Raw genomic sequence first — 53,547 nt, 5'->3', positions numbered from 1 at the left:
CATCACCTTGATCCCCAAAGCAGAGAAAGAACCAACTGAAAAAGAGAACTATAGGCCAATCTCACTAATGAACATAGATGCAAAAATCCTTAATAAGATAATGGCAAACAGAATGCAGACGATCATCAAGAAGATCATACACCCTGATCAAGTGGGATTCATCCCAGGGTTGCAGGGATGGCTCAATATATGCAAATCAATCAATGTAATACACTATATCAATAGAGCAAAGGACAAAAACCATATGATTATCTCCATAGACGCAGAAAAAGCATCTGACAAAATCCAACATGCATTTATGATAAAAACCCTACAAAAAATTGGAATAGATGGTCTCTACCTCAAACTGATAGAAGCCATCTATGAAAAACTAACAGCCAATATCATACTAAATGGTCAAAAACTGAAATCCTTCACACTCAAATCAGGAATAAGACAAGGATGTCCACTATCACCACTCTTGTTCAATGTAGTTCTGGAAACATTAGCCACGCCAATTAGACAAGAGAAAGAAATAAAAGGAATCAAGATAGGTAATGAAGAAGTCAAATTGTCATTATTTGCAGATGACATGATACTGTATATAGAAGACCCCAAGAACTCCACCAAAAGTCTTCTAGACTTAATAACCTAATTCAGTCAAGTAGCTGGTTACAAGGTCAACACACAAAAATCAATAGCTTTCCTCTACACAAATGACAGACTCACTGAGAGAGAAATAGGGCAAAGAATTCCTTTCACAATAGCACCCAAAAAACTGAAATACCTGGGAATCATCCTAACGAAAGAAATCAAAGACCTCTTCTCTGAAAACTATGGCACTCTGAAAAGAGAGATTGAAGATGATATCAGAAAATGGACAGACATCCTCTGCTCCTGGGTAGGAAGGATTAATATAGTGAAAATGGCCATACTTCCAAAACTGCTATATAGATTTAATGCAATTCCAATTGAGATCCCAGCAGGAAACTTCATAGAACTTGAGAAAACAATCCAAAAATTCATTTGGAACAAGAAGAGACCCAGAATAGCAAAAGCAATTCTAGGTAACAGAGACATGGCTGGGGGTATCACAATCCCCAACCTACAACTCTACTACAAAGCTACTGTGATAAAAACAACATGGTACTGGCAAAGAAACAGACTTGAGGACCCGTGGAACAGATTAGAAGATGCAGAAACAACGTCAGACACACTCAGCCATCTCATCTTCGACAAAGGAGCCAAACACCCTCACTGGAGGAAAGATCGCCTCTTTAATAAATGGTGCTAGAAAAATTGGGCTTCAACTTGCCAAAGATTAAAACTAGACCTGTATCTCTCACCATGCACTAAACTAAAATCAAAATGGATTAAAGACCTAAATATGAAAATAGAAACTCTGAACCAGTTGGAACAGAGGTTAGGTAGAACCCTTGAAGACATCGGTGTAGGAAAAGATTTTATGAACAAAACCTCAGTTGCCCGTGAACCAGCACAAACAATCAACAAGTGGGATCTCTTCTTATTAAAAGGCTTCTGCAGAGCAAGAGAAACCACCAGCAGTGTGAAGAGACAACCCACAATGTGGGAAAAAATCTTCACCTGCTCTTCCTCAGACAAAGGTCTACTATCTCGAATCTATAAAGAACTGAAAAAGATCAGACCTCCCAAATTTAAAGACCCAGTCTGAAAATGGGCATCTGAAATGAACAGACATTTCTCAAACAAAGAAGTAGAAATAGCAAATAAATACATGAAAAAATGTTCAACATCACTGGTCATTCGAGAGATGCAAATGAAAACAACGCTGAGATTCCACTTCACTCCAGAAAGAATGGCTGCTATCATGAAATCAACTAATAAGAAACGCTGGCGGGGCTGTGGGGAAAGAGGAACCCTGCTCCACTGCTGGTGGGGGTGTAGACTGGTGCAAGCATTGTGGAAATCAGAATGGAGATACATCAAAGAACTAGAACTGGAAGTCCCATTTGACCTCGCTATTCCATTGCTGGGGATCTTCTTCAAAGAATTAAAAGAATCATACCACAGTGATATATGTGTGCCCATGTTCATAGCAGCATGGTTTGTAACAGCTAAAACTTGGAAACAGCCCAAATGCCCATCAATTGGAGACTGGATAAAGAAAATGTGGGTTTTTAATAAAACGGAGTACTACTCAGCCATAAAAAATGAGAAATTAGAGACATTTATAGCTAAGTGGATGCACATTGTGTCAATACTCTTAAGTGAAATAAATAGGACACACGTGTAAATACGGAATAGTTTCTCTGGTGTGAGAAACTGAAAGTGTAAATAAGGACTAAATGTATAATAGGTAATGTGAAATAGGAAGAAAAGAGGCAAAGGGGAAGGAAGTGGGAGGGCTAGGGGAAAGGATAGAAGGGACTGGGATTAATATGAGAAAATGGAAAAATAGGAACAAAATCTTTGTAAATAGGGAGGACTGGAGGGGTTGAAGGGAGGGCTGGGGAAGGGTGAAAAAAAAGAACCAAGAGAGACTATGTAAAGGTGCAAATTTCCAATGATGAATGTCATTATATCGTATACCTAAAATGTATCAATAATTAGAATGAATAATCAATAATGTAAAATAGAAAGAAAAGGTCAAAAGGGATATGTGTAGTGGGAGTGGCAGGGGAAAAGAAAGAAGGGAAAGGAAAAATGATGAGAAATGGGAAAAATGGAAATAAAGTCTTTGTAAATAGGGAAGGTTGGAGGGCGTGAAGGGAGGGCTAGGAATGGGGAAAAAATAAGAACCAAGATGCATTATGTAAAGGTACAATTCCCAGTGAGAAATGTAATTGTGTTGTATACCTACAATGTACCAATAAAAGAGTTTAATAAAAAAAAAAAGAACAAGGGCCAGGGTTTTAGCTCAGTGGTTTCGTCACCTGCTGCACAAGCACAAGGACGCAAGTTCGATCCCCAGTACCAAAAAAAAAAAAAAAAAAAAGAACATATTAGTGGTTCCCATGGGTTAGGGATCAGGGAAAAAGGATTGTGGCAATTCAGAATTTAGCTTGAAAAAACTTTTTAGTTATGTACCAGCTCTGTACTTTAATTATGGCAGTAGATACATAGAGCTGTGAAATGATAAAACTTCACAGCACTACACATACACACAAAAAAACCCTGCACACAGACACACACACGGCAAGTACAACAGGTGAAATTTTAATATGTTCTATAGAATACATAGGTTTCAGATTCCTAGTTTTGATATGAAATCATAGTTGAGCAAATCATCAACACTAGGAGAAGTGAATTAAAATGTGCACAAGAATTTCACACACATTTATTTGCAACTTCTTATTAATCTACCTTTATAACAGAAAGAAAAAAGAAAAAATGAACTAGATGACACAAAGACTAACATTAATTAGAATTAGTGAAAAGACAGAAAACTGCATAAATGGCATAAAAATTTGTTTACAGAAATGATAGCAGAAAACTTTCCAAATATGGGGAAAGAATTAAGCATATAGATAAGTGAGGCATACAATACTCCAAATAGCCTCAGTCAGAAAAGAACTTCTCCACAACACATCATAGTCAAAATTTCAGAAGTCCAACACAAGGACAGAGTCCTAAAAGCTATTAGAGAAAAGCAACAAATCACTTATAAAGGTAAACCCATTAGAATTATAGTAGACTTCTCAACACAAATCTGAAAGCCAGGGAAGTTCAGAGTAAGGAGTTTGAAGCCCTCCTCCCAAATTTCCCACCCATCCAGATATAGCCTACAAAACTCTTAAAACTGATGGAGAAATAAGTTCCTCGCATGACAAACAGCACCTTAAGAAATTTATGACCACCAAAGTAGCACTCCAAAAAATTCACATGGATATTCTAGAAAGAGACAATAAAACCAACAATGGCAAAAGGTCTAACGGAATGAATATACCAGACAGGGGACAGTTAAGCAGAAGGGAAATAAAAAAGAAATTAGCAACAAGACAATAATGCAATGACAGAAATAAGTCAATATCTTTCTGTAATAACTTTCAATGTGAATGGTCTCAATTCTACAGTGAAAAGATACAGACTGTCAGAATGGATCAAGAAACAAAAATGATATGCTGTATACAAGAAATACATTTAATCCAAAAAAAACCTCACAGACTAAAAATCAAAGGATGGAAAAGAATATACAATATTTCATGCAACAGGAACCCCAAAACAAGCAGGAGCAGATACCCTATTTTCAGTCAATATGGACTTCAAGCCAAAACTGATCAGAAGAGGCAAAGAAGGTCACCATATATTGTATATTGGTTAAGGGAACAATTGGACAGGAAGAGATAACAATTACAAACATAGATCCACCAAGCATCAACACACTTGACCTCATAAACCAAACACTACTGCACGGAAGATATCGGGTATAGATCAACACAATTATACTGGGGGGGGGGGGCTCACTACCCTACTGTCACAAGTAGACAAGTCAACTAGACCAAATAGCAGCAAAGAAATATCAGAATTGAACCAGACCTTTGAACAAAAGGACTTCATAGATAAGTGAAAACAGCAGAATACACATTCTTCTCAGCCGCACATGGAACTTCTCCAAATAGGACACATGCCAGCCTATAAAGTAAATGCAAAAGAATCAAAATAATCCATGCAAACTATCAGATCATAGTGCAATGAAACTAGAAATCAATGGCAAAAGAAACTACAGAAATTATGCATATAGAAATTAAACAATACTGTCTTGAATAAACAATGGTCACAAAAATGAAATAAAGGAAGAAATTAGATGGTTCCTAGAATCAAACTAAAATGCCAGGACAACATACAAAAACTGATGGGACACAATGAAAGGAGTCCTAAGAGGAAAATTTATAGCTATGAATATCCACATCACAAAAACAGAGTAAGCCCAAATATGATGCACCTAACGATGCATCTTAAAGTCCTAGGAAAACAAGAACAATCCAAATCTAAAGATAGTACAAAGAAAGAAATTATAAAGATCAGAGCAGAAATTCATGAAATTGGTACTAAAAAATACAAAGAATCAATGCATCAAAGAGCTTGAAAGAATGAACAAAATGGATAAGTTCCTAGCCAATCTTACCTCCAAAAAAAGGAAAGAGAAGTTCCAAATCAAAGCAATTAGAAATTAAAAAGGTGAAATCACAATGGATACCACCAAAATCCAGAAGATTATTAGCGATTACTTTGAGAAACTTTACTCCAATAAATTGGAGAATCCAGAAGAAATAAATAGATTCATAAATACATGTGAAACACCAAAACTGAACAAAGAACATATAAAAACTCTGAATAATGTAATAGCACCCTAATTAACTGAAGCAGTAATTTTATAAAAAACTACCAAGAAAAGCCAACAATGCAAGGTGTTCACTGCTGAATTCTACAAGAACTTCAGAGAAGACCTAACACCAATGTTCCTCCGATTCAATGAAATTGAAAGGGAAGGAATACTTTCAAAATCATTCCTGGAAGCCAGTATTACTCTGTTTCCAAAACCAGAAAAGGGCCCAACCAAAAATGAAAACTATTAGCCAATCTCTTCAGTGAACACAGTCACAAAAATCCTCAACAAGACATTGGAAACAAAATGCAACAAGTCATCAAAAAGAGCCCACACCACGACCAAATAGGCTTCATTATATGCAAATCAATAAATGTAATACATCACATAAACAGAAGCAAGGACAAAAATGACAGGATCATTTCAATAGCCGCAGAAAAAGCCTTTGACAAAAATACAACATCCATTCATGATTTTAAAAAACTAAAAGAAAAAGGTATAGAGGACATATCTCAATCAAATACAAACCATTGAGGACAAACCTTCCAACATCATATTAAATGGGGAAAAGCTGAAAGCTTTCCCTCTAAAATCAGGAACAAGACAAGGATGTCGACTATCACCATTCCTGTTCAATATAGTGCCTAATATATTAACCAAAGCAATCAAGCAAGAGAAAGAAATAAAAGGGATATGTATAAGAAGAGAATGAGTCAAATCATCATTATTTGCAGATGACATCCTCTACATAGAAGATCCAAAAAATTTCACCAAAAGACTCTTAAACTTAATAACCTAATTTAGTACTATAGCAGGATACAAAGTCAACACAAAAAACTATAGTATTCCTGTACACCAATAAGGAATTCACTTATTAGGAGAAATTAGGAAACAGTAGCATTTATAATAGCGTCAAGAAAAACTAAATACTTAGAAACCGACCTGACCAAGGAAGTAAATGACATCTGAAGTGAACTATAGGGACTATAAAAAAGGAGACTGAAGAAGAGATCAGAAAATGAAAAGATACCACCTCGATCCTGGACGCTCAGAACCAATATTGTCAAAAACAACCACACTTCCAAAACTGATAAACAGATTCAGTGCAATCCCATCAAAATACCAAAAGCATTCCTCACAGAACTAGAGAAAACAATCCTAAAATTCATATGGAACAAGAAGAGACTCAGACTAGCAAAAGCAATCTTGGGCAACAAGAGCAAAGCGGGAGGCAACACAATCCGTGACTTCAAGTTATATTACAAAGCTACAGTGATTTTAAGAAATACACAGCATGGTACTGGCACAAAAGCACACATATGAATCGATGGAAGAGAACAAAGGATGCAGAAACAACTCTAGGGTCATTCAGCTATCTGATGTTTGACAAAGGGGCCAAAGACATACACTGGAGGAAAGACAGACTCTTAAACAAATGGTACTGAGAATATCGGCTAACCACATGTAGAAGATTGAATCTAAATTAATATGTCTTACCATGTACCAAACTAGAATCAAAATGAATCAAAGATCTAAATGTTAAAACATTTAGATAATATAGGTTAAAGTCTTGAAGACATAGGAGTAAGCAAGGACTTTCTGAACAAACGCCAAATGCACAAAAAATATTACCAAAAATTAACAAATGGGATTATATCAAATTAAAGTATCTGCACAGGGGCTGGGGATGTAGCTCAGTGATGCCACACCTGCCTTGCAAGCGCAAGGTCCTGAGTTTGATCTCCAGTATGGGGGGTACCTCCACAGCATGGGAAACAACCAACAGAGTGAAGAGTCAACCTATGAATGGGAAAAAAAAAATTTTGCCAGCTACTCCTTGGACAGAGGACTAATACCTAAAATATATAAAAACAAAAAAATTAGATACCCCCCCAAAAAGATCAAATCACAAATGGGCAAATGAAATGAATACATAATTCTCAAAAGAAGAAGTACAAATAGCCAATAAATACATGAAAAAATATTTAACATCTCTGGCCATTAGAGAAAAGCAAATTAAAACAATACTGAGATTCTACTATACTCTAGAAAGAATGGCTATCATCAAGAAATCAAATAATCACAAATGCTGGAGAGGCTGTAGGGAAAAAGGAACCCTTTTACATTGTTGGTTGGAATGTAAATTATTACAACCAGTATGGAAATCAGTTTGGCAATTTCCCAAAAAAATAAGACTAGAAATTCCATTTGACCCAGCTATTCTCTTTCTAGGTACCTTCTCTAAAGAGTAAACAATATCATATTACAGTGATGCATGCATAACCATGTTTATAGCATAATAGTTAAGTCTTTGAAGCAGCCTATATGTCCATCAACAGATAAATGGATAAAGTATGATATTTATACACAATGGAATACTACTCTGCCATAAAAAAGATAAACCTGAGTCATTTGTAGTAATATTAAGTGAAATAAACAAGACACACAAGCTTAAATACTACATCATTTCTCTCATATGAGAAACCCAAAATATAAATAAAAAGCAAAATAAAAGGTAGATAACAGGAAATAAAGAGACAAATCTTTTGCAAAAGGGAAAGGGGCCAAGAGATGGATGGAGGCAGTGGGAAGTGGGAGGAGGGAATAAAAATAGAATTAAGATGTGTTATGTACAACTGTCCATGAGGAATGTAATTAGTATGTACTGCAAACATATACCAATAAAAATTAAATTTTAAAAAGAAAGAAAGAAAAAGATGACTCATACCAAGAAAATAGTTTCCTGTGTAGTTACAGTGTCAAAATACAATTGAGCTAGAAATATTCTGGGAAGACAGCAATGGTGACAGCATAGGTTGTCAATCACTTTGAATGCCCACATAATACTAATAAGGAACTATAGAAGAAAACACCCATGGAGAACTCTACAATAAAACTCAGTAACAAGATGTTCTCTACCACATCCTCTGTCTCTAAGTGGAGAGTGTAGGGACAAATTCCCAAAAGATAAAGACATAATCCAGTTATCCACACGGAAGAAGAAGGAAGCAATAAATCACCTTTCAAACTTAAGAACACGAGAATCACAAAATAGCTAATGATTTGGAAATTACAGGGACCAATTTGTGGATCATAGCTATATTGTGAGGTATTTGCTGTATACAGTACAGGTGAGTACAAAAAGTCTGAGGTCAGAAGGACTGAATGGGCTGAACTGTCTAGCCAAAATGAAGTACTCAAACTTACATGCTGGACCACCCTTCAGGACCTAGGTTTCTAGGAGAAACCACCAGGAGTGAAATAAAAACTAAAGTAAACAGAAACAACAAGAAATAAAGAGATCTAAAACAAAGTGGGATGGGGAATATAACATATCTGAGAAATCTAGCTGTTATATATTAAATATTATATAACAGAAGAGAAAACTGTGAAATTTAAAAATTTTTCCTCCACCTGATATCATTTTAGAAGTTCCACAGTTTCACGTAAATATAAGTTACACAAAATATCAAGCTAACTAAAAGGTATAATAGATAATGTGAAATAGGAAGAAAAGGGGCAAAGGGGAAGGGGAAGTGGGAGTGGTAGAGGAAAGGAAAGAAGGGAATGGAATTAATATGAGAAAATGAAAAAATGGAAACAAAGTATTTGTAAATAGGGAGGGATGGAGGGGTTGAAGAGAGGGCAGGGGAAGGGGGAAAAATAAGAATCAAGAGTGATTATGTAAAGGTGCAAATTTCCAATGATGAATGTCATTATATTGTATACCTAAAATGTACCAATAAAATAAAATAAAAGGAAAAAGAAGAAACTATCAAGCTAAAATTTCCCACAATATTTTTATACAAACAATGAGAATATAGAATCTATAAAGCAAGATGCACCTGCAAAACAGAACAGAGTTACTATTCACCATTGCAAAATGAATCAAATCAGTACCTGTAGTCCCAGCTACTCAAGAGGCTGAGGCATGAGTTGAGACCAGACTGAACAACATTGCAAGGCCCTGTCAAAAACAAAAAGGAGGAGGAGGAGGAGGAGGAGGAGGAGGAGGAGGAGAAGCAGGAGAAGCAAGAGGAACAGAAGAAGCAGAAGCAGCAGCAGCAGCAGCAGCTAAATGGTGTTACCAAATTAACATGAGACATGGAAAAAAAAAACAGAATACCACAGAAATGATGTGACAAAACTTGAGAAAGGAATACAGCTTATTTCTTTGTGAAAAGAAATCACTGAAAAATTAATGTCAAAGTTGAAAGAACACAACAGTGAGTAAACACAACCAATAATGCCTTAAAATAAATAGAAAATAAAGCAAATTTTAATAAAAAGATATGAAAAGAATTGAAGCCATGACAAATATGAAGATATGTAAAGAAGACTGACATCACAGGTGATGAACTCCATGAGAAAGAAAGCCAAAGAAAAGGAACAGAATAAATACTATAATTTTTTAAAGCTTTTCTAAAAAGAAAAAGAGGTAAAATTACATATGGAAAAAGCATACTGTGTATTGAAAATATCAACCTCAAACAATCAACACAAGAACACAGCGTAGTAAATGGATTTTAAAGAGAGAAAAAAAAATTCCTGAAGAGAATCTGGGGGAAGGGTAGAAGTGGAGAATGTGAGTTGAAAGAACAAAGGTGGGCATGACAGCACACATCTGTACTCCTTGCATTGTGGAAGGATGTGCAAGAAGAATTGCAAGTCTGAGCCCCGTCTGATCAACTTAGCAGCTTAATGGGCCCCTGTTTCAAAGTAAAAAATAAAGATCTAGGGATATAGCTCAGTGCAAAAGGCCCTGGATTCAATCTCAAGTATTTAAAAAAAAAAAAGACAATTAGTTTATCATCTGACTTTTTGCTAGTAATTCTCATAAAGAAGAAAATAAACTAATTTACTTAAAATACCAGGAAAACATTGCTTAGGAAGTATTATTGCCAGTAATTTCATTGTCACTACAATTAAAATAAAAAATATTCATACACACAAAAAGATAAACAAAAAAGAAAGTCTAGGCTAAGAATTTTATACTCAGCAAAAATGACTGTGACAGACATGAATTTGAATTTGACATGTCAAGACATGCTAATAAAACATTATTTCTGTCTTTATTTTAACTGAAAAGGCCTAAAAAAATGATGTCCAAATGCAATGAGCAACCAAGACCCACATTGCAATCTTAAAATATTTCACACTAAATAACAGTAACAACAGGCAAAAAAACTAACCAAAAACAGAAAAACAAAACATGGTTTCTTGAAGAAAGGAATAAGACTTGATCTATTATGGACCAGGAATGATTTTGTAATCTCTTGACCTAACAGAGAACAAAGAAACTATCAAAGACTACTAAGAACTTTTCAAAATGATTCAAGAACTAAAGCTAGAATAGTTGAAATTTCAGTTTTCCTTTGTAAAAGTACCTCAATAAATGAAAATAAGGTGACAGAATTAGAACATCACTCTTTTGTAGCCTCCATTGAATTAATGGGCATTTAAGAATCAATGGCTGCTGACTCACCTCTTGCATTAGTGGGCTGGTTGTTACAGCGACAACCAGGTATTATCTGCCTTTTACAGTTTTGCAAAGGAATCAAATTTGAATCTGGTCTAGACTCTAGATCCATCAAGCAACATAGATCAAACAAGACCTAGAAAGCATATCATTTTTTAAATGGATAAAACTAAACTGCAGTGTCTAGGGTTGCAAATTTGAGAAACAATCCAATTTTTAAAAACGAAAGTAAGCCATTTCTGTAAAGTCATGACAATGGTTACTTTCAAGAGGTTGAAAGGGGGTTTTGAGGTAGGTTGGGGATGTGGAAGAAATTTCTGGGGTAGTAGCAAAGTTCTCTTAGTGTAAATGGTAGCTACAGAGTGTTATTCTTATAAGAGTTTCTTCCTTCTATTTGTAGCCTTTTTTTCCTGCTATTACAAGTAATGGTGCATGAAATATTGTGCAGTTTGTTTTTCTAGCACTTACATCTAGGGGTGAAATTTATGAATTGGAGTATTTGTATTTTCAATATTATCACCCACTGACAGTTGAGCCAAAGAACCCAAAAAGTGCTCACGTGCACACACACACACACACACACACACACAAATAGTCACACTACACTCTAAAGTAGTTCAACTTACAATTTTATTCAACATCTATGCTCTCTAGAACTGCCAGATTTTTTAAATGCTGCCAATAGTTTAAGTACAAACTGAAATTTGTGGTTTTAATTTGCATTTCTCTACTTATTGGTGAGGTTAAGGATATTTAACATGTTTATCAGCCATTTCCATTTTTTCAATGGATAAATTTATATCCTTTGCTAATTTTTCTCCAGTTATCATTTTTTTCTGATCTATAGCTCTTCATAATATTGCATCGTAACCTTCTGTAAATTTTATTCCTCACAAATACCCTTTTCCAGTATACTATATGGCTTGTCTCTCAACTTTTTAGTGTCACTTGTTCTATGTAAGTTAAAATGTTTTAATGGAGTGAAATTTATATTTTTATAAATTTGTTTTATCCTATCACAGAGTCATAAACTATTCTCTTACATTTTCTTCTAAGTTTAAAATTTTTTATTTCTATATTTAGATATTTAATCTATTTGCTATTTTGTGGTATATTATAGGATTTTTCTTTAATTTTTGTTGTTTAGCTTTACTAGTTTACTATTGCTGTGTATCAAGGTACTATAAACTTAAGGTAAGATGTAGGATTCGCTATTATTTTTGTTATTTAGGAATCTTAGTTTCCTATTGTTATGTATCAAATAATCACAAACTTAATAGCTTAAAACAATACAAATTATCTTATAGTTGTTATACCTTACAACTCTAAACAGACTAGCTAGGTCCGCTATTAAGGGTCTTATCAAACTGAAGTCAAGGTATTTCAGGCCCATGGTCTTTCCAAGCTCACTAGTTGGAAGAATTCAAATTTTTTGTGATAGTAGAATGTTTTTCTTTTTTTTTTTGGTACTGGGGATCGAACTCTGGTCCTTGTGCTTGCACAGCAGGCGGTGAAACCACTGAGCTAAATCCCCAGCCCCTTAGAACGTTTTTCTTGCTGGCTGCTGGCTAGGGACCATTCTCAGTCCTAGAGTTCCTTTCTGTGTACCATTTGCTACTTTACAACCAACGAGTAAGAGAATTTTTTCTTTTTTTTTTAACTTCTTTTAAGGACTCAATGAGTTCAGGTATACTAAGGATAATCTTTTGATTAATCTTGATTAACAAATCCTGAACTCTGTACAAATCCATTCACAACCTGAATACTACTGAGTAATCTCTGTTGATACCAGTAGAGAAGAACCTATCAACCCCTGCCAAACAACAGCAGCTACAAAACCCTTTTTGTCAACAAAATATCATAAATATTGATATAGATCTGTCATCTATATCTATCATATATATGTGACATATATACAATATGTGTGTGTGTGTGTATAATTGTTTTAAGCTACCAAATTTGGGGGTGGTTTGTGAAGGAGAAAAACACAACCAGAACATAGGGTCAGAAACTACTTTTTACAGCTTTAAGTTTTTTTCATAATTTAACAAAATTGGGTCTCCATCTCTTTGTTGAAGTTAAAGCTATTTTCAACTTGTTAGAAAAAAAAAAAACAGTAAAAGGCAAAGACAGGAAAGCAAATCCTAGAAGTTCTCACATTCAAATCTAGACTAATGCCAAGATCAGGACTACATAAGCAGGATGACCAGTCTATTATGAGATAGACAATGGTGTCCTTTTGGGACAGATGCTCTACTCTAAGGCCCATCACTTACTGATGGAATACTATCTTTATAGAAAAAGAAAAAGGAGAACGTTTTTTCCAGGCAAACCTAATTAGACTGTAGTGAGCAAAGTGCAGGTTGGATCTTAATCCCCACTTGTCCCAGCATTCTTGTGCAAAGCACAATGAGCATATCTTTATGTAATTAAAATGCAAGGTGACATTTCTACATTTGAAAATGACACAAATCTTGTGGGTACCAAGTTGATAAGAATGGAAAGAGCTTATAAATCTATGTGAGTGGACAGAAAGGTAGCAAATGGGTGCACAATATATATATATATGAGTTATCAATCACCGTGAAAGAAAAGGAACTAGAGCTACAATAGATTGTTCCCTGAATATAAAGGCAGAGGCTTCTTCTGACAGCAAAAAGAACAATCATTTGATTTAATCATGACATGACATTCCCCCTGAGGAGCAAAGCAGTACCACCCACTCAACTGATGCTTTGAGGAAAATTGAATAAGAAAGAAACCATCAGGACTGGGAGAAAATTAACAGCATGAAGGCTCAGAGAAAAACAGAGCTTCAATATAAAATAAGCGAGATACAAAGCAAAACCAAGTAGATCTCATTAGAAGCAAATGCAGTTGTAGAGGTGGGAATAGTGACTACAGCATGCTATGGACTAGACACTGTAGATACAGAATACTTCCAACATCACAAGACGTCCTATTGGAAAGCATCCATCTAGAGACTTGTTAGTAGATGAATCAAAAGAATCAAATCTCCTGAAAGCCAGGAAAACAACATTTTTAGGACAATTGTATCACATAAAAGTGTATGGAAGACCAAAAACAACAATGAATTCAGTACCTTCTAAGACAATGTCAGTCTGTAATAGGTTACAATAGATTATGGATGTAAATGGGTGATAAATAAGTAGAGGTAACAGGAATAGATAACTCTTTCCAGTAATTTTTCAGTTAAGAGAAACAGAGTGAAAACCTAAAACAGAATTGAAATAGACCTGGGTAAGTATGTACTTAATATAAGCATGTTTGTGGACTCACTGGAAGGTCTAGACCATGTCAATGAAATATCTACCAACTCTACCAACCTGAAAGCCTTCATGTAGCACTGAGGATTAAGGAGGTAGAATCATACAATTTTAAAGTAATAAGAAGGCTTAGAAATCATCTACTCTACTTCTCACATTATATACATAGAAAACAGAGTTGCCCACAGTGACATACACACCTCAGTGGTTTAAAACTAGAATAAGAACTCAAGTCTTCCTAATGTTAGCCTAAAGACTTTTTAGCTTATTGAATTGCCACCTAAAATACACATCAAACAAGAGTGGGCAAAGCTGCTTTATTTTGATTTCCATTAATCTACAAAGAAAATATTCATATTAGCTCAGTGGTTCCGCTGCCTGCGAGGCAGGCACAAGGACCTGAGTTCGATCCCCGGTACCAAAAAAAAAAAGAAAACATTCATATATACCAAACTCTCATTTTTTAGAAACATATTTTTATACCTTCCTCCTTTATTTAGAAAAATAGACAACTAAGCATTGACTGCCTATTATCTTGTAACAAACAAAACTTTGATGAGTATCACCTCATTAAATCTTTACTGTAACATGAGAGGTGTGTTTTCACCATTTCACAACTTAGAAAAGTATGCCTCAGGTCAGTAACATGATAAAACCTGTAAGCGACTTTAATTTCCACTCTATAATGCAATAAATTGGAAAACTGAGAATATGGGAGAAAAGAAATGAACAAGTTAGGGAATGAAATTGAGATTTCTTTTTAAATATAAAAGCAACAAAAATAAATTTATAAATGCCAATCCTAAAAACAAAACAAATTAATCCTTTAGATAAATATTAGTTAATGTAACAAATGTTTCAAGAAACTTAACATTTATTGCCATTGGAGAGGGGAACTATGCAACCAGAGACAGGTATTGGAAGGAAACATTTCACAGCAAACCTCTGTAACTTTGGATTTTAACTATAACAATCTAATGCCTATTTCAATAAATAAGCAAAACAATTTTTTAAATTTTCAAATGTTCTAGATTCTACCAATAGTTTAGAATTACTAGCATCATATATTCCTCCAAAATGCCACAGATAAAATGAAATTTCAGGAAAGAAGAATCCTAATTTTCTATTCTGAAAAGGAAAGGCCAAGCTTATAAGGAGCAGGAGATAACCTTTTAGGGTTTAGGGCACAGAGGAAAGTGATTCACTGCAACAATCACTATTTCATCAATTCAGTTCCACTGCTACTGTCCATATTTTTTAGTTTGTTGCTAAGAAACCCTATTGCCTGAAAGCAATTTATGAGTAGGAGCCTATATGAAACAAGAGAAAAGCAATCATCCTGAAACTTGTTCAAATGAGGTCATTCTATCTATTCAGCACATTTTGGTGCCACTTAATAAATTATCTCCTTTCCATACTCATGCAGTTACTATGATTTGGAAAACCCCATTGAATTTTAAAGCAAAACAATTCTTTATAAATGTTTAATATGAGTCTGCAAACTAATATATGTGAAATGAGGAGCCATAGTTGTTTGGTTTCTCATTCTCTATCCATATTTGTCCTTTCTTGAACATACTGTGAATTCCAAACACTTTGCAAGGGTAATTTTCATATTTTAAGAGACCTGGTACAGAGCATGGGAAAAAGACTTGATTGACATGCTGATAGAAATATAAAACCTATAAACTGACAATGATATTTTGAGATTAGAGCGAAGTCAGCTGAAGGCAGATTCTGCAAAACAAGCATGGTGGTAGGCGGACCAAAACGCTGGGACAACAGTTCTGCCAGGGTGGGGTAGGCTGGAGTGCCAGGCGGAATCCAGCTCCGCATACAAATACGCAAAGGAAAGTTAGAAGCAGGCAGAAACGCTGAAGCTTCACATTTCTAACCACTAAACTCCTAACAACACAGACACTTTGAAAATTAGTGCAGACGGAGAGCCATAGGGATCCAGGTTCAGGTCTTTCCACTGAAATCAATCCAGTTTGGCCCATTTCCATTCAGTCTTTCGGCTCCCTCCTATTGCCCTTCGGACCTCAAATACGTCCGAAGTAAAACCTGGCTATGGGTCAGACTGGAAGATGACTGATAAAGTAGGCTATATTCAGTTCTTTCCCTAACTCGAAAAATGCAGAAAGTTAAAGGACACCTAGACCCAAGCTGAAAACGTGGCGCTAAGAGGAAAACGTTGTCTCAATCTACCTACGCCCAGCCCACCAACCCTGCCAGCCAATAACATAAATAATTCTTCTGCCACTCCCGCGATTCTCAGCGCTCATTTTCCCTCTGCTCTGATCGACTGCGCACTCCATAAGTGCCCATCCTCCGCCCCACTCCGCTATACAAGAGTCATCGTCTGTCTACCCTACAAGGAAAATGACGATAGCGGCTACCACGGGAGGCTCAAGATCCGACAAATGACTATCCCAAATAGCCACAAGGGAAAAAGCAAAGGCCCCTTAGCCCACTGAACACCAGGTCCCTTAACCCGGAAGCGACTCATCCCACAGTTGAGAGGGGAGGAGTCTGAAGTCTAGGTCTGTCCCGGCATGCCCTGGGCTTCCGGTGACCTCTGGCCCTTTTCTGCAGTCCGCTCCCTCTGCCTAACGTGCTCTCTGCCTGCTAGCTTTCGTTTCTTACCTCCGGTGTGTCCTCGCACGCTGCCTGCCGACTGTGGCGCCTGCGACTCGTACAGGCGGTGGCACAGGACACTCGTCATGGCCGCCTCTAAGCCAGTGGAGGCGGCTGTGGTCGCAGCGGCTGCGCCCGGCTCCGGGAGTGGAGTGAGCGGAGGTGGCGGGACTTCGGGCCCGGGCACTGGAGGCCTACCCCGATGGCAGCTGGCGCTGGCTGTCGGGGCGCCCCTGTTGCTGGGCGCTGGAGCCGTGTACCTGTGGAGCCGGCAGCGACGGCGACGGGAGGCCGGAGGCCGGGGCGACGCCAGCGGTCTGAAGCGCAACAGCGAGCGGAAGACCCCAGAGGGCAGGGCCAGTCCAGCCCTGGGCAGCGGACATCCGGAAGGCTCAGGTGCCCACCTGGAAATGGTGAGAAGTGGCCCCGAGCCGTAGTGGTGAAACCGAGTGATGCAGCTTTTCCTTGGCGGGTTGGGCGGGGGTCGTCCTGCGCATCAGTCTACAACTGCCAAATGGCTGTACAGGAGTTTAGGGAGACTCTTCCTTGTGCCTCAGTAGGGAATGGAGAGGGGACAGGTTAGCAACATTGTTTGACATTTCCTTCTGGGTTTCAGAAAAGTCCTTTGCTTCTCTTTTCAGTGATACAGCATTTATATCTAGAGTAATAGGTACAAGAACGTTTGCAAGTGTGATGATTAATTAAAAAGCAAAGAAGGGTGAATTCTGTTAATGATTGATACAGTGATATGAATTGTTTTTGTGATTCCCAAGGCCTAGAGCTCCTTTTTGAAGTATGGGGGAGAAGTATGGACTACTACTGTGACAAAGGCGAAAGAATTTGTTAGCTTTTTTATACTCCTTCCCCCAGTAAACAAGTTCTGAAGAGTGAAATGGTGGTAGCTTGTTTTTTAAAAAACTATGGGAGTGAATTCTTAAACTTTTTGGATGAAATCAGCTCAGATTTTTCCGTTTCATCTGGAAGTGTGGATGACAAGTTGTCTGATGTTAGACAAGCATTGGAATTTCTGGTGAACTGCTTTGTATGATTTTGTTTATTAACTCCTTTCGGTATCTGACAGTTGTGTGGATAATTGTCGTAGCTGCTTAACAGTACTGGAACTGGGTGGGGTGGAGTATTTTATTGAGTCTATAATTGTACAGTGGTAGTATCCGAATAAAGTTCGGAGAAACTTATAGTGATTCTTAGTCACATATACATGTAAATAGTATTAATACGTATGCAAGCTTACATACACTTATACACATTGCTTTCCACACGTTTTTACTAAGTTTAGCTTTAAAGGTTAGTACCTATAATGTGTGAGGCATTTTGCTAGACAGTTATAGAGCTATATGACTTTACCCCTGGGAAAGTAAAACATGGCCTATTTTTTAATCAGAAAAGATGTATTACAATAAAGGGAACCAGTGGCCTATGAGAACTAGAGAAATGTCACTTTATATTGAGCTCTCCAGCATTGTTACTTTTGGAACGTGATTTTATCTCTCATCTTTTCTGCCATCCCTGTTGAATAAGAGGATTAAAATATTAGACTTCTTCTATTTCATTCAGGACTAAAAATTGATGATTCTGAGTGCTGTTAGAGTGGTTATCAAGAGTTGGTTATTACAAGTCTTTTATCATTTTCACATGTATAAAATTCCTAATCGATTCCTATATCATTTTTATTTCGTTTTAATCATAGAATGAAAAGTACATAAAAGTATTCAGTTCTACAATAATCATTAAAAAGTTTGTGTACATAAAACAACTTCTTAACATTTCATTGTAGTGTCAATCATTCCACCTTATCCTAGGAATTCTGTACCATTGGTATTTGATAGAGTTTAGCAAATTGCCTTTATTCACCTGATTGCTAAAAGCTAGGTTTTAAGGTAGAATTCTTTGTGTAACATGAGTGGCTTTAAAGTGATTTTTTAAACCTAAAACAAAATTGAGCAAAATATTAGCATATAGCATTGATCACCCTGTGGAATCTTTAGGTTTCTACTGAAATCTTGCTTTGACTTTCTAAAGATTTTTTAGCAAAATGTCTTTGTCCTTTTTAATGGAAATATATACACTAACTTTGATGTCCAGTATATATATTTACAGACTTATTTTTGTTTTTTAAAATAGTCTAGTGCTTAAGAGTTATTAGACTGTCTAAATATAACTGGCCACTAATTGTAATGTATTTACTGTCTGTGATTAGAGAACTTGCTGTGTTTCAGTAGTACCTTTAAATTGGCAACTTTGTTGGGTTTCATAAATAGGGAAGCATTCGTTTCAACTGATGGAAAACTGGCTGTAATTTTTAAGTGGATGAAAGTCTGGACAAATATCTGTGTCCAGTATGAGCAAGTAGAATGAAAAAATCTGTGGATTTTGTTTGTTGGCTTATGTTTGCTTTAATGTAATGTGAACTAGTGAAATTTCTGGACTTTTGTCTAATGGATTTGAAACTCTCATAAGCAGTACAGACCTTATTCTAGTTATCTTTTTTTCTGAGATAGCAAAAACTTGTAAAGCAAATATAAAGACTGTTCATATTTTTTAATTAATGGAAATTTGAGGGTATCATTAAAGGAAAGCATCTAATCACAGTTGGTAGTGTCTGAGATTGAAGTATTAAACCATGGTTCGTTTTAAGCCATTAAAGTCTTATGTGCCATTTTTCTCCAGTAATTTATTTTAAACTTGAATAGTAGATTTCTTTCAATGGAAGACTTCTTTGAAGATAGTTTTATTTGTAGCACTTCTTAATCTGTAGGTTTGAGTTATAAATAAGGGACTACCAAATATACCGGCCATGTATCCTAGTTCTACAGATGTATTAGATATATTCCCCAAAATTTATGATTTTAATTTGAGTATTAATAACTTTATGATAACTTTATTCAGTTTTTTTATGTGATAAAAAATACCACAATTATTTTTAATGGTCAGGAACCACCAATCTAAGCCAGTTCTCCAGAATAGGGAAAGATGTACCTAAACATTTTAATAAAGGGATCAAAGGAATGAACAGCTTGCTGTTACCTTTTTCCTTGAAGTGAACTCATTCTCTTTCCCCCATATAAATGTTTCTAGTCAGTCTGGGTCACCAGTGACGTTTTTATGTAATTAACTTTGGTGAATACTTCCTAATCTGTGTGTGTGTGTGTGTGTGTGTGTGTGTGTGTGTGTGTGTGCGCGCGCGCATGTATATCCTGAATCCTGATGCTTAGTCTCCTTTCTAGTGTCTTTCTCTATTTTTTCCTTTTACTGACCTTCACAGTTCTAGCAAAAGCTTTTTTTGTTCTTTTTAATACTGGAGATTGAGCTGAGCTATAGCTCCCATTCCTTTAGTTGTTTTTGTTTTGTCCTGTTTTAGTGGGACAGGGTCTTACTAAGTTGCCCAGGCTGGCCTCAAACTTCTAATCCTTCAGCCAAAAAAAAAAAAAAGATTGGACTAGAATTGCTTATTTCTGTCTTTACTGCTGTATTTTTGAATCTTTGAAGGCTTGGACTGGCTCTATCTTGTTTTCTTATTCTTAGAACCTAAATACAATTGTGATACATAGTAATTATTGAATGAATAAATGAAACTTAATTCTTTGACTAATAAATAGTTAAGAGCTCTTTGACGTCTGTAAGTTTATACATGCACACACATACCCACATAAAAAAAATTCCTAACTTATGATGGTTTGACTTTTTTGACTTTACAGTGGTACAAAATCAATAGACATCCAATAGAATCCATATTTTGAATTTTGATTTATTTTCCTCAGGCTGATGGTATGTTCTATGGTATATGTGATACTGGATGGGGCAGCCAGCTGCAGTTCCTAGTAGCCACAGTATCATGGGTAAGCAACCAGTACACTACATTGTACTATGTTGCTACACTATGATGTTAATGTAGATTAGACTTATTGAATGCATTTCCAATTTAATAATAATTTCAGTTTATAATGGGTTTATCAATCACTTGCTTTTTTAAAAAATATATAACTATAATCCTGCAGAAGAAGCATTTTTTTAGTACTTTTTATGTAATCCTGTGTATTGTGATTTAGTAGGTGGGGTTGATTGTAGATTTTCTAAATTTCGAGGCATGAGATGAGAAAGGACTTGATTAAATTGGGTTTAATTCCTTCTTAGGCATTTTGTTTAATTCCTTCTTAGGCATTTTTCAAAAGCGTAGGTCTAAAGTTTTCTGAGACTCAAGGCAAACTGTTAGCTGTGAACCTATATAAATATAAAAACAAATTACATAATCCTATGGTACAGTAGCTCAGGGTAAACATTTCCATTCCCAAAGGGACAAATAGGGGATATAAATCTATCAGACTGAGGCAAGACTGAGATTCAGCAGGGCAAACGTTAAGTCCTATAGCTCTATATCTAGCATCTGAGCCCACAGTGGTAAAATGTGAGTTTTAAGGGGTTTAGAAAGTCCCCAGGTGCAGCCCACACAACCTCTCTTGGGCTGGCTCCTTTCCAGCCTCCAGCTTTCCTCAGTAGACATTCCATGTACCTGGTGTCTCCAGCTTTATAAGGTCTTGGCTGCACCTTTGGCTTCATTCCTACAGCTTCATACACTACTCTCTCAGGCTCCTTGGAAACCTTCCTGACCACCCATTCTTACATTCTGCATGCTAATAAAATCAGCATGACACAGATGATGCCAAGGCCAGCTGTCAGCCAGAGCAGTAGCCCAGCCATCTTGGACCAGGGCTGCAGTAGCCTCTGAGTGCCTGGATGGAATCTCTTCATTCTAAGGCTTCTCTAGCCCTCATCTCCATTCCTTTCAAGCCCTCACACAAAGGCTTTTAAACCACATGGTAAAGTACAGTTATAGCCGTGGCTGCACTCTCATCAATTTTCTTGTTGCTAGGACACAATGCTCAACATCAACAACTTAATTTAATTTAGCTCACAGTTTTAGGAGTTTCATTACATGGTCAGCAGGCTCCAGAACAGGAATATTGTGGTAGAAGGACTTGGCAGAGGAAAGCTGCTTTGGTTCTTGGCAGCTGGGAAGCAAAGCAGGGGAGCAGCACCAGCGAGGAAAACCAAAGGACTACATATAGCACTCAATGTCTCGTCTCTGTGACCCACCCAGACGTATCCCCCAAAGAGTGCTCCACCAATCTCCTAGGTGGTTCCCAACAAATTAGGTGGACACAATGAAGCTTTACCATCACAGTATTCCAAAGTTGCTTGCTGTTTCTCTAAAGCTGGAATTCAAATATAATATGCTTTATGAATTTAGGAAATTTAAGGGAATAAATCATTTAAGAGCAATGTCATATGTGTTTTAACAATACAAATGTATCATAGTAACAAGTTCATATCCATTTTATTTTCTTACACTTGGATTGAAGTACAGAATTCTAGCTCATTTTCTTTCACATTGACAATATATTATCGTTAGGATAACATTTTTTAAGTACTTACCAAGAATTAACAATAGTTCCTTAATTTCCAGATGTATATCACTGAAAGCTTTGTGTGATATAGTTATGTCTCAGAGCTTCTTTTTTTAAAGGTTGGTTCTTTTCTGATCTCCCGACCTTACATATGTGTGGTAATCCTTTTAGGCCTGTATTTCCTCCCTGGAGTACAGTACTCGCCTGTTTTTGTCGGTCATTTTAGTTTCAGAGCCAGTTCTTGTGACTCACTGACTTCAGTTGCTGTCTTTTCATTCTACTAAATTTGTCGGAATTATACCTTAATACCTGTTGCTTTCATTTCAAAATGTAATTTGTTTTCCAGAGTAAATTTGCCTCTTCAGTAGGTGTGCTCAGAGTTTGCCTCTTGTTTGACAAATTTCAGCACACATAAATGATTGCTAGAGAGAGGAAAGGCATATTTAATGTTTCTTAGATGTATTATTACATCTAAAAGTTTAATTCACTTTCAGTCATGTGTTTTACTCGAGTAGATTTGAATTTATATGTATGCATACATGTAGTTGGCTAATCCTTGAACCAGTAATTTTCTGCTCATCTATACAATTTACTTATCATCTAATATATATTTTCTTGATGTGGACTGGGATTTCAGCATTTTGATTAGTGACAGTTCATTTGAGAGGCTGCTAGTCTAGTCTGCTTGTTTGTTTTCTGCACCGATATCTAGCCTGTTCCTTCAGGATAAAGGCTACCCTTTTGGATGTTGTAGAGTTGTGCTTCTGCGTCTTCAAGTGGTTGGCTTCAGGACTCTCCAGGGATAACAAACTATAATGACACTCAAGTGCTTTATTGTAGTATTTGCATGTAACCTACACAAATCCAGTCATATACCTGAAGTCATCTCTTGATTACTATAATACCTAATACTATGTAAATAGTTGTAATACAGTATTGTTTAGGAAATAATGACCAGGAAAAATAAATCTGGGCACGTTTAGTACTGATTCAAACAGCAGCCATCCATCTCATGCATGTCTAAGTGCATAGTACCCATCAGCAACAATTTAACTTTTTTTTCCTGAGTATTTTCAATCCACAGTGGGTTGAATCTGTGGTAGAGGGCCATCTATAGTTGAGTCACATCAACAAAAAAAAATTTTTGTGTAAAAAAAAAAAAAATACACAGTTTTAGTGTAAAATATGGAACCTTGAAAAAACTACCAAAATCAAGTTCTATCTAGTCCCATTAAATGGCATTATAGTCTTTAAAATCTCCTTTGTAGCTTTTGGACAGCAAGATAGATCCCATGAAAAGATACTAGCATTTCAGGATGTTTTGATTGTTTGAATCTCTGATTTTGACCTTAGGAGTCAAAGAATATGTAATTTTAAAAAGGAAGTTATAAAAACTAATTGAAGGTAAATAGCTCATTGAAATATTCAGTTGGATGGTTTAAGGTTTAGACTTTACTAAATAAAAATGAGTGTCTTTCTTTTTTTTTAATTTTTTGAAGCAAGGTCTCCCTGTGTAGTTCAGGCTGGCCCTGAACTCACCATGTAGCCCAGACTGGCCTCCAACTCGAAGCGATCCTCCTGCCTCAGCCTTCTGAGTGCTGGGATTACAGGCATGTGCCTCCACTCCCAGCTGAAGTGTATGTCTTTCTAAGGAGGGGGAAGCCTTGTATCACTCTCTCCAGATTCTTCTTCATCCCTTCCATATGTCTGCCTCTCCTTGTATTCTTGTGATACCATTTAGGCTTAGACTTTAGTAGATAGGAAAGAGCCTGTTTGTGCTAATGAAACAAGGTTATTCTATTCAGAGAGTGTTTTTGTTTAATCTGTATATTGTTAAAATATTGATTAACTCTGAAGTACATTTATATTCAAAAATACTCCTCAAATACATTTAATATGCCACAATATTTTCTTCATAAACAGTGCCTAAACTATTTTAGGGTATGTATTAGGCAGGTTTTGGGTGATTTAGGCGCACTGAAAACTTACTGTAAGAAATTAAAATAATGTTTTTCTTTCATCTTTATTTAATATCAAAGGTAGTTGGATTTATTTTCAAGCTTTATTAGACAGAGTCACGATTATTATATCTGTGTCAGGTTGTACATTTTATCAGTAAAACTTTTCTATCTGATGCTTTTGAATGCTGTCTTGACTGATAAACTGTCTTTTTTAGTATTTGTCTTCTATAACTTTTTCCTTAACCATTCTATGCCATTTTATCTTGTCATACTTTTTAGGCAGCACTTAGTTTTGGTTTTAAGCAGTTTGAAAATCTGTCATGTTTTTGAGACAAACCTCCTAAGCACTGGGATTATAGGTGTGTACTACCGTGCCTGGCAAAATCTGTCTTAATGTAGGCATCTAACCTATTTATTGTTACTATTGACATGGTTAGTAATTACTGCCATATTTTAGTTTTTTAGTTTGTTCTTTACTTTCTGCTTTTCATGATATTGGTCATTCCTCCATTTTAGAATTTACTTTTAGTGGTAAGAAAGTTGTGCATGGCTAGTCTTGTGTTCTGCCTCAGATGCTACTTTGGTGAGGTATTTTTGGTTCAAGCTAATCTTCAGAACTTTGAAATTGTTACTTCTCTTTTTTTAGTATATAATGTTGGTGATAGTCTGGTACTAGATTTGTTCTTTTTCTTTTTCAGGTAATTTTTTTTTTTTTCTGCCTAAATACTTTTGGATTTTTGTTGTGCAATTTCACCATAATATGTTTTTAAATATGTAACATTTTTCTTTAGGAATTTTTAAATACTTGTTTATTTAGACCTTCCTTTCTATGCCTAGAGCATCAGATAGATATTGGAACTTAGATACCTACTTCATATCATTTAACTTTTTCTCCATACTTCTCACCTGGCTGTCCTACTTTTATTGTCTTCTAGCAGTTTCCTTGGCTCCATTCCATCTTCTGCTGGTTAATGTGCTTCTTAGCTGTGCCTGTTGCAATATATACCCCATCTATTGAGTTAATTCTAATAATCCTTTTTCATTTGCAAGATTTCGGACTGTGACTGGGGATGTAGCTCAGTGGCACAATGAGTGTCATGCACAAGGCCCTGAGTTCAATCTCTAGCAGCTGCACAGCTCCTCAGCAGCCTTGTCGTTGTCATTGTCGTTAATTGGTTCATCCTACTTTCCTAGATATTATTTTTCTAATTGACTTGGATCTCTCTTTAATGTATTGATCTTCCTTCAGTATTAGCAATTCTTTTTTTGGTACCAGAGATTGAACTCGGGTCCTTGCACTTGCAAGGCAGGCGGCAGAACCACTGAGCTAAATCCCTGGCCCAGTATTAGCAATTCTTGATTGTGTGTTCTTCATTTATGCCTGTCACTTGTCTCTTGGGAAAAGGGAATCTTCAGTCTTCCTAGATAAGAGCCCTACCCAATCTGACTTCTACTTTGCAGTGGAGTAAGAGGATTGTTGAGATTGTCTCAAATGCAAGTTTTCCAGCAGTCATCTTCATTGTCCCCACAGAGCCTACACCTACCTAAAGGATTCTCAGCTGTCTTGTCTTATGGCTGTTTCTCTATTAGTTTAGTTCTGGCGTATTTTCATAGTCCTAAAACATGTGTCCATGAAATATGTTTCAGAGTTGCTATTTAATTTATATTTCAGAGCTTTTAGCAATGGATTAAGTCTTTTGACGAATGGAAGATTTTGTGTTCATCTATTCATTTGTTTGTGTTTTTATATTGGTTGCTTTCATCCTCTCATCTTAGATTTAAAATATACCTATTTCTTCTTGATACTAGCTTAAACTGTCTGTGTAATACTCTGAATTTAGATACTTTGTTTCCTACAAATCCTTCTTTACACACTATCCATTTTAAAAAGAACTATAGCTGCAGTGATACTATAGAAGAAAAACAAAAGATAAGTGGAAGGGGAAAAATGAATTAAAGGGAGAAAAAGAGTAGGTTCAAGAAAAGTATCTTACTTGCCATCTTACCTGCTTTCTTTTTTTTGGTACCAGGGATTGAACTCGGGTCCTTGCATTTGCGCAGCAGGCGGTGAAACCACTGAGCTAAATCCCCAGCCCATCTTACCTTCTTTTTATAACTAAGAGATATCAAACAACTTGCTGAGCCTCAAACAATCTGCTGTTCACACATTATTTAAATTGTCTATAGGGCCAGCTGCTTCTGCTTTTATTTTATTAGTATTTACCTGTTGGGAAGTATATGGAGTCTTGCTTACTACTATATTTGTTAAAGTTGGGTAGTATTGGCAAACAGTAACCAAGTTGTGAGGATATACCACAAAGCTCAGGGGGCTAGTGACTGGAATCTGGATAACTGGTTTTATCTTCAGAGATGCTTCCCAAGTATTGATTGAAATTTTCACAGCTGTCCTCAGTAGGTATTAATTACCATCTCTTCAATGCTGTCCACATAAAGTCTGTGTGTGTGTGTGTGTGTTGGGCCTTCCAAAAACCAGACTCTGAGACAGAGATAAGAGTACATACAAAAAATTTGTTGATGGACAAATGATACATTTGAAATAACGATCATAATGGAGATACCGATGAAAAATGAAGTATTTATACTGTCTGTTCTGCATTATTGACAAATAGCCTAGAAAAGTGCAAAACATGAATTAGTGGTTGTCAGACTAAGCCAACTAACCAATAAACATGAAAATATTTTAAAATTCATTAATAGTAAGGAAAATGCAAAATAATATTGAGGTATTTACCAGAGTTTTTCAGCCTTGGCAATATTAACATTTTGGATCTGATAATTCTTTGTTGTGGTGGACTGTACTGTGCATTATAGGAAGTTAGCATCCCTGGCCTCTTCCTACTTGATGCTCATAGCATCTCCCTTCTCCCATATTGTGACAATCAAAACTGTTTCCAGGGATAGGGATGCAGCTTAGTGGTAGAGTGCTTGCCTAGCATGCTTGAGGCCCTGGGTTCTCTCCAGAACCACCAAAAAAAAAAAAGGCAAAATATTTCCAGATTATGTTACCAAAACAGCACCTGTGAATGTAGGGATCCAGCTTAGTATAGCCATAGCTGTCTTGGTCACAACTGCTGTTTTGCCTGCCACGTGACCCTGGAACACATCACAAACCCTATAAGATAAAAAGGACAGCAGTAGTCAGAAGGTCAACCAAGTGTGTTGTGCCAGCTATAAACAGGCTTTTTCTTAACTGATGTTGGACATATTAATAGTTTTTGCTCATGTGTGGATCCTAGGGAAAAACAAAAAGACATGAAAGTAGAAGGGGGGCTATTTGGGGAAGGTAAGAGGGAGGACAAATACCATCAAAGCACATTATATGCATTTAAAGAAATGTCACAATGCAACCACCATTATTTTGTACAGTTAATATGTACTGATAATTATATTTTTTAAATGGGCTAGGAATGTAGCTCAGTGGCAAAGCACTTACAGAACATGTGTGAGCACCTGGTTCAATCCAGTACTGCAAAGAAAAATAATTAAAAATTAAGAAAAGAAAAGGACACTGCCTGCCTTGCAAGCACAAGGTTCTGAGTTCTATCCCTGGTACAAAAAAAAAAAAAAAAGAAAAGGATAAAAGTTTGGGAAAGGATAGGTACATTCCACTTCCCTGAAGCCAACCTTTGTCAAGCCTAGCATATACATCTCTTCCTTTTCCTTTGGGGTATAGGGATCTTGTCACCCAGCACACCCTTCTGTTCGTAAGTCCCCAATACATTGTACTTTGTAGAGTCCTGGATCTACCTGCCTTTTTCTTCAGTCTCACAGCCAGTTCTTATTATTGGGACTGGGTATTTCTGAAATGAGTAAAATTATTCTCAACTAAGAACCATTGTCTTATATCCATTAAGCACAGTTTATCAATTTACCATTTAATTATAATGGTCACAGTCTATTGTCAAATATTGATTAGTGTTTGGTAATTGTTTCTCTTGTTTCAGAACTCTCTTGATAGAGCCCAAGCAGCCAAGAACAAAGGCAATAAGTATTTTAAAGCAGGAAAGTATGAACAAGCTATTCAGTGCTATACAGAAGCTATCAGTTTGTGCCCTACAGAAAAGAATGTTGATCTTTCCACATTTTATCAAAATAGAGCTGCTGCCTTTGAACAGTTGGTATGTACACTGGGATGTTTTCTCTTTTCCTTTGTTTTTCAGTATTTGCTTTAAGTTTCAGTTAATGCTATTCAAATCTAATGCATTTTTGACATTGTTTTGAAATTAATAAGATTTTTGTTTTCATTTCCTTTAAAAAAATTTTCAAGAACAAATATTAGTCTTGCTGGTTACAAATATACCCCAGTTATAAATATTTCAGCTTTTATGAAATTAGATAGTATAAAAAATTAAAGTTTTTTAGTAGGTCTTTAACCCTTTGAGGCTGTTCGTCAACTTCTTTCTGTAGCTGTAAGTAATAGTTGCATATGGTGCAAGGGAAAACGAAAGATGATTTCCTTTTAAATACTGTTGGTGATAAAGTTTTTCAGTATTTTGTACAGCTTTTCATATCAGCATATGCCAACCTGTTTTACCTTTTAAAGACTAGATGTAGAGCCATTGTATATTTATTTAGTGGATTGATGAAAAAAACGGCAGAGTGGAGAGTATTATAGAAGAAACAATATGTTTTTTCTACTCTGAGGGAAGAAAGAGTTTGGCATGTTCAAATAAGGGTAGAAGAAAGATGAAATTGGAAAACCAGATAGGGACTAGGTCTTAAAAAGCCTTGTAGGCAATAATAGAGTTTGGAGTGATTCTGACTATAGTGGATATACTAAAGAGTTTTAAGCAGGGCAAGAACATCATTTAAAACTATCATATTTTGTTGAGAATATGTTGAAAAGAGGCAAGAGTGGAGACTGGGAAAACAAATAAGGATGTTAAAGTAACCTAGGTAAGACATGAAGAAAAACTGAAAATCAGCAGAACTTGTTATTGCATTGAATGTGAAAGCTGAAGAGGTAAAAGATTTTACTACCAGAAGATAGAGACTAAGTAGACGGTTATATTGGAAAAATGCCTATTTTAGTAGAGTGGTCTTGTGCTTCTGATAAATTTCAGATTTCATCTATAATTTTAGTTGGGGTATATAAAGTCAGTATAATTACCTAAGGGAGAGACGAGATGAGACCTTGAGGATGTCATCATGTTGAGTCAAGGAAGAGAATTCAGCAGAGGAAATTGAGAAGGGACTATTGGTAGGTGGAAATGAGATAAAGTTGAAAATCTAGAGGATCAGCAATAAAGAGGTACTGAGAAGTGGGGTATTGTTTGGGTAGTTACAGAGTCAAAGGAGGGGTTTTAAAAGATGAAATACACAAGAGCAAGTGTTTCTATATTCGTGGGAATGGCTCAGAAGAGAAGCAGACTCTTGCAGAGAAGGGATAGCTAGAAGAGTGAAGTCCATGGACAGAGAGGTCATGGAATTCAGATCACCAGTGGAGGTTTGACCTTTGATGAAGATGGATGCTTCCTCAGTTTTAACAGGAGCAAAGAAGAAAATGGTAGGAGCACAAAACTCGAGGTAGGTTTGGAGGTAGAAAGATGGCCAAAGTATGTTCATTGCCTATTTTTAAAAATCTGGTAACTTGTCTTCTTTAAAGATATTTATGTGAGGTTTTATAGTATGTATAGTGTAAATATTAACTCTTTGTATTTGGGATACTTTTTCTGTTGTGGGACTCTTAATACTTGGCCTGTTAACTTTGGAAAACTGATATCTTTTGAACAGTACTTTTATTAGTGTGACTCTTAAAATACTTTCAATTACAGCAAAAATGGAAAGAGGTGGCCCAAGATTGTACAAAGGCTGTTGAACTTAATCCCAAATATGTGAAAGCTCTGTTTAGACGTGCGAAAGCCCACGAGAAGCTAGACAATAAGAAGGAATGTTTAGAAGGTGAGGCTATTTTTGTGTTTGCATATGAAAATTTCTAAAGGCTTTATAGTCATTGTAAATTTATATAAAATTCTGCCTTGTGAGTACAGAAATCAGTTGTCTTTAAAAGTTGAATTCTTCCCCAATTGAGACTTTGTTTTCTAGTTTAAAGTGAAATTGCTGATACTAAAGATTTGGAATTTATATACCACACAATTTAAACATGGCAATTAGTGAGCATCAGTATAATTCCATGAATAAGGGAATCAGAAGTTTTGGCAAGTGATAGTGTTTCTACTTACAGCTGTTTTAAGAAATAAAATAACTTTAAGATGAATAATTTTTAAAAGTTGTTTTTATGCCCTTAATATTTTCATACTTCATTTTATACCAAGTTGCAAATTATGCAGTTGGTATAAAACATCTAAGTCAATTTGTCATTCTCAGTAGATGCTATAAATGTTTGGCATCCTCTAATTGGCTGTGTCTGTTTCCAAAACTGCAATTAGCGTATAGTCCCCACTGGCTTTTAAAGTACATTTTTCTAGATATTGTGAAGCTAAAATCAGTGTATTATTTCTATAACCCAACAGTGCTTTCCACTACATTTTTAAATAACTTTTTTTTTTCTGGTATTGGAGATCAAACCCAGGCACTTATGAATGCAAGCACACCTCTGTCACTGGAACTACACCCACAGCACACAATCCCACTTTTTTTTTTTTTGGTACCAGGGATCAAACTCGGGACCATGCGCTTGCAAGGCAGGCGCTGGAACCACTGAGCTAAATCCCCAGCCCCAAATCCCACTTTTTAAAAAGAAAAAGCTTCAACAAGGCCCTGGATTCGATCTCCAGCACTACCAAAAAAAATTTTTTTTTTTTTTTGGTACCGGGGATTGAACTCGATTCCTTGCACTTGCTAGGCAGGTGGCGGAACCACTGAGCTAAATCTCTGGCCCACCAAAAAAATTTTTTTAAACATTTTTAAAGCCCCCCCCCTTTTAAATTAATTTTATTGGTACATTTAAGGTATACAATATAATGACATTCATCATTGGAAATTTGCACCTTTACATAATCCATCTTGGTTCTTATTTTTTCCCCATTCCCCTGCCCTCCCTTCAACCCCTCTACCCCTCCCTATCTACAAAGACTTTGTTTCCATTTTTTCTTTTTCTCACATTAATTGCATTCCCTTCTTTCTTTACCCCTACCCCTCCCACTTCCCCTTCCCCTTTGCCCCTTTTCTTCCTATTTCACATTATGTATTATACCTTTTAGTCCTTATTTACACTTTTGGTTTCTCACACTAGAGAAACTATTTAGTATTTACACATGTGTGTCCTATTTATTTCATTTAAGAGTATCACCTCAATGTGCATCCATTTAGCTATAAATGTTTCTAGTTTCTCATTCTTTATGGCTGAGTAATACTCCATTTTTTCCCTTAGATTCTTTTATTGGTACATTTTAGATACACAGTACATTTACATTTATCACTGGGTACTTGTACCTTTACATGATATATCTTGGTTCTTTTTTTTTCCCCATTTCCTGTCCTCTATTCACCCTCTCCACCTTTCCCCATTTACAAAGACTTTGTTTCCATTTTTCCTTTTCTCATAATTTTTCCCTTCCCTTCTTTCCTTTCCCCTACCCCTCCCACTTCCCCTACCCCTTTGGACCTTTTCTTCCTATTTCACATTATCAGTTATTCATTTTAATCATTATTTACACTTTCAGTTTCTCACAACCAGAGAAACTATTCGGTATTTACACATGTGTGTCCTATTTATTTCCCTTAAGAGTATGTCCTCAGTATGCATCCATTTAGCTATAAATGTCTCTAGTTTCTCGTTCTTTATGGCTGGGTAGTATTCCATTTTATAAAAACCACATCTTTATCCAGTTTTCAGTTGATGGCCACTTGGGCTATTTCCAGGCATAAAGCCCCTTTTTTAAAAATCCTGGATTATCAAATGATAATAATGCTTTAGAGAACATTTTAGCAAAACTTGAAGTTTTATGGTGTCATATAATTTGGTAGTTGGTGGAAGTGGTGTTGCTTTAGAAAAGAGAATCCTAAGTTTGGGCTAGATCTTGAAGTTACTAATATAGTAATTGCCAAAGAGGAAGGAATTTGATTGGAGTTTTAGAGGGAAATTGGATGAGAAAAAGACATTGACATTGGCATGAACCAAAGTTATCAGGGGAATGTAGCACTAGATTGACTTGTTTGGAGGTGCAGGATGTGAAATTTTGAGAAATGGTCTTCAAAAAGAGAAAGAATGATCATTGAATACTTTGAATGAAAGAAAGGTTGAAAAGTTAAGGAAGTCTCTTTTTATTTTTTTTTTTGGTAATGGGGGATTGAACTCAGGATCTTGCGCTTGTGAGGCAGGCGGCGGAACCACTGAGCTAAATCCCCAGCCAGAAGTCTATCTTTTAAATTTCAAATCATTGTGTCTTGAGCTGTGGCAAATGAAAATGGCTTATGAGAGAACTATCTTATGTTGATTTGCCATCTGGTTCCTGGTCAGAAGAGAGAATTCCTATATTCCTTGTTTTATTTGCTATCTATAAAACGTTAGAGCAATGTCAGAAATTATATAGCACAAAGCTTTTCATTTTATAGGTGAAGGAAATTTTAATCTCAGAGAAGGGGAGAAACTTGAAATATTGATAATCAGTTCTGTTCAAAATGAAATAGCCTCATCAGGCTATTAATTTAGTTTGACTTTCTGTATTACATTGTACCTATTTGATACTGCTGATCATCTCTGCAATAATTGCATCCTTATTTTTCCATCATTTCTAGATGTCACTGCTGTGTGTATATTAGAAGGGTTCCAAAATCAACAAAGCATGCTATTAGCTGATAAAGTTCTTAAACTTCTCGGAAAAGAGAAAGCCAAAGAAAAGTACAAGGTAAATTAATCTGAATTGTGAAATAGAGAGAGTATGCTACTTGAACTTGGGAAAAATGATTATAGTAACAACTGAAATTCGGGTGGAATTACATTTCTTTTTCGTATAATCTTGGGCTTTTGTGACATATTCTTTTTCAATAAGTATGTAGGCTGTGTTCATTACTGTACTTGGAGGAGACTGGAATTCATCTGTGTTAAAAGTTGCTATACTATGACCAATGGGCCAAATCCAGTCTGCCTTTTGTATTTGTAAATAATATTCAGCCACTCACATATTGTTTTTGGCTGCTTTCGGCCTGCAACAGAGCTAAGTGGTTGTTGTAGCATACAGCGACTATATCCCCTGAAAAGCCTAAATTGTTTATTACCTGGCTTTTTACAGGAAAATATTTGCCAACCCCTGTTCTGTATCACTAATTTTTAAACTTATATTGTGTAAGTGGACATTTGTTTTAGGCTGTTAGTAGTGGATAGTTTAATTCAACAAACCATTATTAAACAAAGCTCCATGTATGGGGATAGGTGTGCAAAAACATGTTGCCTTCCTTATAGAATTAAAATTTAGTGAGACTGTTACTCTATAAAAGACCTAACGTGGCTAATGTCTAGTGGGAGACGTACATACAGTAGTGCTGAGAGAGCACCACCATCTTTGTCACTGAAGATTCACTGCTAAATTTCAGTAATATCAGGGCAGTTGTTCCTTTTTTCTTTACTAATGACTTGCTTTTCTCTTAAATGGATTTTAACAATTATATATATTTAAATTCTCATCTGTGACTATTAGCAGAATGAAATGATTAAAACAGGCTTCTTCACTGTAGGAATTTAATGTGCTGGTTGGGTTGTGAATCTCCAAGAGCAGTGAGGGCAAACCTGTTAGAGACTGGTGCCCAAACTGCGACCCAAAATCCACTCATTTATTGCAGAGTGCCAACACTGCAATTAAACCTGAATACCAAGGTTTTAGCTTATAAAAGCATCTTATACATTAACATCTTTTGTCTTTAAAAGAAAAACACAATAGCGTAGATGCCATAGGTTTCCCACCACTGTCCAAGAGAAATATAACAGTAATAGCTCTCAGTCTCTTTGAACTGTGCAACTTTTTTCTGCTTAAGCGTCTTGTAAAACTGATGTTCCTCCAAAAACACTTTGCAAAACATCATGTTAGCTTCATAAATTGAGCCTTAAAAGAAGCTAGTAAGATAAATAAGGCAAATATTTATTTCAACTACTACTTCAGGGATGAGAAAACTTGAGATTAGAGGTTTAATGACATGTCATATACAAGGGATGATCAATACAATGAATCTTTAAAAAAAAATTTTTTTTAAACTTGTGGTAAAGACATTACCAGATAAATGTGTTTGAAGTAGAAGGAATATTTTGAGTATTGTGAGAGGGATCAATGGCAATGTACCTTTTACTGTAATACATTTTTTAATTTAAACATTCACCATATTTTATGACCACATACCCCATTGATCAAATGTTTATGGCAATTTCTGTCAAATAAAAACATACCATGTGTCTTCATTCACCTTATTCAACAGACCTGGCATTATGAGTCGTGACTTTTTTTCCTTCAAAATCAAAATGACCATGAAATGTAAATGTTTTTAATAAGTTCAGGGGTTGAGGCAGCTACAAGAATACAATTAGACAATAAAATTAATTAAAAAAAAAAAACACAGACTCACGAAAGAGGACTTCCAGAACTGCTTCAGAAAGTAGCAGGAACAATTAGATAAATGTGTTCAAAATGAAGGAAAGTATTTTGAGAGGGATGAATGCCAATGTCTTTTATTATAGTAATTTTTTAAAAAATTTTAAACATTCACTATATTTTTTAAATCATAGCTCATAGTGAATAAGTGGCAGAACTAAAATGTGATCTTTTCATTTGTTACGTAAGTCCATTTCTTGAAACATTATTTTAACTATAAATTTATAATCCAGTGTGGAAGATAGGCAATAGCTTCATTTCTAAGCTGAAATGGGAAACTAAAAGACTTTCATGATTTACCCAGCTTCAAGTAAATGCTATTTAAAATTCTATTTAAGCTTTTCCCCTAAAATGATAAATGATATAAAGAAAAGAAATTTGTTTCTTACAGTTCTGGAGGCTGGAAAAACCAATACCAAGGTAATAGCATCTGGGGAAGGCCTTCATGCTATACTATCCCATGATAGAAAGGCAAGAGAACATGAGAGCAAGACTCAAGTTTTATTATGAATCTACTGTCTTGATTTGATAACTAACCCACTCCTGGGTAATGATATTAATCCATTCATGAAAATAGAGCCCTCCCGACCTAATCATGTCTTATTAAGCCCCACCTCCCATTATATTAGATTGCAGATTTAGTTTCCAACACATGAACTTGGGGGACAGATTCAAATAATAGCAATGGGTTTTCCCTTAGATTTTGTCTTTTAAGTGTTATTCTATTCTGCTCTCCATCCATCCTACATTAGACCATTTATTTCAAAACATTTTTTTTAATCCTACACATACAAGACATTAAATCTACCAAATAGTAATGGTATTTGTTATACATAACATTTTAAATAAGCTGTTTTCAGCCAGGCATGGTAAAATTCCAGCACTCTGGAAGGCTGAAGTAGAAGGATTGCAAGTTCACACCCAGCCTAAGCAACTTGCTCTGTTTTGAATAAAAAAATTTTAAAAGGGCTGGGGATGTGGCTTGGTGCAAAAGTCCTGGGTTCGAACTCCAGTACTGCATAATATTGTATTTTTTATTTTAAACTTACCATAGGTATTGAGTTTTGTAGATGAAAGATCAAAAATATAAGAGCTCTTTGTCTATATTATTCCCTTTGTTTAAAACTTTTTTAAAATTCTGATTTACAAGGAGGGAAAAAAACTCCTATAATTATGAATGCCAAAAAGAGAAGATTATAACAGGAAATCTGATTAAATGACTTACAGTGGCACTTCCCTATAATGCAGATCTTCAGATGCAAGCCCATGGCAAATGGACATTTTTAGCACCTGCCGTAAGAGCTGTTTTGAACAGCTGGGACTGGCCATTCCCACTATCTTTTGTCCTGTGGCTTAGAGCTTAACATTCTTCAGTTATTTGAAAATGAGAATCCAGTTTTTACAGCAATTATTCTTAATGTTCAATAATGTACCTGCTTCTTAGATTATTGTTTTCTTATTTTGATAAATTTCAGAATCGTGAACCTTTGATGCCATCTCCACAGTTTATCAAATCTTACTTCAGTTCTTTCACTGATGATATCATTTCTCAACCTATGCTTAAAGGAGAGAAGTCTGATGAAGATAAAGACAAGGAAGGAGAAGCTTTAGAAGTAAAAGAAAAGTAAGTATGCCAGTGTCTCCTGAATGTTTTTTGTGTTTTTTTCTTGTTGTTTGTTTTGGTTTTGGTTTTTGTGGCTGCCATGAACTTTCCCTGGAACCACAATGGGTTCAGAGTCAACTGAAAAAAAAATCTTATCTCTAGGTAGATATAAATAAAATAAATTATACAATAGTACCATAATTGTTATAATTACAGAATAAAAATACACCTCTTTCTAGCATATGTCTGTTTCTCCTCTGCTATTTAAGAATCTAAGGGCCCAGAGATTAGTTCAGTGGCACTGTGCCTGCCTGGCAAGCGCAAGGTCCTGAGTTCAATCCCCAGTACCAAGAATCTACCCTGCTTTCACAGTCTTGCATTGTGATTATTCTCAAGAGGATGCCTAGTGAATCAGTTGGTTGATTGTATTTGAGTAAAGGCACTAACTTTCAAATTAATTATGTAGCTTAACATTTAAATGTTTTAGTGCAGGGAAGATTTTAATAATTATGAGACACTTAAATTTCCTTCAAGGTCCTGCTTCCTTACCAAAATGCCATTCTTTGGACTTCTTGTGTTTGAGGTTTAGAGTTGTTTTTAATACCTACCACTTTTGTTCTCTGTAAGTAGGAACTTTTTTCTTCCGATCTGATTTGATAATTGTTTCTATATCCTTAGCCTGGTGACCTGAAGAACAAAATAAGGAATATTAGAATCCAGTTACAGGAATACTTAATGCAGAGTTGTAAGATTTTGATTGATACACCTTTTCTTTTAAGCCACTTACTTGCCAGTTTCTCTACTCAGATTATAACAACTAAAATGAGAAATTGTACTTTTAGTGTCTTATACAAATGCTCCTTCAGTTACATCCGATACATCATTGAGAATATGTAGGTTAAAAATACATTTATTCTGAACCACGTATCAAAATACCTACTACTTGAGCACCTAAATTTAGCAACATACAGTACATTGTAGAATATTGGTTGTCCACCTCCTGATTCTGTGTCTGACTAGGAGCTGTGACTTGTTGCCACTGCCCAGCATCACACAAGAGTATCATACCACATATTGCTGGCCCAGGGAAAGATCAAAATTCAAAGTACACTTTTTACTGAAGTGTACCATTTTCCTATCATGCTGAAGTCTAGCCATTATAAATTGGGAACTATCTATATTTAGAAGATGGTTCAAAGGTTATGTAGTGTAAGTTTTGGTTTTTTTCAGTTATAAATCCCTTCTACAAGCATCTCCAGTACAGTCGTTATTTTAAAAGAATAAATAATACTGTGCTTATTGCATTTTTTAAAATAGGTGTATTTTTTAAAGATCTCTAATATAAGAATTTTGCTTTAAATTTACTTTTTTGATAAGTGTACTTTTTAATTGTTCTGTTCATATAGGTGAAACAATAAATCTGTATGAGAGCCTTCTGTATTTCCCTGTCTCCAATCTTACTCTCTTATTCAGTCCATTCTCTACAAAACAGTTATCTTTACAAAGCACAGTATCATACCTCTTGCTTTGGCTTATATTGCACTAAGCTTACTTGATTGTTTCCTACTGTTGTGTTCCTCTCTTAGCACTTAACAATTACTCAGTGCAATTAAGTGCCACAGATAGGAAGGTAAAACAAGATCCTTACCCATGTTATAAATTAGTCTTGTCTTTTTCACTAGCTTACCTTTTCACATATTTGTCTAAGCCAAGGTGTTAACCCAGCTTTCTGTCATAGATTCTGTTTCCTTTTAAAACTCACTCCCTAAAGCATCAAGAAAGTCCCATTCGGCTTCAGAAACATAATTGTTTTTTAACTTCTTTTTCCCAGCTCTAATTCTATACTAGCTGGCTGATTAACTTGTAAAGGGGAAATGGACTATTGCTTAACTCAGGCATGCTAAATGTAACAAGTTTTAGCGTTTGATTCTTTCTTAGTAAATAGTTTCTTGTTTGTTTTCATTTTCAGTTCTGGATATTTAAAAGCCAAACAGTACATGGAAGAAGAAAACTATGATAAAATCATAAGTGAATGCTCAAAAGAAGTAGATGCTCAAGGAAAATACATGGCAGAAGCATTATTACTACGAGCCACCTTCTACTTACTCATTGGCAATGCCAATGCTGCCAAGCCTGATTTGGATAAGGTCATCAATTTGAAAGAAGCTAATGTGAAGGTACATTTTGAAATGTTTGTGCATGTGGAAAAAAATCAATAAGTAGAAATGGTTTTATAGATCTTTTGCCAGATACTTTAGCATTTCACTTGCCATTCTCCAAAAAGGCTGTTTTTGTTTTGGCAGAAACCTAATTATGAATGCAATGGTGCTATAAATCTGAAAAATAAATGTTAATATTTATCTTCAGCCAACAAAGTAAAATATTTTCCTGCAGAATCTGGAAGTTTCAGCTTCCTCGTATAGATACTACCTACTGTGTTGGACTATTTCAGTTGTGTAAGGGTGATAGTAACAGGGCTATTGATAGGTTGTAAGTAGCATGTGAAAAGTAGTTCCAGGTTTTAAAATATACTTAAAAAAGGGCTAGGGATTTAGCTCAGTGGTTCCAGTGCCTGCCTTGCAAGCGCAAGGTCCTGAGTTCGATCCCCAGTACCAAAAAATATATATATATATAAATATATATATATATATATATACTTAAAAAGGATATATATATATATACTTAAAAAGGATAAACACATTAGTAATACATTTGGAAAGATTTTTATAACTGAAGAAATGAACAGCCTAGGGCTGGGGATTTGGCTCTGGTTCTGCCACCTGCCTCACAAATGCAAGGTCTGGAGTTCGATCCCTGGTACCAAAAAAAAGAAAAGAACAGCCTAAAAATATACAGAAGTTTTCTCATTTGTGTTGTTGAAGCAGCTTTTCATTTTTCAAGTGTTTTTAATGTTTATGTAATGATTTTCATAATAAGATTTAAAGGGATCTGTTGAATTATGCAATTTCTCTACTCAAAGTAACAAGATAGAATTGAGCCACCATTAATTTATCTTTATTAGTTAATTCTTTCTCTTTAAAATTAATCATCTATGTATTTGGGAGGGATATAAAAATTGTTTTTAAGGCCTAAGTATTTGTTAAAAGTTCATTTCAAAATTAGATTTTCAAATTGAAAATACTTCATAATATTAATTTTATTTCCTGCTGATTTTCCTAATGACTACAATTACAGTATTTTGTTATAATTGTGGGGGCCTTTTTTATATACATATATATAGATATGCACACACACATATAGTATCAACATGTATAATCAATACCGAGATAGACAGACAGACAGACAGACATGCGCACTGAGTCTGCCAAAAAAGTATATACAGCCGGGGATTTAGCTCAGTGGTTTCGCTGCCTGCTTCGCAAGCACACAGACCCAAGTTCGATCCCCGGTACCAAAAAAAAAAAGTATATACACACTTCAGGAAAATAAAAACTTGTATAAATATTTCAATACTCAATTTATTGAAAGATCATGAGATTAATATAAATTACCTTTGGCCTCTACAATTATAAGAGGTGCTCAAAGTAGTAGCCATTAGCTTTCAGACATTTATTTATATATGTCAAACTGCTGCTTGGGTAACCTTGGTCATTAAGACTGCTGCACAAGCATTTTCAATTTCTTCTTTAGAGTCCTGCAGTATAAGTGAGTTTTCTGCAATATACAACATCCTCTAGGATCTCCCATATGAGAGTTAACACCATCTGTTGAAAAAACATCATACTATTTTTCTTTCCTGAAATAATGTGTATACACTTTTTGGTGGAGTGGGTGTGGGTGTGGGTGTGTGTGTGTTAATGCTTTGAACAAAATTTGAAAGAAGAAATGTGTTTTCTTGATCACCTCCGCCCCACTACTGGTATTTGGACTCTGCTACGTCTCCAGCCCCACTTTTAAAATGTTTTACTTTCTGAGACAGGGTTTTGCTAAGTTGCCCAGGCTTGGCTCACATTTGCAGTCCTCCTGCCTCAGTTTCCCAGAGTGCTAGAATTATAGGCATATGCCACAATACTCAGCTGTATGTTTTCATTTTAACAGCAAGTTATAATCATGTCTGTGACATCTATAAAACTTAACTCAAAATGGATGAAAGACAAATGTAAGAGTTAAAAAAGTATAAAACTCATAGAAGAAAACAGGAGTTAGTATTTCTTTCCTTGTATGAATATAAGAAATGAGAAAGTTATAAGAAATAAGACACCTTGTATGGTGAGATAAGACACCAAAAGCACAAGTGCCCCTCCCAAAAGAACATAAATTGGACTTTGTCAGAATTTAAAATATTTATGCTTTAAAGAACACCATTGAGAAACACAACCTTCCACAGAATGGGTGAAAATATTCATAAAGCATTTATCTGATAAGAAGCTTGTAATACAGAATAAACTACTCAGAATTCAACAGTAAAAGACCACTTAATTTTAAAATGGGCCAAGGGTCTGAATAGACATGTCTCCAAAGAATATATACAAATGACCAGTAATAACATGAAATTATGCTTAGCATCATTAGCCATTAGGAAATTGTAAATGAAAACCATAGTGAAATATAACTTCAAAAAGATGGACAATTAAAAAAAAAAAAGATGGACAATAACAAATGTTGGTGAGGACATGGAGAAAGAGGGACCCCCCTACATTACTGTGGAAATGTAAAATCTTAAAATCTCTTTGGAAATTATATTGACAGTTTCTCAAACAGTTAAGCATACAGTTAGTTACCTTGTACTCCAGCAGTTTTACTTCTACATATATACCCAAGAGAATTGAATACATATGTTAAAAATATGTACATTAATGTTGACAGCATTATTTATGATAACCAAAAGGTAGAAGAAACTCAAATGTCCATCATCTAATAGATTTTATACCTCTAATAGAGGTATAAAATGTGGTATATTTATAAAATGGAATATTCAGCCATAAAGAATACAGTACTAATACATGCCATAACATGGATGAACTTTGAAAAAATACATAATGAAAAAAATCCAGACAAAAGGGCTGTATACTATATATAATATCCAAAATGTACAAATCCATAGAAAAGGAAAGGAGATTGGTGGTTTCCATGGTCCAGGGAATGGGGAGTAACTACTAATGTATATGGGGTTTCTTTTGGGGATAATGAAAATGTTCTGGTGATCAGTGCACAGCTTAGTGAACATACGAAAATAGTTGGTATGTACATTTTAAAAGATGAGCCTTATAGCATGTATATTATATCAGTTTATTCAGAAACCTAATTGGGGGAAAAGGTAATGCTGAATTGTTCTCATTTGGGTGTGTAGCTTCGAGCAAATGCCCTCATCAAAAGAGGCAGCATGTACATGCAACAGCAGCAGCCTTTGCTGTCTACTCAGGATTTTAACATGGCTGCTGACATTGATCCTCAGAATGCAGATGTTTATCACCACCGAGGACAGGTAAGTCAGTTTTTATACCTAGAATTCTGACGTATGGATTGAGCTATTTGATGACAATTTTTGATAATTTCTTGACATTTTCTTACATCATTTCATATATCATAGTTTATAATTTGGATTGGCCTTTATTTAATACTGCTTTGAACATTTGTCTTCATAATTTTGGTATTCGTGGAAAAGGAAGCAACAAAATGTTGCTTGCCACTTTGTGTTTCAGGTATCCTGGTTCATAGGTTTTTCAGTGAGTAAAAATAACAATAAGCATTTTGAGTTTATGTGAGAATCAACAGGATGATTTTTCTGGGCTGGGTTGGGGCTTTTTTGTTTGTTTTGTTTTGTTTTATTTTGAGACAAGGTCTTACTATGTAGTTCAACCTGTAGTTAAACTTGGCCTCAAACTGGTGACCATCCTCCTGCCTCAGCCTTCTGAGTGCTAGGATTAGTGACATGTGCAGCATTACCTGGCTGGACTTCATTCTGTAAGGAAATATTAGCCTGGACTCCCAACTAATAACAAAGAAAAAAAAAACTTCTGAAAGTTTTATGATAGGCATATAAGATTTTTTGTAAGAAAAATATGTAATAAAGAAATTTCTCAATTATAGCATCACATGGAAAAAATGTGACTAATTTGCTTAACGTGGCTTCTTAGAATGCATTGTAGGAGAAAGTATGGGCAGTCCAAATAACAGTAAACCTGAAGTTCTTTCTAATAGAGATTTTACCTACTAATGTTTCTTCCTAGAGGGTGAAGTTTGGAGATAACCTCTCAAATGTCTTGACATTTTCATCTTTACTGGTAGTGTCTTAAAGGTAATTTGAGGGCCGGAGGTTTAGCTCAGTGGTTCTGGCACCTGCCTTGCAAGCACAAGTTCCCAAGTTCGATCCCCGGTACCAAAAAAAAAAAAAGTAATTTGAACCAGACATGGTAGTGGATGCCTGTAATCCCAGCACTCAGGAGGCTGAGGCAGGAGGAACACTGAGTGTTTGAGGCCAACCTGAAGTATATAACAAGACTGTCTCAAAAAAAAAAAATTGGAAAGTAATTATCAGTTATCTGATGTGCTTTGAAATTAAATAATACAGAATTGTTTAATTTTCTAGAAAAAGTTTCTTCTTTAATAACAATCAAAATTACAGAGGAAGAAAAAATTACAGAGTAAAAAATGGCAGATTTATATTGCCCTTTTTAAAGAAATGGACAGGAGGGGCCAGGGATTTAGCTCAGTGGTGCCGTGCCTGCCTCACAAGCACAATGTCCTTAGTTAGATCCCCAGTACCAAAAGAAATGGACACCAATTTCACATTCCAGAATGTTACCTTTAAAATTACGGATTTTCTAGTTCTTTGTTTCTATAAAGTAGTTCTTTATTGAATAATTGTTACATACTGAACATTAGCTGTAACAGAAGAGACAGGGTACATACTTAACTAGTGGATTTATTTTGAATTACATTTATTTATGTGTGGGTTTGTTGTTTTGTTTTTGTTTTTCTTAGCTGAAAATACTGCTTGATCAAGTTGAAGAAGCAGTGACAGATTTTGATGAATGTATTAGATTAAGGCCCGAGTCTGCTCTGGCACAAGCTCAGAAATGTTTTGCACTGGTAGGTATTTCTTTTGTAATTCCTAAACATCATTTTTGTATCCCAGCGTCAAAAAAGATGATATCATGGTCTATCACATCAGCTATTTTTCCCAAAAAACATAACTACAGGGAGGAAAACATGTTACCATGTATGTTAATCAGTATTAGCTCTTATATTTCTCTGGATATTTGAGTTCATCTTAATAAATGTTTGTTCCTAAGTTTATACTTCCCTCAACAGAACTAGCCTCCCTGCTTCTCTACAATAAATCTGAACAAACATTCAAAGTAATTTGAGGAAATAATTTATAATCATGACAGCACATAACTGCTCTTTTATCTCTCCTTTATAGAGCTGTTTAATATTATTCAAAAACACAATGCTAAAAAAGTAAAGTAAGTCCATTTTAAGTAAAATTAAGTACTTCCAGTTACCCTATACCCAGATTTCTAAAAAGAATTTCCTGTTTTCCCTTTCTACTAGGAGGCTGAGGCAGGAGGATCACAAATTCAAGGCAACTTCATAAGACTGCCTCAAAATTTAAAAAATAAGTGCTGGTGATGTAGCTCAGTGGTAGAGCACCCTGGGATTTGATTCTCAATACTGACCAAAAAATATATATATATATGTGTGTGTGTGCGTGTGTGTGTATGTATGTATGTATATATATGTATGTATGTGTATATATATATATTCTTTTAAAGAAATTCTAACAAACATAGTTGGGGAAAAAGTGATAAAAGTTTTTTATTGTAGAAATTCCCTTACTTATATGCAACATCAACTTCTTAGGAGGATATACTTAGAGCATTGGTTTCTAATCTTTTGGCTTGCCTGGGCCACATTGAGTGAAAAGGAATTGTCTTGAGCCACATATAAAATGCATAATATGGTAATTAATATATATAAGTAATAAAACTTCCTTTTTTCATTTTTTGTTGTAGCATTTCTAATATTAGCAGCGTTGTATATAGCAATATCATGAGCAAAAAAACTACTTTTTTGTACTTTATCACAGCTTCTAAAGAACTATTTTAACGTGTGTGTGTGATTTTTTTTTTTTTCTTTTTAGTACATATTTGCAATACATAATGATTACATTCATTGCAGGGAGTTACTACATGTATATAACATCTTAATTTTTTTTCATCTTTTCTCCTCTCCCTCCTATTTTAACTTAATTTTTTTTATTAACTTAATATTTTACACAGTAACACAAGCCCAAGTTTAATAAGAAAACTTCTATATCTGCTTAATAACAATAAGCACCTGTCTTCACAATAAGCACACACACTTGTAGGTAGATTGAAATACTATGAACAGTACATTGCTATGTTTTACTCGCCAAATTGCAGAAGCTCATCTAACATATGATACACTCAGGCTTCAGTTCAGCCAGCTGTGGCGAGTGCAGGAGACAAAATAAGGACTGCACATGTTCAGTAATTGCCTGTGCGTTCCACACTTGACAGCACACAGTTGAATCATGAAAAATGTTACAGTTACAATCTTTTGGGTCCACATTATTAGCCTTCCCAGGCTGCACATACCTTGTAGGTTGGACACACCTATAGAATATTGAATACCTTGAAATTGTATAGTAGTTATGAGGTTCCAGTTTACATAGGCTTTGGATCCTTCCTTCTGAGATACTTCTTTAGAATTCTTTTGGATGCATCATATTATGTTAGCAAATCTGCTTTTCTGGAAAGATTTATGTAATGCTGCATGTCTTTTATAATTATAAAAGATATGTTAATACTCTAGAAGTTTTTGAATTCTTGATTTGACAGACCTGTTTTAATTTTTTAAATAGTATCGCCAGGCATATACAGGAAACAACTCTTCACAAATTCAAGCAGCAATGAAAGGTTTTGAAGAGGTCATAAAGAAATTTCCAAGATGTGCTGAAGGCTATGCACTATATGCCCAGGTAAATGTGACTTTACAAATTGTTTTAAGAACTGTATTGTATGCTGAAGCTCAGCATGGAAATCAGAAAACAGTGCTATCCTGGTTCCAACTAATGTGGAAGCAGGCTTCCTTCTTGCTTTGCTTCTCTTGGCCCCCAGGATGGTCCTGAATCACATTAGGAGAACCTCCTGTGTTATACAACTTGGAAACCATGGCCTTAAACGCCTAAGGAAGGGAAGCTTAAGGCAAGCATTTCCTTCCTGTTTTCATTTGGATTAGACTTGCAAAAAATGTAATTACCTTAGAAAAATACTACTGTGTGTAGTTGGTAAAGAAAATATCCATCAAAAAGGGTTTTGTTTGATCACCATCCTTTTAGTGGTTAACTAGATTATAACTTATTTTTTCTTTGCTTTCTCTAACGTTCTTAGAGTTTCTTCATTTAAAATTGAAATTATGGAAAGTAGAATTTAAATTATTTAAACTTATTATGACTTGAAATTCTTGAAAACTTCCTTAATTTAAAATCATCTGTTTCATTGAAAATGATTATCTTCTTACAACCACATTTATACTTTGTTCCTTCAAATAAATGATCTCTGAATGAGTGTTTTCTTCATGTTTAAGTTGAAAATTGTTTTACTATATACATAAACCCAGCCACCTCAATATTTCCTAACTTGATCCTTTTTTTTTTTTTTTTTGTACCAGGTATCGAACTCCCGGGCCCAAGTTCTTTTTATTACAAAAGAAATTTTTTTCTTTTTCTTTTTTCCCCACAAACATCACAGAAATAGAAAACATTATACAATTTCCCCAGTAGATTCCTTTGTTTTTTATTTTGCTGCATGCTATCTTTAGGCAAGTTACAAGAAAAATTTAAGGAGGATGTTGAGGGTTTATTGAGGGAAACTATGAGATTAATTTATGTTGTGTCTGTTGATCGTCATGGAATTCAGAAGGGCTTTTTTTTTTGGTGCAGATTTCTATGGGGATGTAAGATAGCAAAGGCCGCTGAATAGCTTTTAAAGAGACAAATACTACAAACAACTTTTTTGCAGAACATTCCTTAATTGCACATTTTCCTTTCACTCTTCTACCTTTGAAATATGTTTGTCTTTTGTGAGCATCTTATTTCATTATTTCATTATTACAGCTGTTTGCACTAAAATTCTTTTTTTTTTTTTTTTTTTTTTGTTACCAGAGATTGAACTCTGGTCCTTTGGCTTGCAAGGCAGGCGGTGGAACCACTGAGCTAAACCCCCGGCCCTGCTCTAAAATTCTAATCTTGCTTTTCTATGTATAGTGAAATTTTATATATATATATATATATATATGTTTAAATACTTTTCTATAGCTTCCATATATATAGTTACTATATAATTATATGTAACTTTTTTTTAATCTTCAAAGCTTGGGTTTAGGTGCTAGCAGTTCTTATTTACAGCCTGAGTGTGATCTGGTATCCACAGAACTAGGCCTTTTATTTTAGCCATGAAATTTACCTTAAAAGTATTTGATTGTAGCTGCTTTTTTTAAGGAATGATTCTGATAACAATTAACACATACATCTTAAGTTATCCTTCTAAATGAATATTGCCCTTAAAGAAATTCCCTTAAGATATATAACTTGTGAGTGACATGAGTGTACTTGTGAGAATGTGATACTAAAGTGGGATTTTCTGTCACCAAATGAGATTTTCTGTATTCTGCAGATTACCAGATTATCTGATTCCATATAACTGCTTAGGGCCAGACATTTAAATGCTCAGTGGCACCACACCTGCCTCGCAAGCGCAAGGTCCTAAGCTGGATCCCTGGTACTGGGGGAAAAATAAAAGTGCTTTGTGGAGATGATTCCATATAACTGCTTGCAGAAAAAAAAATTTTATGTTTGTAACAGTACCCTCATAGACCCCAATAAAAATCAGTTTAAATAATAATTATTTTAAACCTCATAATTTGGCAACAAATGAAGTAAATTTTAATAATTAAAAGCAGTATATTTTTAATTGTTAGGTTAACAGTTACCTTAATTATCTCCTCACAGGCATTAACAGATCAACAACAATTTGGTAAAGCTGATGAAATGTATGATAAATGTATTGATTTAGAGCCAGATAATGCCACAACGTATGTTCATAAAGGGTATGTATTTTTGTGGTTCTGTTTGTTCTAATATTATACTAAATTCCCTTCATAGTAATAACATGGAAAGTTTTTTGGGGGGGTACCAGGATCAAACTCAGGACCTTGCGCTTGTGAGGCAGGTGGCACCACTGAGCTAAATCCCTGGCCCAGTGACCAATTTCTTAATGCTCATAGATGTTACTTCATTTGTATATAGAAATTAGATATACTATTTTTGCTCTAGATTAAGGGTTTTCAGTTCTGAACATCCAGTCAAATGTTGCTTATATCAAAATAGAAAATGTACATGTTTTTTCCTGTCCTTGTGTACTGCTATATAAGAATTCTCACTTCAATTTATAGAAAGTAAAAAATAAGGGATGCAAGATAATGTCAACAATAGAACCTAGGCAGTGGTGGTGAGACTGTGGCACATGTGCCACACCAGGCATGCAAAGCCCTCTGGGTCAGCATGCGAGCCAAGTCACCCCAGCATTGCCCTAACAGCCAAGCATCAGATAACAGCAAACATAGGGCCAGTGTTGGTACTTTGCAATAAATAAGTGGGTTTGGGGTTGCAGTTTAGGCACTCTGTCTCTAAAAGGTTCACCATCACTGACCTCGACTATATATACCATTTTTATGCTACTGCAGGCTCCTTCCCCAGCTCAGATGCTTTTCATAATAAGTCTACTGAGGTTACAAAATGAAGTCGTAGATATTTATATTCCTATTGATACTGGACCATGATCACATCTGACCAGCTCTTTGCATTTGCAGTTTACTTCAGCTTCAGTGGAAGCAAGATTTGGATAGAGGTTTGGAGCTTATCAGCAAAGCTATTGAAATTGATAATAAATGTGATTTTGCATATGAAACCATGGGAACTATTGAAGTGCAAAGGTAAATTCTAGAGTCCGTCCCTAGGACTTCCATGGCAGCTCTATCTGTTTGTTTTGTACTTGTTACATACATGTTATTGTCAATATCTATTAAATTTTTAGTTTGTTATGCCTCTGGATGCAAGCATCCCTCAAAACTATGCAACTGATTTGCCTTATTGCATTATTCTTCCAAATTAAAAGTTACCTTTGTCAGAGTTGTTTAAGTCAAACTTATGCATAGGAAGAGAAAGTCGGTATTTCTCTTAATATTTTTTGTTCTTTCCTCTTTTCACTTAAATTATTCCTGATAAGAAGGGAAAAAAAAATCATCTATGATATGCTTTTTAGACAGAACAGAGTAACAGAGTTGGCAGCCAGGATACCTAAAGTCTGGATCTGGCTACAAAGAAGCAGCCAGCCAAGTGACTGGGCAAGTTGCAACATCTTCTCTAAGCCACTTGAGTTTTCTTTAAAATTTGGTTAAGGCCAGATGTGGAGGCACATGGTTATAATCCCAGCACTTGGGAGGTTAAGGCAGGAGGATCACTGCAAGTTTGAGGCCAGCCTGGGATATATAAAGAGTTCAAGACGAGCCTTAACTACATGGCGAGACTCTGTCTCAAAAAATAAATAAAATAAAATAAAATTGGGTTTGGCTAAGTACTGAACTTGAGGTGTCTTCCAGATATTCAGTTGTCTATATTTTCATCTTTGTAAAGGTGGACATTATGATCCCAAGTTTAATTGAAGAATGTAGAAACTAATCCCCAGATTGACTAGATTAACAAAATAGCCAGGTATGGTGGCACATACCTGTAATCCCAGCACTCAAGGCTGAACCAGGAAGATCACTCCAAGTTCCAGGCCAGCCTGGGCTAGATAATGAGTTCAAGGCCGGCTTGAACTAGAGCAAGACCCTGTCTCCAAAAAAGCCTAAAATAAGAAAAAAATGCACAGAAAGCCAGCAGTCAAAACAAAATTTGATTTCATATTTCACTGATGCCAGAGTCTGATCTTGCCATCATCCCTTGTCAGGAACCAGCATGAATTATCCTTATTTTCTGTCATTCTGTCTTTCCTGTATCCCTCTCTCTAGAGTAAGCAGAAAAGATAGATGGATGGATGAATGGATGGAAGAACGATTCTGCGGTTCTTGCAAACCATTCTGTATTGACAGTTGCATGTAAAAATCAAATTATTCCTTACTTATTTGCTAATATGTAAAAATAGGATAAGATAGGGCAGTGCTTCCAAATCTTTCTTGAGCACAGCTGTGATTTCCTAGAATAGTATACATATAAAAACAATTTGCATTTAATTTAAGGTATTCATAGATCCTGGGTTAAGCACCCCTGATTTAAGGGGTGTGATAGAATTTTGTATGTGGATTGTATCTGTTGTAAATGCCTTGCATGGTGGCCAACACCTGTAATCCTGGCAGTTGGGAAGCTGAAGCAGAAGGATTGCTACAAGTTCGAGGCTAGCCTGGGCTACATAGTGAGTTCAAGACCAGCCTGCACTATATAGCAAGACGTTGTCTCAAAAAATCAAATCTGTTGTAAGTCTTACCGAGTCTGTCATGTTGCCATATATTATAGTAGGAGGTTAAATATAGTCATCTAGAGGTGCCTCTTCCTAGCATTTGACATTTATATAGTAGGGAATTAGTATATTGTATGAGTGCATAAATACATACATATATAACAGCTAAAACTAGTTGCCTAAAGCAAGTGATTCTCAGTAACTGTATAAAGCCTAGACATACTTAGAGTATAAGAGGTAATTTTTATCTTACTGGTCAAGCATATTCATCTGTTTATTCAAAAACAGATAGTAATCACCAGTCATCCTACTAGATTCTGGAAATTGAAAGATGTCCATCAAGAAGCTAGTAGGATTGTGGCATAAAAAACACATATGCACCTGACTAGTCACAGAATGACAGTAGAACTATAAGAAGACCCCTAGAAGGAAAGGGGAAAATATTTTTGAGGACAATATGGTATTTGAACTGGGCCATAGAAAGGGAAGGATTTGGCCCAGGGATGTGGTAGAATGCTTTCCCATCATGCACAAGGCCCTGGGTTCATTCCAAGAACTGAAAAAAAAAAAAATCCCTGAAAGCCCATTAGTGTTCTCTGAGACTCAGGTTAAGAAGTTATAGTGTAAGCGCATAGAGTTTGTATTCATTGAGTGCTTTCACTGTGCTAAGCACTCATTTATTAACAACAGAAGCATTTTATTAGAATCATAGTTGAAATTTAGTGGTCAGACTTCAGGTTGCAGTACTTATAAATTTTACTGGATACTTGTGAATTGCTTACTTAATCTGAGAATTTTTGAAATTTTGTTCTTTTAGAGGAAACATGGAGAGAGCCATTGACATGTTCAACAAAGCCATTAACCTGGCCAAATCAGAAATGGAGATGGCGCACCTGTATTCCCTTTGCGATGCTGCCCATGCCCAGACAGAAGTTGCGAAGAAATATGGATTAAAACCACCAACATTATAAAACAAGAGGAAAGGAGACTGACCAGCCCTCTTTTTAAAAGAAGTTTACCCCCTGTTCAACTGAACTATAAACACAAAGTCATGAACATGTTGAATGGTGGAATTTAATATTCCCCTTTGTGGTGTTGTCAGTCATTACATCTGTTTCCTGTTTAAGTGTTGTGGGCGTGGCTGTTGGAGGAAGTTTGCAGTCTTGCAGCTTTTACTCCCTGTGCAACAAAAACTTAGAACCTGTTAAGGGGATATTAAAATACAGTTGCAGAGTACAAAAGCTAATTGGCCATGCAAATAAAAACTTTGACTTATTGATTTGTTTTTGGTTTTATTTAATTTAATGGGGTGGGAGGTGGTTATATTCTGGATGATTTTGTCTTTATATATGTGTATAATATGAGTATTTTACAGTATGTTGGTTTTTAAATTAACACAGTAAGTGCTGTAAAATAAGTTTATATTCAAATAATCCTTTATAGTTGATTTTTTTTTTTAAGGATGCAAAGCTTCAATGTTGATTACAGTAAAATTGAGAAACCCTTTAAATCATTGTCAGTATGGAAAATGGCTCTGATTCTGCAGAACTTTAGAAACTGAAAGTTCACAGAAGTTGGTTTCCATTCAGGAACAAAATATTCTGAGATTCATAGATATAGATATCTATCTATCTAAATATATATATATTAGAAGACTACTAATGAGAAATGGACCAGAAAAAGAGGTAAGATGAAAGTGAAGTGTGTTTATAATTATCCATAGCTATTTTGTGTAAAACGTACTACTACTTAATGTACTTTTAAAAGGAAGTATGGGTTGTTTATGTGTATAATCCAAACAGATGGAGTAAGTAAGATATATGGGAATATTTAACTATCTTAAATTTTCTAATGAAGAAAAAGGTAGGTAAAGTTTCAAAAAGAATGTTAAGTCTTGTACCCAAAGCAGAGTATTTTTTTGAAAATGACAAATTTAGTGCTTTAGGCTACCTATATTTAAAGAATTTTAAGCCAATATTTTTAAAGATGCCAAGTACATGTAAAGTGCTTTTTTTGTATTGAACTTGACCTCTAAGGACTAATGGCCCATGTCTGGTCTTCAGTACGATTGTGACAGCTTTGGGAAGCACTTTAAGGTGTATTTCTAGTCCCTTTTATAGACCATCCTTGTGGTTATATGCTAGATTTTTCTGATGAGGAAATGGCTGTTTTCATAAAGGATCTCTTATTTTGACATATCTAGGACAGGTAGAGATTTATTTTAAGTCTGAATATTATAAAAGAGCAAGCCTTCTGTTACACTTATCAAGAAATTAAGTCTAATTCTAGTTTACATTGTTGAAAGTAAAGGAGCATTTTACCCTCTTTAAAGGAGTACTTTATCCTGTTAAAACCAAAAAGATTTTGTTTATAAAATTTTAGAAAATTAGAAATTATTCCCCTTCCAAAATCAGGCTTTGAAAAGATTGAAGAGGCCTCTGGCTGATTTTAGTAGGGGCAGATAACATAATTAAAGATGATTGGGACAATGGGAAGTTGGAGAGCTCTGTATTTTGTTTCTAAATTATGAAAATCCCCAAATATAGAAATGTTCTACATCTCTAACCTCTGGCTTTTAAAAGAAAACGTTTTTATTTGCATGGCTATAATTACATTAATACTGACATGTTCTACTCTTCTTTCTTTTTTTCCTTTGGGGTTGAGTAGAAAAAAAACAAAACTGAAGCATGTGCCATTCTTTACTATCATTCCAAATTCTCACAGAGCATTGCCTGTTGTGAAAATATTTGAAACTGCACTGAAAGCTGCATCTGTCTGTATCTTTTCTTTTGTAAATGACCTCACATGTAAATTCACCAAATAAATATTATCTTCAACCTTTCTATCTATTCTTTGAACAGAAAGGTAGTTTATTCATTTACTTTAGTATTGGATAAATTCAATCATTCTCTTCTGGCCTCAAAGTAACTTTGAAAATAGGCTGTACAAGTTTATTGTCATGAATGGTGGAGTTTATCCTGAGAGAACCAGATAGCAACCTTATCTATATCTGTGCCATACTTGCAGAGCAGCATGGAAGGTTGCCAGTCAGACCAGGGTCTTGTCGATTAAGTTTTCCTTCAAACTGGTCCCATTGGTGAGTTTGATCGTAGTTCTCAGTCACCTGGAGTCTTTTGGAAAGCATGCTTCAAATCTCTAATGGACGATATCTTACAGTAAGCTTTGGTTTTAAAATACAATTTAAGCAGAACTTCCTGCCCTCTGAAAACAAATTGAAGTTTACTTAAATTGTAGTTTAGATAGTACTTTGTACCTGTAGAAGTCCACAAATTGTAATCTTAATGTTATTTATAATCCAGAAAACCATATAATTTAACCAAACCAGGAAATAGTATAAAAGTAATCATTAACTAAGCCCTAGCTGGGTGCAGTGGTGCACACCTATAATCCCATCGACTCAGGAGGCCGAGGCAGAAATAGCACAAATTCAAGCCCAGCTTGGGCAACAAATCAAAAAAGTCTTTACTGATAATTGGGTTTTATGGTTTTTGTATTTTTTGTTGTAGTTTGAGACAGGGTTCTCACTTATGTAGTCCAGGCTAGTTTTGAACTCAATACATAACCTGAGCTGCCCTCAAACTCAGTGATTCTTACCTTCTACCTCAGCCTCCCAAGTGCTGGGATTATAGATACACACCTCCATGCCTGGCTCTGATCTTTGTATTTATAAAGAAATAACTTAGGAGTGATTGGAGAGAAGGATGGGTAACAGTTCTACCCCCAGTTCTCTGCTAAACTGATTTAATAAGATGATAATTTTAATTTAGTATATTTGCAAGCTT

General features: G+C 35.4%; 1 protein-coding gene across 1 annotated transcript; it reads left to right on the top strand.

The window, feature by feature from the left end:
- Positions 1 to 16,332: 16,332 nt before the first annotated feature.
- Positions 16,333 to 51,023, top strand: Tomm70 (translocase of outer mitochondrial membrane 70). The gene is made up of 12 exons (XM_004857977.4): positions 16,333 to 17,103; positions 28,040 to 28,213; positions 29,870 to 29,996; positions 32,796 to 32,905; positions 36,112 to 36,260; positions 38,209 to 38,416; positions 41,551 to 41,685; positions 43,185 to 43,292; positions 45,091 to 45,207; positions 47,239 to 47,336; positions 48,099 to 48,221; positions 50,562 to 51,023. Exons 1-12 carry the CDS (start codon positions 16,609 to 16,611, stop codon positions 50,713 to 50,715), a joined length of 1,998 nt encoding a protein of 665 aa, XP_004858034.2. The 5' UTR covers positions 16,333 to 16,608; the 3' UTR covers positions 50,716 to 51,023.
- The last annotated feature ends 2,524 nt before the right edge of the window (positions 51,024 to 53,547 follow it).

This window comes from Heterocephalus glaber, unplaced genomic scaffold, assembly GCF_053883595.1.
Source record: "Heterocephalus glaber isolate CG9 unplaced genomic scaffold, H.glaber_assembly_v1.0 deba00000122, whole genome shotgun sequence".
In the NCBI taxonomy this organism is placed as follows: Eukaryota; Metazoa; Chordata; class Mammalia; order Rodentia; family Bathyergidae; genus Heterocephalus; species Heterocephalus glaber.
The sequence above is the reverse complement of the archived record's forward strand: the minus strand, read 5'-3'. Positions and strand labels throughout refer to the sequence as shown.

Excerpts from the sequence above, each read along its gene's own strand:
- Tomm70 (XM_004857977.4), top strand. The coding sequence starts at position 16,609 with ATGCCCTGGGCTTCCGGTGACCTCTGGCCCTTTTCTGCAGTCCGCTCC. Across the intron at positions 17,104-28,039 it reads CAGGTGCCCACCTGGAAATG|AACTCTCTTGATAGAGCCCA; the intron begins GTGAGAAGTGGC and ends CTCTTGTTTCAG. Across the intron at positions 32,906-36,111 it reads AAGCCAAAGAAAAGTACAAG|AATCGTGAACCTTTGATGCC; the intron begins GTAAATTAATCT and ends GATAAATTTCAG.